Source organism: Loxodonta africana, chromosome 1 (genome assembly GCF_030014295.1).
Source record: "Loxodonta africana isolate mLoxAfr1 chromosome 1, mLoxAfr1.hap2, whole genome shotgun sequence".
Classification (NCBI taxonomy): Eukaryota; Metazoa; Chordata; class Mammalia; order Proboscidea; family Elephantidae; genus Loxodonta; species Loxodonta africana.
Window position 1 is genome coordinate 18,035,933 of NC_087342.1, and position 72,089 is coordinate 18,108,021.

At 39.3% G+C, this 72,089-nt stretch overlaps 2 protein-coding genes across 2 annotated transcripts; both read right to left on the reverse strand.

Moving 5' to 3' along the window:
• Positions 1-18,212: 18,212 nt before the first annotated feature.
• Positions 18,213-54,014, reverse strand: RNF168 (ring finger protein 168). Its single transcript, XM_010592890.3, has 7 exons — positions 53,816-54,014; positions 53,179-53,514; positions 34,012-34,088; positions 31,754-31,933; positions 29,003-29,121; positions 21,254-21,335; positions 18,213-20,627 (listed from the first exon to the last, which is right to left on the reverse strand). Exons 2-7 carry the CDS (start codon positions 53,477-53,479, stop codon positions 19,665-19,667), a joined length of 1,722 nt encoding a protein of 573 aa, XP_010591192.1. The 5' UTR covers positions 53,480-53,514; positions 53,816-54,014; the 3' UTR covers positions 18,213-19,664.
• A 4,084-nt stretch (positions 54,015-58,098) lies between these two features.
• Positions 58,099-61,529, reverse strand: SMCO1 (single-pass membrane protein with coiled-coil domains 1). The gene is made up of 3 exons (XM_064267638.1): positions 61,417-61,529; positions 59,098-59,247; positions 58,099-58,647 (listed from the first exon to the last, which is right to left on the reverse strand). The coding sequence occupies exons 1-3, from the start codon at positions 61,464-61,466 to the stop codon at positions 58,203-58,205; spliced, it is 645 nt and encodes a 214-aa protein (XP_064123708.1). The 5' UTR covers positions 61,467-61,529; the 3' UTR covers positions 58,099-58,202.
• Between the last annotated feature and the right edge of the window lie 10,560 nt (positions 61,530-72,089).

Consider the following 72,089-nt stretch of genomic DNA (forward strand, 5'->3'; position numbering starts at 1 on the left):
ACAGAGTCAACGTAATCCCTGTCAAAAGTCCAACAGCCACTTTAAGAGATATGGAAAAGGCAATCTTCAAATTCATATGGAATTGCAAGGGGCCCTAATAGCCAAAACAATCTTGAAAAAGTAGGAAGACTCACACTTCCTGATTTCAAAACACACTACAAAGCTACAGTAATAAAAACAATGTGGTACTTGTATAAGGACAGATAGATAGGAATAGAATTGAAAGTCTAGAAGTAAACTTATACATCTATGGCCAATTGATTTTTGACAAGGGTATTAAGTTGATTCAATGGAGAAAGAATAGTTTATTTAGCAAATGGTGCTGGGACAACTGGATTTCCACATGCAAAAAAATGAAACAGGACCCATACTTCACACCATATATGAAAATTAACTCAAAATGGATGAACAACCCAAATATAAGATCTAAAACTGCTATTCTTAAAAGAAAACATAGGGATAAATCTTCAAGACCTTGTATTTGCCAATGGAGTCTTAGCTATGCCACTGAAAGCATAAGCAACAACAACGAAAAAAAATAGACAAATTAAATTTCATCAAAATTAAAAACTTTTGTGTGTCAAAACACATTATGAAGGAAGTGAAAATACAACCTGCAGAATGGGAGAAATATTTGGAAATCATATATCTGATAAGGGTCTAGTCTCCAGAATATGTAAAGAACATTCACAACTGAACAACAAAAAGACAACCCAACTAAAAAGAAAGATCTTTGAAATGCCAAGAAAATATGTTTAAAGGCACCCCCAAAATCATGGAAAATACGTTTTTTAAAAAACTTGGATTGTCCTCAGAAAAGAAGTATAACTTCAAAAATACTATAGCTTGAAATATAGATGACAAAAGGGTGCATATCCAAAGGTAAAACATCAGTTACTATTCGAATTATTACACCAAATTATACGAGGATTTTGCTTTTACATTTTAGATCTGGTTTTAAGACTCCCTGTCGCAAAACAGGTTTGTAGCATGTTACTATAATTTAATGGAATGACAGAGTAAAAGACCTAGAAGGGATATTCAAGATAATCAGATTTAGTACTTTTATTTTATCATGAGTCTCCTGAGATTCAGAGAGCTTGAAGGAGTTGTTCAAGGTCCCACAGTGGCAGAATGGACCCTGGGACCCACATCCCGTGAACCCTAGGTAAATGGCCTATACTTTGCTTGTAAATTAAAATGGTAATACTTCTTCTGTTTTAAAAAAAAAAGATTATCAGATTATATAGCTTTAAAAATTGAACTATATGCTGCTGACATGAGACATACCTAAAACATAAGGATAAAGAAAAGTTGAAGGAAAAAGAAATTAAAAAATATATATGCAGAGGTATATATTAAGGAAGGAAGCCCTGGTGGTGTAGTGGTTAAGTGCTATGGCTGCTAACCAAGAGGTCAGCAGTTCAAATCCACCAGCACTCCTTGGAAACTCTATGGGGCAGTTCTACTCTGTCCTATAGGTTCGCTGTAAGTCGGAATCGACTCAATGGCAGTAGGTTATATTAAGGAAATGAAAGCTAGAATAGCTTTATTAAATTTCAGAAAAGTGGAAGGTATGGTTAAGGATGAAGAGGGTCACTATATAATCATAAAAAGAAATCATCAGGAAAAGAAGATTCTGAACCAGTATGCACCTAAGAACATGGCCTTAAATGTAGATGAAGAAAATATTTAAAGCAGAAATTTGTGAAATATACAACCATACAACACCCTTCTCTCAGACAAAAGTGGTAAGAGTATAGAAAACACTCATTTTTTTCAAGCATAGATGAAACATTTATAAAAACTGACCATGTAAAGAACACAAAGCAAGTCTGAACAAACGTCAGTGAGTCAAAATACAGAACATGTTCTCACAATATAAATAAGTTAAACTAGAAATTAGTTTTAAAAGAATAAGTTAAAATAACTCATATACTTGGAAAGTTAAAAAAAATACTTCTAAGTAAGTCATGGACCAAAGACGAAATATAAATGATGTATTATTCAGAGTGGTGTCCCTGAGTGGTGCAAACTCTCAGCTGCTAACCAAAAGGTTGGAGGTTCATGTCCACCCAGAGGCTCTTGGGAAAAAAGCCTTGGAGATCTACTTCTGAAAAATCAGCTGTTGAAATGGAGCACAGTTCACTCTGACACTTATGGTGCTGCCATGCGTTGGAATCAACCTGACAGCCACTGGTTTTGTTATTCAGGGTCTCAACAGGAAACCGATGGTTGTTATTTACAAAGGAACAAATTTTAAAGGTGTGGGCAGGGTATATGGGAACCAGAAGGGATAGTGGAGGACCTGGGTCTAGAAACAGCAGACACGTCCCCACTTCTAGCTCCAAAGGGATAAGGACAGAGAGATGACTGGAATCCCAAAGGAGAGAGTATCTTGTAGAGCAGGCCACCTTGAGAGAAGCAGCACTCTTCTGTCAAGGAATGTAGCCAGACTGAGGCAATGTCACCTAGAGGAGATAAGGAGAATAAATACCCTGACCTCAGTCTCCTCCTTCTCTTGCATCCCTTGCCAGAAATCTCCGTTGGCAAAATCCAACTGGAAGACAGTGCACAGCAGCCCACTGGTGTAATCTATACAGGCAGCCTGTGGAGCAGAAAAGGGAGGAAGTGAGTGAGTCTGGAGGGACGAAAGGAAGTTGATAGATACAGATAGAAAGCGGAAAATATTTAAAAACAGATTGGTCATGGAAATAAATATGAAAATTGGTGGAATGCAGTTTACTTGAAAAACATTTAACCTTAGATGGTTATGTTAGAGAAGAAGACTAAAAATTTGGTAGCTAAACATCTAATCAAGAAGTTAGCAAAGGAACAACGGAGTAAACCTAGGGAAATTTGGAAGGGAAAAATAATAACAGAAGTCAATAGAAAACCAAATACAAGAGAGAGGAGCCATAAAACCAAAAGCTGGTTCTTTGAAATAACAAGTAAAGTTAAAAGCCTTTGGCAGATTTAATTAAGACACACACACACACACAAAAAGACAAACAGTATTAAGATTGAAAGAGAGAATGAAGCAGGTACAGCAGTCATTTTAAAAATAAGAGAATACTGTGAACAATGTTATGCCAATAAATTAGAAAACACATAAAAGGCAGCTTCCTGGAAAAATATGTTACCAAAACTGACTCAGGTATAAATAGACTTATGAGTGTTGAGGACACTGAATCCACCACAAAATACACAACCGGACCCAAGTGATTTTCCAAGTGATTTCTATCAAAAAAATTAAGAAACATGATCCCAGACTCATACAAAATCTTCCAGAGAAAAAAAATCAAAAGGGATAAATAGCTCATTCTATGAGATGAACATAGCCTTGATATCAAAACCAAACAAAAACAGTGAAAGAAAGCCCAGTCTCACTTAAGATTGTTGCTGTTGTTATTTGCCAGAGTGGGCAGGCTCACAGTGACCCCATACATAATCAACAAAAGGTTGCCCAGCCCTCCCTTATCTCCATGATCAGTTGCAGATCAGTCCATTATAACCCATAAGGTTTTCATTGGCTGATTTTTGGACGTAGATCGCCAGGCCTTTCTTCCTGGTCTTAGTGTGGAAGCTCCACTGAAACCTGTTCATCATCATAGTAACACACAGCCTCCACTGAGGGACGGATGGTGGCTGCACATGAGGTACACTGGTTGGGGATGGACCCAGACGTCCCCATGGAAGTCGAGAATTCTACCACTGAACCAGCACTGCCCAGATAAAAATGTGAGATACTTAAGCATAAATTTAACTAAAATACACAAAATCCTATGTAGAAAATACATATTTATGCCTATTTCAAAGAAAGGTCACCCAACTCAATGCAAAAATTATTGAACAATATCATTACTGTCACATGCAAGTAAAATTTTGCTCAAGATCATTCCAAGCAGTTGCAGCAGTACATCGACAGGAAACTGCCAGAAATTCAAGCCAGATTCAGAAGAGGATGTGGAACCAAGGACATCATTGCTGATGTCAGATGGTTCCTGGCTGAAAGCAGAGAATATCAGAAAAATATCCATATACCTGTGTTTTATTGACTATGCAAAGGCATTCGACTGTGTGGATCAGAACAAATTACGTTATTGTGAAGAATGGGAATTCCAGAACACTTAATTGTGCTCATGAGGAACCTGTACATAGATCAAGAGGCAGCTGTTCAAACAGAACAAGGGGATACCGTGTGGTTTAGAGTCAGGAAAGGTGTGTCAGGGTTGTATCTTTTCAATCTATGCTGTGCAAATAATGAGAGAAGCTGGACTATATGAACAAGGATCAGGATTGGAGGGATCATTAACAACCTGTGTTTTGCAGATGACACCTTGCTTGTTGAAAGTGAAGAGGACTTGAAGCACTTACTGATGAAGATCAAAGACCACAGCCTTCAGTATGGATTACACCTCAACATAAAGAAAACAAAAATCCTAACAACTGGACCAATGAACAACATCACGATAAACGGAGAAAAGATCGAAGTTGTCAGGGATTTCATTTTACTTGGATCCGCAGTCAATACTCATGGAAGCAGCTGTCAAGAAATCAAATGGCACATTGCATTGGGCAAATCTGATGCAAAAGACATCTTAAAGTATTAAAAAGCAAAGATGTCACTTTAAGGACTAAGGTGCGCCTGACCTAAGCCATGGTGTTTTCCATAGTCTCATATGCATGCGAAAGCTGGGCAGTGAATAAGGAGGACTGAAGAATTGACACCTTTGAATTATGATGTTGGCAAGGAATATTGAATATACCACGGACTGCCAAAAGAACGAACAAATCTATCTTGGAAGAAGTACAGCCAGAATGCACCTTAGAAGCAAGGATGGCGAGTCTTCGTCTCATGTACTTTGGACGTGTTATCAGGAGGAACCAATCCCTGGAGAAGGACATCATGCTCTGTCAGTGAAAAAGAGGCAGACCTTCAAAACGAGATGGACTGACACAGTGGCTGCAACAGTGGGCTCAAGCATAACAATGATCACGAGGATGGCGTAGGACTGGGCAGTGTTCCGTTCTGTTGTACATGGGGTCACTATGAGTTGGAATGGGCTCGACGGCACCTAACAGCAATGACAGCATGTAGAAAATGATAAAACTTTATTGACAGACACTAAAGGAGACCTAAATAAATGAAGAAATTATTAATTTTATGCAGTACTGTAAAGATGTCTGCTTTCTACGTAGTAATCAATGAATTTAACATAATTCCAATCAAAATCCCACAGAGGTTCTCAGGCATCTTAATAAGGTGATTTTAAAATTCAAAATAACAGTAGTCCAATAATAAAGGATCGACAATAGTCAAGACACTTTTGAAGTAGAAGAACAAGGTGGAAGGCATGTACTACCAGATATTGAGAATTATTGTAAAGATAAAGTAACTAAGACTGTGTGGTGTTAGGGGAAGGATAGACAAATACAGGGCAGAATAGAGAGTCCAGAAACAGATGCAAACATACATGGACACTGTGACAGAATTGACATTACAAATCAGTGGAAGAATGGATTAATCAGTAAATGGCCCTAGGACCAAAAAAAATTGGATCTCAACCCTGTATCAGATGCAAAAAAGTATGGATTTATTGCATATTTAAATGAGAATAGCAAAAATATACAATTTTTAGAGGATAATATAGGCACTTATCCTAATGACTTCAAGCGAACTTTGCTCTGCACAACTGAAAGGGATGCCACTGACTTTGTGCTCCAGGGGGCGCCATTTACACAGAACACAGTGTGATTGGACTGCCCTCAAGTCGCGGATCATGGAAGTCCTGATAAGGGAGAGCGGTGTCTCTTAAGGCAGACGTAAACCACAAGCCATAAAGGCAAAAAGTGATACGTTTGACTACCTTAAAATTAGAAACTTTCTGTAATGTAAGGGGTGAAATCGGAATTTGAACCTAAGCAAAAATGAGCTGACAAAAAGCGTGGTAAGTAGTGTGCAGGGAAAACTATAAAAAGAAAGTCCAAAGAATAAAAATGTGAATTTTTTCAGCTTCTTTCAGGTGGACCCAGTATTGCTGGCACCAAAAGATATATTGTGGGACAGACATTAAGTTGTTCAGGGTACTATGTAGTATGATGGGAAAATCCCAACTCAGCTGACTTACATAGTAAGAAAATGTAGGACAGGCTTTATGCGTAGTTCCCCAGGGCTAGAGCTCAGCTTCTCTCTGATTCTCTTGGCTTTCCCCCCTCCATATCTTAGCTTCCTTAAAATTTAGCTGCAGCAGTGTCAAGCATCCCATTCAGGTGCAATGACATCCAGAAGAAGCTGGCACCTCTTCTACTGAATACTTTTTTTTTTTTTTTTTTTAATGAGAAAGGAAACAGTTCCTAGATGTCCCGTGGGATACTTTCCTTCGAAATTCATTGGTCTGAACTGAGTCTAAATTCTGTCTCTAAACCAGTCACTGGCCAGGCTAAGAGCTCGGCTGCTAACCAAAAGGTCAGCAGTTCGAATTCACCAGCCGCTCCTTGGAAACCCTATGGGCAGTTCTATTCTGTCCTGTAGGGTCACTATAAGTCAGATTCGACTCAACAGCAACAGGTTAATGGGTTTTAGTAAAGCATGTGGCTTTGTGGAGGAAGATGGAGGACCTCCCCCCCAAATTTGGTGCTTTTAGGAAGAAAGGAGGGGAGTGGATGTTAATTAGGCAACAAGAGAATCTGCTCCATTCACAAAGCTTCACTATGAGTGTGATGAAATACTCCACTTCCCTTTGTCCGGATTCTGCCCTTACCTGGAAACCTTCTGAGTAATACTTGACCTTGCCAGGTTCCTTGATACCAGTAAACTGGTGACTAGGAAAGAAGACATGAGTATGCCGGAAGCTGGAAACTTCTATCTTCTGACATGAAATTTTAAAATTGGTATTGTGGTTTAGGAGAGTCCCTGGTGGCACAAACCATTGAATGCTCAGACTACGGGCTGAAAGGTTTGCAGTTTGAACCTACTCAGAGGTGCCTTGGAAGACAGGCCTGGTGATCTGTTTCTGAAAGAGCACAACCTGGAAAACCCTACGGAAATATCAGCCATGAGTACTGTGCTTCCTTAAATAATCAACTGTATGAGACCAAACAGTCAACATTTACCCTAAAGCAAAGATGAGAAGATAGAGGGGCAGGCAAGCAAGATAAATGGAAACAGAACAAACAGAATGGAAATAATGAGAATGCTGACACAGAACAATCTGTATAAATCTGTATAAAACTTGTTAAATGGGAAAACTTTCACCTAGAACACAATGAAATACTATTAAAAAAAAAAAACTTATGGAGCAGTTCTACTCTGCACAGAGTAGAACTCAGGGGTCACCATGAGTCGGAATCAACTCGAAGGCAGTTAACGATTTTGGTTTAGAGTTAGGGTTTTCTGTTTCTTTGGTTTTGCTATTTCCAGAATGTTGTATAAATGGAATCATATAGGAGGTAGCCTTTTGAGCCTGGCCTTAGTGTAACGCATTTTGTTCCTTTTTTTTGTTTGTTTTTTATTACTGAATAGGATTCCTTTGTAAGGATGTACTATATCCAGTACCCAGTGCCGTTGAGTCGATTCTGACTCATAGCAACCCTATAGGACAGAGTAGAACTGCCCCATAGAGTTTCCAAGGAGCGCCTGGCGGATTCGAACTGCTGACCTTTTGGTTAGCAGCCGTAGTTTTGTTTATTCACTCACCAGTTGAAGGACATTAGGGTTGTTTCCAGTTAGGGTCAATAAAGGTCTAGGTTTTTGTATGAACATAAGTTTTTATTTCTTTTGGGTAAACACCTAGAAGTGGAATTGCTGGGTCATATGGTAAGTGTATATTTAACTTTGTAAGAAACTGATAAACTGTCATGTTTTTAAATTTCAATTTGGGAAAGATATCTGGTAATCATCACCTTAACCAAGTGATCAAACTTAACATTCCTGTGTGGGACAACCTGATATTTTGTACTTCTAATGTGATGGATTATGAAACACTAAACATTACCTCTGAAATATTCTTACCAAAATTATGACTTTGAATCTATTCAAGCTTCTAGGCTTAATGTCCAGATTACAAGAAATATGAGACGTCCAAGAAGCAAGTTAAAGGACACAATGAGGAAATACTCAAGCCAACCTATAAGGTAAGTGTTCCACATGACAACTTTCCTGGTCATGTGCTGGGGGGGAAAGGTGGGGAATTGTTCTAGATGAAGAGTAAAAAGACATTACAATGCTTGTATTGGATCCAAGTTGTAAAAAAAAATAAAAATAAAGCTATAAAACACTTGTTTTGGAAATGGAAGACATGAGATGCCAACGTAGTCTCATGTGTCTCCTTGATCCAAGAAGCTTATTCTTCACCAGTATCATCGTCTATCCCATAGTCTAGTCCAATTCCTGTCTGAAGAGTTAGCTTTAGGAATGGTTCCTGTCTTGGGCTAATAGAAGGTCTGGGGACCATGACCACCAGGGTCATTCTAGACTCAGTCAGACCATTAAGCCTGGTCTTTTTACGAGAATTTGGGGTCTGCATCCCACTGCTCTCCTGCTCCCTCAGGGGTTCAGAAGAGAGTGTTATTATTTCTAGCAGATGCATTCTGACATATTTCGGGATAAGACAGCATAATGTCTATAACTTATTTTCAAATGTTTCAGCAAATAAAAAAACAAATATGAAAAAATATTAACAATTGTTGAATCTAGATAATGAGTACAGTGTTCCTTGTACTGCTTTTTCAACTTTTCTGTATGTTTGAAACTTGTATAAAATAGCTGAAAAACACTTTAAATTATTGTATTTTTTATTTCTAGAAGTTCTATTTATACTTCAAATCTACATGGCTATATATATATTTTTTAAATTCTTGTTCCTTGCAGATGCTTTCAACCTAGTATTTTATTAAACATGGTAATCATCGTAATCTTATAATCTGTGTCTGAGAGTTCCAATATCTGAAGTCTCTGCAAATCTGTTCCTTCTCTGTTGTTCACACTGCCACTCATACATGGTGCCTGCATTTTTATGAGTGCTTATTTATTTTCAGTGTGAGCTGCTTATTTTCTTTGCAAGAATATTTGTGGGAATTCTTTGAGATCTAAGATAATGGTACATTTCTCTGAAAGGGACTCATCTCCTGCCAAGCATTTGTGGGGCACTACTTTACCACACTGGCACTACCATATCATCAGGAACCGACGGTAAACGGAAGAAGTCCAAGCTGCACTGAAGGCGTTGGCAAAAATAAGCCTCCAGGAAGTGACAGAATACCAACTGAAATGTTTCAACAAATGAATGCAGCGCTGGAAGTCCTCACTCGTCTGTGCCAAGAAATTTCGAAGACAGCTACCTGGCCAACCGACTGGAAGAGATCCAGGCTTATGTCTGTTCCCAAGAGAGGTGATGTACCGAATGTGGAAACTATCGAACAATATCATTAATATTACATGCAAGTAAAATTTTGCTGAAGATTATTCAAAAGCGGTTGCAGTAGTACAGACAGGGAACTGCCAGAAATTCAAGCTGGATTCAGAAGAGGATGTGGAAAGAGGGATATCATTGATGTCAGATGGATCCTGGGTGAAAGCAGAGAACTAGAAAGATGTTTACCTGTGTTTTATTGACTATGTAAAGTCATTCAACTGTGTGGACCATAACAAATTATGGATAACATTGCAAAGTGGGAATTCCACAACACTTAATTGTGCTCATGAGGAACCTGTACATGGACCAAGAGGCAGTCATTCAAACAGAACAAGGGGAGACTGCATGGTTTAAAGTCAGGAAAGGTGTGCGTCAGGGTTGTATCCTTTCACCATACTTACTCAGTCTGTATGCTGAGCAAATAATCTGAGAAACCGGACTATATGAAAAATGCAGCATCAGGATTGGAGGAAGACTCAACAACCTGCAACACACAGATGACACAGCCTTGCTTGCTGAAAGTGAAGAGGACTTGAAGCACTTATTGATGAAGATCAAAGATCACAGCCTTCAGTATGGATTACACCTCAACATAAAGAAAACAAAAATCCTCACAACTGGACCAATTAGCAACATCATGACAAACGGAGAAAAGGTTGAAGTTGTCAAGGATTTCATTTTACTTGGATCCACAATCAACACCCATGGAAGCAGCAGTCAGGAAATCAAAAGATACGTTGCATTGGGCAAATCTGCTGCAAAAGACTTCTTTAAAGTGTTAAAAAGCAAAGATGTCATCTTGAAGACTAAGGTGTGCCTGACCCAAGCCATGGTGCTTTCAATACACATATGCATGTGAAATCTGGATGATAAATAAGGAAGATGGAAGAAAAACTGACACCTTTGAATTGTGGTGTTGGTGAAGAATATTGAATATATTACGGACTGCCAAAAGAACAAACAAACTTGTCTTGTAAAAAGTACAACCAGAATGCTCCTTAGAAGCAAGGATGATGATATTACATCTCATATACTTTGGACATGTTATCAGGAGGGATGAGTCCCTGGAGAAGGACATCATGCTTGATAAAGTAGAAAGTCAGTGAAAAAGAGGAAGACCCTCAATGGATGGAAAAGGGTGAAAGTTTTTATAGCTGTAAAGTGAGGAAATGCTAGCAACAACAAAAAATCCAAAATCCATTTTAAAAAATAATTGAGATTAAACTACAGGGGAAAAAAAAAAAAAACTTCAGCATGTCCCACCCCCCCAAAATCCTCAAAGTCAAAATATGGTATCAAATGGATGACACCACCACTCAATAACTGATGCTCCAAATCTGAGTTTACTGCTTAAGAGAAGCGTACACTGGTGATCAGGCATAATCACGTTGTGCAAACCAAACCGATTCGGGTTTTAGGAAGCGTGGTAGTGTTTGTTGTATTAGTTATAGTAGTGGGTTGACAGCAGCCTTAGAAGTGTGTTTACTGGCATGAGACCACTGATTAGGTGATTTTCAGAAGATGAGGCTGTTGCTGATTGGTTGGTCTTCAGAGGCGTGTTCAATGAACCAAGTTGTCAGTGACTGTTTAGACAGGTTTATAACCAGTTTGGGTGGTGACTTGTTATCATGGCTGCAGAACAGTCTTTTCCTAGGAGTGTGGGACCTTTCTTTATTCTCATGGGGAAGATTTTTTTGTAACTCATTATATACAAAAGACAATCTTCCTAATATATAAAGAGCTCCTAGAAATCAAGAAGAAAAAGATCAATGATGCAACAGAATAGGCAAAGAATACAAACAGAAAAATACAAATGGTTCCAGAAATAGAAGAAAAAAAACTCAACTTCATTCAAAATAAATGTTGTCTCTAGTAATTGCTCTCAAGGCCCTGTAGAACAAACAGCACATACATTCCATAAAATTTAAGGTTAAAAAAAGAAAATCATTCTTTGACATTTAACACAAAAGTATCATCGAACTTAGTATATTTTAGAAAAATACATAATTCATAAATGACTTTTTTGTTTTTTTAACTCAGAGTAGTTGGTCAAGCAATCACCTTTTTGGCTGCTTTAGAAATCAGGGCTTTTGCTATTATGCAACACTAAAAAAAATGCCACTTTCCCTGCTAAGGCCTAAGTCTTGGGTAAGTAGGCCTCTTATCTATTTTTTAACCCGTGACCTGTTTTTATCAGCCCCAAAGGACAATTTGTTTTTGAGCCTAAGACCATGCTCAAAAAAGTTGCTGGTTTAAAAGCAGTTTGTCTTCTAAAAATAAACCAGTTAAATTCATATAATTTTTAGCTTCATATAAAGATTTAAATGTTTCTTATACATTTACCAATAGAAGGAATTAAGTGATTTTTATTTTTATTGTGCCTTAAGTGAAGGTTTACAGCTGAAGTTAATTTCTCACTCAAAAATTTATACACATACTGTTCTGTGACATTGGTTGCAATCCCCACAATGTGACAGCATGCTCCCCCTTTCCACTCCAGGTTCCCTGTGTCCATTTGTCCAGTTCCTGTCCCTTCCTGCCTTCTTACCCTGCTTTTGGACAGAAGCTGCCCATTTGGTCTCGTATATTAGATTGAACTAAGAAGCACGTTCCTCACGTGTGTTAGTTTTTGTTCTATAGGCCTGTCTAATCTTTGTCTGAAAAGTGGGCTTCAGGAAAGGTTTCAGCTCTGGGTTAGCTGAGCATCTGGGGGCCATAGTTTTGGGGGCTGCTTATTTATAAGGTGCTTTTCCAAACAGAATCATTCTTGAGATCCTGAGATTTTTTTTTTAAAAAGCTTTATTGAGATTAATTCACATACCATACAATTCACCCACTTGATATGTACAATTCAGTGGTTTTAAGTGTATTCAAATATGTACTATCATCACAAGATTAGAACATTTCCATTACCTCAAGAAGAAACCTTGGATCCTTTAGCTATCACCCCTCTACATTGCTGTATCTCCCCCCTCTTCCTAGCCCTGAGCAACTACTCATCTAATTCCTCTCTCTATAGATGTCCCTATTTTGTATAAATGAAACCATATAATATGTAGTCTTTTGTGACTGGCTTCTTTCACTTAGCATAAAGCTTTCAAGTCATCCTGAGACTACTGTTTTCAATTCAATATACAATTTATTATAACACAGTTGTATGAATCACAGCACTTCAAGCTCTTGGGGGGTAGATTGATTCTTTCACATATTAAGACCAAGTGCCTCTTCCTAAGTAATTCCTCTATCCTCTGGCTCTCTGCAGTTTAGGTGTGCACTGGAGTTCCTTCATGATGATCTACTCAGTTGTCACTAAGATGCTCTCCCACTAGTAGACAGACTAAATCTTACCTGGTGCTCCATCTCCTTTCTTTCTGGGGTGTATCCTCTTAGGAGGTCTGGGAACTTAGTGATGATGCCTGAGGGCTTAATTTTTTAAGGTGAAAATTTCAGAGCCGGGTTCTTGGCATCCCTGTGGTGAGAAAGCAGGTGGCTTGCAGGGATTTGGGACAACAGTGGCTTTAGGTGACTCCAGTTTGTGTATGGGGTGGCACAGACAAACCTAACTCTGACTCATCAGCTCTGGTCAAGATGAGCAGTCTAGGGTGTAATTAGGACAAGAGAAACTGACCGGTTTAGGAAGGCTTCTCCACCCTTTTCTTGTATACATTCTCCATGAGGTTCCACCACCTCTCCTGGGCATTTATGGATAAGCATTTTTTCCACACGTATGACTCCATCTTGTCAGGATAGGGCTGTCCAAACTTCTGCCTTAGCGATTTCAAGACATCTTAGTCCCAAAATCCACAAAAGGAAACCTACTTGCAAGACATCTCTGGTGTCCTTCCCCCTCACTCCCCTTTGTCTTAGCTCCAAACCTGTCCTAAACTCTGCTCTGTGATATAAAAGATCATTTTGCCTGACCCATTTGCCAGTTTCCTATTAGTTTCTATTAATAAGAAGTACTAGAGGAGAAGGAAAAAGAATCCTTTCCTGGTGTTTTTCTGTTCCTGTCAGTGCTGCCCCAGCAGAGGCAGTTGCTGCTGGCCTCTAGATTCTTTCAATTCTTCTAGAACTAACCTCACCTCATTGTTGTTTCAGCAGCTGGGAGGTGTTTCCTTCTTAAAGGTCTGCCTGCGGCCTGGGCTCCCATATTCTCGTACCAAAACCCTTCCCTTTTGTTTTTCAGCTTTGAGGGTGGTAGGCCACTTCCTGCCGTTACCATCTTTGGGTTATCTCAGCATTCCCTTTTGCTCTAACACTTGTACAGCCAATTCAGTATAAATCCTCTCTGTGGTTTTTGTTTTCTTCAGCAATACACCCAATATAACCTGTATTTGTCTAGTATAAAATGAGTAGGGAGCCGGGCTCTCCTCCTGATCCTGGACTTGGGAGGTAAGTTCATTTACTCTAAAGCAGAAAAGACACCAAGCTTTTTATGGGTCTTACAAGAAAGATTAAGAGGTGGAGAGGAATGACACAAAAGATGGACATGCAGAAAAACAGGCTCGATTTATGTCCCCAACTGAGAGAGAAAGCCTTCTGAATTGAACTCTTTGGGACGGAGTCTAACTGCAGCAGCCTGGGACCACAAAAGCCAAGTTGAAGAGAAACGGAAAGTAAGAGAAGGATCCCCTCTGTTGAACTCAGGGTAGGTGTTGCTCCAAGTCCTGCCAAGACAAGGCAAAATATTCTGGAAAAAAAAATCAGACTCAAAATTTAAAGTCTTGATTACTAATATCTCCACACAGGTAGAATACAGAAACATGCATACATCACTGCTTCAACTCCCCAGTCTTCATACCTCCCACTTTTTAGTATGAGTTTTACATACCTTTATGCATAGGAAATGGATAGTTAATAGAGGAACTTGAGCAAGCCACGAGGTATTTCTGAGAACTGGTTTTCTCTGGGGCCAAGGTCTCTTGTGACACAGCTGTAGGCTGAGATGCACAGGGGAGCTTATGGGCAGGGGCCTCTTATAATAGAAGGAGCTACGGATACATCTGGCAGGAGAGGTGAGCAGTCTTCATCAGTAGACAGAAGATAACTGCAACTTGTTGGATGCTGTACCGGGGACTTATGGGAGCACAAAGATATTGGATGACACCAAGAAATGAGACTCTCCCCAAGAGGGACAGGTGGAGTAGTGGAGGTGAAGAGCCGGGGGAAGAAACTATCATGTAAGGGTCTTTTTTGAGTCAGGGCCTGTACCAGGTGCTATATGTATATTACTGCCCGTAAGTAGCTCTTCATGGCAAATCTGTTAGTTACCCTGTGATTCCCATTTTATAAATTAATAAAGTGAGGTTCAGGGAACTTAAGTAGTCACCCAGGGTCACAAAGGTCAAAACCAAGAAGGGAATGATTTTTTCTTCCCTTCTTCATTACATGTCCTTGTTTCCGTGGTCCAAAACTCACATAAGAATTACCAGTCTCATAATTCTTTATGTATTAAATGCTTGTAAACCTACCAGGGAATTTTAAAAGTCATTTAAAATTCCTTCTTAGCACACAGGCCCTACAAAAACAGGTGGTGGGCCAGATTTGGCCCCTGGAAGGTAGTCTGCAGTCCTCAGCTCTCCCTGCTCCAGGGCTTTCTAATGGAGACCCTGGTGTGTTCAACTGAACTCCATCTCCTGGTAAGTCCTGAACTCTAATCTTTTGTCTCATCAGCACTGTCAGCCTGATAAAAACTTTTCAGAGGTTTTCAGTCTGGCTTTTTAGCCTCTGACCTGAGCTGATCCAACTCTGCAGTTATCTTGACAGGAAAAGCAGCCAAGTGTTTGCAGACCCTCAAGTCTCCAATACTGTCACGCCAGCCTCACGGGACAGCTCTGAGCCCTGACACTTGTACTGTACCCAGAACACACATGCCACCAGGGAAAACAGAGGATGAAACATCAGTTCACCTGTCCTATCATCTCAGTCCCTTTAGTTTTCATTGTTTCAGTAGCTCGGATGCTTTTACAGCTTTAAGTTATCTGGGTTTTGTAACTGTTCTCAGCGAGTCTGCTGCAAGTTAGTCCATCCTACCTGGGAAGTGTAAGTTTTGCTTTTAAAATATATTTAATAGTACATTAAAGCTAAATAAGCCAAAAATTCACAATGCTGAAAACTAGTATTTTTCATGCTGAAAAACTTCCCTGGACTGTAATTTTAAAACTTAAAAAGCAAAAGAGGGTCATCTAGAGTGGTGTAGGCTGAGATGCATAAATATCCTTTACCTTGCAGTGCTTCAAGAACATTTAAATGTGCTTGATAATACATTCAACATGATTCAGAGAAGGAAAACTCAAATATTTTCCACGAAAGTGAGTGATAAAAAACAGTGGTAAAACTGCACCCTGCCAGAGGCAGAAAACTTGGGAGACCCGTAAAAACAAGGCAGTCCCCTCAAGTTCTTGCTCTCACAGATTACACTATACAAATATATGTATACAAGTACAAACACACACACACATTTCTCTTTTTTGGACAAAGGTTGTACACTATACACACTATTCTCATCTTGTATTTTTCATTTAACTGTATCTTATAGTTATTATCAGTATTTTCTTTTTCACTGCTGTATAGTATTCCACTGTACTATTGCTTCTCTTTTGTTTACTGATGAATATTAAGGCTGTTTCCAAGCTTATGTTATTACAAACACTGCTGTAACATGTCATTCTGCATACATGTGAAGATGGCTTTAAGGAACTCCTAGAGGTAGAACTGTCAAGATTACCTCCAGAGGGATTTCCATTTCCTGTTCACACCAGTAATGTAACAGAGTGCCCGTTTCCCCACACTCTTGCCAAGATAAACATACACACATACACACACGCAAACAAGAAAACAAAACTTTACTAATCGGAAGGGTGGAAAAATGCTTAAGTATTAATAAAAAGTGAGATCAAGCATCTTTTCACATATTGAAGAGCCATCTGTATTTCCTTTCTTGGGGACTGCACGTAAACTTTTCTAATGGGATTTTGGTCTTTTATCTTAAACAATGGGTGTTATTATTGTTATCAGGAACCGCTGAGTAGGTTGTGACGCATAGCAACCATATGTACAGCAGAACAAAACATTGCCTGGTCCTGCGCCATCCTCACAGCCTGTGCTATGCTTAAGCCCACTGTTGCAGCCGCTGTGCTAATCCATCTTGTTGAGGGTCGTCCTTTCTTTCACTGACCCGCACTTTACCAACCATGATGTCTTTCTCCATGATTGGTCCCTCCTGATAACATGTCCAAAGTAAGTGAGATGAAGTCACCATCCTCGTTTTCAAGGAACATTTTGGCCGTGGTTCTTCCATAACAGACTTGTTCGTTCTTCTGGCAGTCCATAGTATATTCAACATTCTTCGCCAACACCATCATTCAAAGGCATCAATTCTTCTTCAGTCTTCCTTATGCAGTGTCCAGCTTTCACATGCATACAAGATGAATGAAAATGCCATGGCTTGGTCGGGGCACCTTAGTCATCAAAGTGACATTTGCTTTTTAACACTTTAAAAGGTCTTTTGCAGCAGATTTGCCCAGTGCAACATGTCTTTTGATTTCTTGACTGTTGCTTCTATGGGCATAGTCTTTGGATCCAAGTAAAATGAAATCCTTGACAACTTCAGTCTTTTCCCCATTTATCATGACGTTGCTTATTGGTCCAGTTTTGAGCATTTTTGTTTTTTTTTATGTTGAGGTGTAATCTATACTGATGGCTCTGGTCTTTGATCTTCATCAGTAAGTGCTTCAAGTCCTCTTCACTTTCAGCAAGCAAGGCTGTGTCATCTGCATGTTCCAGGTTGTTAATGAGTCTTCCTCCAATCCTTATGCCAAGTTCTTCTTCATACAGTCCAGCTTCTTGGATTATTTGCTCAGCACACAGATTGAATAACTATGGTGAAAAGATACAACCCTCACACACACGTTTTCCAATTTTAAACCATGCGGTATCCCCTTGTTCTGTTCAAACAACTGCCTCTTGGTTTATGTACAGGTTCCACATGAGCACATTTAAGTGTTTTGGAATTCCAATTTTTTGCAATGTTATCCATATTTTGTTATGACCCACACGGTCGAATGCCTTTGCACAGTCAATAAAATACACGTAAACATCTTTCTGGTATTCTCTGCTTTAGCCAAAACCCATCTGACATCAGCAATGATATCCCTCGTTCCACTTTAAATTAAAGCAATTAGCACTTTGTAATGAACTGCAACTATGCCTTCCCGAGTTTGCCAGGTCTTCCAATTTTTCTTTATGTAGTTTCTTTAATGCAGAATTCTTAATTTTTATGTACTCAATTTTTATTTTTTGTAATTGTTTTAATTTTCAGATTCTCAATCTACATACAGCTTTTGTACTCCTTGATAACTAAACATTTTCATATCTCTACCACAAAAATAAAAGAGAAAAGTAACAATACATTCTAATGATTGACACATTTATTACTTTCTTGCAAAAAGGCATACCTGGTAAGGAAAGCAAAAAGGCTAACAGAGAAATTAAAATTTACCTTAAAACCAACTTTAGCCAGAAAGACTTCTTCCCAGACAAATAAATGGTTAAATACATAAATTCCAAACATATCACACCTTAAGGCTAATTTTTCCCCTTCTTGGTCACAGGCTATTCCAGGAAGATTTAATTAGATAATTTTTAATTTGAGGAGTACCAACATTGTCTACCCTAAAACATAAAGTGACGTTGCTCCTAGAAAAAATACTGGCTTGATGAGAATAAAAAGATTTTAGTTTATTTTAGACAAATTTGTTTCTTAAGTTTCTGACTAAACTTCATTCCACTACAATCTTTATTTAGAGGGCAATCACTTTTTTATTTATTGTTTTTTTGAGACAGAGCAAACAAAATTTTAAATTAGCATTATTATTACCCAATCAATATTGAAGCAAATTCTGTCAAGTATGCAAAGATTAAGAGAATTTCAATTACAAAATTTGAAGGGAAAATGCTTAACAATATATAAAAATACTGACAGATTTAAGCGAGAGTCAGCTCTAGGAGATTTTATTTTTCTATGAACTAGACGGCTAAGTAGACATCAGGAGAAATGCTGTTAAGGCCGCTATTTGTTTGCAAAAGTTGTTCATATTAATGAAACAAAAGCATTAACAGTCTATGTTTTAAATTTCCCAAAATGAAATCACTGCCTTTTAGGGGTAAGACAGGGTAAAACCCAAGTATTATACCTTCTGTTTTTATCCATAAACACAAATAAACCCAAACCACCAAACCCACTGCCACTGAGTCGATTCCGACTCATAGTGACCCTATAGTCAGAATCAATACAAATGATAATATAAGGAAATAAACACGTGGTTACATCACAGGTTTCCCAACACAGGGTATTGTGACATAACTCTTTCAGTACAATACCATCTTTTCTGGAACAGAAGGTTAACAGAAATGTCAATTTTCAAAAATTCAAGTAACTGAGTTGTAACTAATTTTGATTTTCACACCAGACACTATTGTGTGAAAAGCTGCAAAAACTCAAATCCTTTCGGCAAACAAAGGACAAGGGAGACTGCTCCGCCAGTTACACCTGCTATCCATCCTGGACCAAGTCTCTGATGGCTCATTCAGATCCAATACTCCCAAAATGTCAGCCTACCCCACCCAGCCTCACCCCAACTCTTAACTCCTCTGCATCGAGAGTCTAGTTTCCTTTTTGTCAGGTAATGTCCGATTTTCCAGGAGATTCTGATTCTCTGGTTTGACGCTGATCCTAATACATTCTAAGTCAAAGAAAATGCTGTAAGGCTTTAAATTTAAAGCGAAGATGGAAGTTAGATTACTTTAGTGTGATGGAAGATGTAGTTCATGTGCTTTGTAGATATATGGGAACATAGCAAGAAAACTTAGTTGTAAGCCCTGCTTGGGTTCCTTAACTACTTAGTATAGTACAGTCTTGCTCTGATTACTAGTCATGACAAAAAGGTAAGCAAAGTCCATCAACATGCATTTTTTGGAAAGAATGGCACTTGAAGATTTCTTGGAGTTGACAAAAGCATTTTTATATCTATATAAGGATTATCAATCTTAGTACATGACAGTTATTAATAATGGAAAGAACTGGGACCCTTGCTAATCACTGAGCTTTGCAGAAACACATTCTTATATTCTTTCCTTGTAATCATAGAGTCCTTTAACTAAGGACAATGGGTACACACCCACAGAGAAAACTTATCTGTAAAGAGATCCAGCTTTACTAGATCCCAAAACATACCCTTAGCCCATGCATTACTTTCTGTATCTCTGAAACATTTGAAAAATACTTTTCTGTGAATTACTAGGCTGTAGGGAATGGGCACTTTTAGATACATTACAACGATCTCCAGTGGAATTTGGCATCCTTTTTCCGTTAACAGTAACTGAATGTTTCAACTGGATCTTAAAAGAAGGTTGCCAGTTTTCATCTCCTGACCCTCTCCACGATTTTGAATGTTCCGTATCAGTTTGTCTCTTGAAGTTCCTATCTTTGGAATTCTTCTTCTGTCCCTTGAGTAATTTGTCTGGAGAAAACGATGTAGCTCGTAACTGATATTCATCTGGGGATCCTTTTTGACGGTTTAGCTTCATTTGTTCCTTATCCACCTCTTTCTGAAGTTCTAATGCTAATAACCTGTCCTGTTCTTCTTGTTTATGTCTCTCAAAAAGTAGATGTTCCAACTCTATCAGTTTCTGGGTAAAGTTGGTTTCTGTTTCCTCTTGGTCTAAGGAAGTTTGGGGGAATATTTTCCTTCTTTTTGCAGAAAAGCATGGATCCTTAACTGCTTCAGAGGAAGACTCCTGGTTTTTTCTTTTGGAAATATCATTACTACTTGTCAGTAGGCTAGTCTCTTCATTTTTTGTCTCTACTGTGCTGTTTCCAGTAATCTCTGTCATATCAGATACACTGAGCCCACTCTCTGTTTTGCCACCAGGCTTAACAGCAACCTCTCTAGAGTAAGGAACTCTGGTTGTAGGTTCCTCATGATTTACCATACATAACTTTTTTTCATGATTGTTTGGTCTTGTTTTGACTTCTCCTTCAAGGCACCATTCTGAATCACAGGCACTTAACTGAGGCATAGGTGACTCTACTGAAGACTTTGCACCCCATTCTTCAATTTCAAGGCATATTTGCGGAGACAGCGTTGGCATATCTTCTTCAACTTCTGTGTCTTGCCACACAGGGCTTGTCAAATCTATAGTGTCAATTTCCTGTAGAAATTTAAAAAAGACTGAGTGAACCAGAGAAAAACATCAAGCTACAATATATAAACCTAATTACTTTACTACCATAGCTGAGTTGTAGCTATACATTAAGTATTACCAATAAGGTATATTAATTCTTTCTTAATAGAACTTGATTCTGTAGGGCAATTTAGATTAAGGAATTATTTTATTTTTACTCTCGTGAAAACCTAGATTTCAACCCACAACCTAGATTCTACATATGTATGGACTACAAAGCCCAGAATATTTACTATCTGGCCCTTTAGAGAAAAAATGGTATCTAAAATGACTAAGAAAGGGTGCTCACTTACCATAGTGACTTAAAAAAACAAAAGGGAAGGAGTAATCAATGTCACTGAATTGTACATGTAAAACAATGGTGAATTGGCAAATGGTTTATTTTTATTTTCACTACAATTAAAAAAGAGGGGGAGGGGTGGGAAGGAAACTGTAGGTATTAAAGTATTCTATAGTATTATAGTTTTTTTTTTTTTTTTTATAGTATAGGGGCGCTATGAGTCAGAATCGACTCGACGGCACTGGGTTTGGTTTTTTCGGTTTATAGTATTAGTAAACCTGTCAAACTAAGAACATCTTCAGCATCAACATACCGTAGACATGGTGCCTTTCCTGTCTTCTTGTACAACTTCAGACTGTGATGCAGACCCAAACTGAGATCTAGGCGACAAATACCTTAGAAAAAAGTTGATCAAAGTTTGAATGCTTTGAAAGACAAATGGTATGTACACAATATGATAAAGCCAGGTTAACTACTTATGTTTGAGGTTGCAGGGTTTGCTGCCTGGCTGATCTATTAGAAAGAATGTATTTATGGAAGGTCAGCTCAACTGGACTGGACCAAAAGCAAAGAAGTTTCTGGGATAAACTGAATGATTCAAAGGTCAGCAGAGCAAGGGCGGGGGTTTGGGGACCATGGTTTAAGGGGACTTCTAAGTCAATTGGCAAAATAATTCTATTATGAAAACATTCTCCATCCCACTTTGAAATGTGGCGTCTGGGGTCTTAAATGCTAACAAGCGGCCATCTAAGATGCATCAATTGGTCTCAACCCACCTGGATCAAAGGAGAATGAAGAACACCAAGGTCACATGATAACTAAAAGCCCAAGAGACAGAAAGGGCCACATGAACCAGAGACCTACATCATCCTGAGACCAGAAGAACTAGTTGGTGCCCGGCCACAATCGATGACTGCCCTGACAGGGAGCACAACAGAGAACTCCTGAGGGAGCAGGAGATCAGTGGGATGCAGACCCCAAATCCTCACAAAAAGACCAGACTTAATGGTCTGACTGAGACTAGAGGAATCCCGGCGGTCATGATCCCCAAACCTTCTGTTGGCCCAGGACAGGAACCATTCCCAAAGACAACTCATCAGACATGAAAGGGACTGGACAGTGGGTGGGAGAGAGATGCTGATGAAGAGTGAGCTAATTATATCAGGTGGACACTTGAGGCTGTGTTGGCATCTCCAGTATGGAGGGGGGATGGGAGGATAGAGAGAGTTGGAAGCTGGCAAAATTGTCACGAAAGGAGAGACTGGAAGGTCTGACTCATTAGGGGGAGAGCAAGTGGGAGTACGGAGTAAGGTGTACATAAACTTATATGTGACAGTCTGACTTGATTTGTAAACGTTCACTTGAAGCTCAATAAAAGTTAATAAAAAAAAAAGAAAGAATGTATTTAAAAATCTATTTCATCTCCTTGTCTCAGGTGTTCTGGTCTAACCCCAAAACGGAACTTAAAAGGCAGAATACTGATATTTTAATGAAAAGCAGTAAAAAGGGAAATAGAAATGAAATCATTTCTTTTTTATTATTTACAGTTTATTAGATGGTATTAAAATTTAATCATTTCTTAATTCTTAAAAAAAAAAAAAAAAAGACAGCATCATACAATGCAAGACTGTCTAGTTTTCCTAAAAGTAATGGAAATGACATTTTAAGTCAGGAGAGTGGATGGGTATGTTAGCTTCTTTTTTATGCCAAAAACTTCGGCTGTTAACATTTTTTATCTCTACAGTTGGGAAAGAGTCCATGATTAGATTCTTTACAATTTTAATATGGAGATTTTATTATATACATATTTTATATCATTTTTATCTGCTTAGAGTTGTCAGGAGGGATCAGTCCCTGGAGAAGGACATCATGCTTGGCAGAGTACAGGGTCAGCGGAAAAGAGGAAGACCCTCAACGAGGTGGACTGATAGAGTGGCTGCAGCAATGAGCTCAAGCATAACAATGACTGTAAGGATGGCTCAGGACTGGGCAGTGTTTCGTTCTGTTGTGCACAGGGTCGCTATGAGTGGGACCTGACTCAATGGCACCTAACAACAACAACAATCTGCTTAGAGATACACAGCTATAGCAATCTATCAGCGTAACAACATATCTCTAAATATCTAAACATCTTTAATAGCTATTTGCCACTGCAATGTTGACATCTATAAGGAAAAATGCTGTAAAAGAAATGAGAGTAAAAGATTATGAGACTGTATATAGACTATAAAAACTGGAAAAAATCCAAACACACATACATACAAAACTGTTTAAAAATGGCAGAAATATCCCCAAATGTTGGTTGTCTGTAAGTGGTGGTAACTTTGGGTAATTTTCAAAGAGCAGCTAGTTATTACTTTTAAAATAAAAGGAAAAAAATGAAAAATGTCTGATTGCAAAATAATATGTAAAAACATAAGTTACCTTGTGTCAAAAGCACCAATGAGTAACATATGCAAGAATAAAATAAAATCTAGAGAAGGATCTCCTGTAAAGAACAAATGAATATCCCTTATAGATAAATCAGAGTACCTAAATCACACATTTAGCTACATCAGTCCAAATACCTACTCTGTAAACATTTGGGAACAAGAGCCACCTTTTCGTACATTTATGGTCATTAATGTGATGTGTTATATTGATTTTTGTATGCTGAGACCCCCTTGCATTCCTGGGATCAATCCCAGCTGGTGATGTATATGATCCTTTTAATATGATCCTGGATTGGGTCTGTGAATATTTTGTTGAGGATTTTGACTCCGTACCTGTTGCTGTCGGGGTGATTCCGACTCATAGCAACCTTACAGGACAGAGTAGAACTGCCCCACAGGGTTTCCAAGGAGCAGCTGGTGGATTCGAACTGCTGACCTTTTGGTTAGCAGCCAAGCTCTTAACCACTGAGCCAAGAGGGCTCCTTTGGTTCTGTAAACCAACCAAACCCACTGCCGTCAAGTCGATTCCGACTCACAACGACCTTATAGGACAGAGTAGAACTGCCCCACAGAGTTTCCAAGGAGGGCCTGGCGAATTCAAACTGCCGCTCTCTTGGTTAGCAGCTGTAGCACTTAACCACTACGCCACCAGGGTTTCTGTAGAGAGTTAAAAAAAAAATATCAGAGGAATAGTTTTCTTTTCTTGTAATGTTTTTGTCTGGCCATGGTAGCAGGGTTAATACCGGCCTTACAGAATACGTTAGGAAGTATTTCCTCCTATTCTACTTTTTGGAAGAGTTTGAAAAGGTCTGGTGTTAATTCTTTAAATGACTGGTAGAATTTACTAGTGAAGTCCTCAGGCCCTAAACTTTTCTTTGTTAGGAGGTTTTTGATTACTGATTTAACCTCTTTATTTGTTATAGTTGTATTCAAATTTTCTGTTTCTTCTTGGGTCTGTCCTGGGAGTGTGTGTTTCTAGGAATTTGTCCATTTCATCTAGGTTATCTGTCAGTGTGCAACTGTTCATAGTATTCTCTTACAATCCTTTTTCATTTCTGTAAGGTTCGCAGTCATGCCCCAACCTGTATTTCTAATTTTAGTAATTTGAGTCTCTTCTCCATTTTTTTCTTAGACTAGCTAAGGGTTTGTTAATTTTGTTGACCTTTTCAAAGAACCAACTTTTGGTTTTACCTACTGTTTTTCTATTTCATTTATCTTCAATTTTATCTTTACAATTTCCTTCTGCCAGTCTTGGATTTACTCTGTTTTTTCTAGTTTCTTACAGTATAAAGTTAGGTTACTGATTTGAGATCTTTCTTCTTTTTTAATGTTGGCGTCTACAGCTATAAACTTCCCTCTGAGCAATGCTTTTGCTGCATAAGTTTTGATATTTTGTGTTACCATTTTCATTCATCTCGAAGTATTTTCTAAACTACCTTGTGATTTCTTCTTTGACTCAATGGTTGTTTAATAGTGTGTGGTTTAATTTCCACTTATTTGTGAATTTTCCATCTGTTATTGATTTATAGTTTAATTTTACTGTGGTCACAGAAGATACTCTATGAGTTCAAACTTTAAATTTATTGAGACTTGTTCTGTGGCCTGACGTACGGTCTTTAACGAAGAACGCATATTGTGCTGTTGCTGGGTGGAGTGTTTTGCTATTGTCTGTTAGGTCTAGTCGGTTAATACCAATGTTCAGGTCCTCTGTTTCCTTACTGACCTTCTGCCTGGCTGTTCTCTCCACTATTTAAAGTGAGGTACTGAAGTCTCTGTTATTGTAGACTGTCTATTTCTCCATTCAAGTCTGTTAATTTTTGCTTAATAAACTTTGGGGCTCTGCTGTTAGTTTCAAACATATTTTATATCTTTTTGATGAGTTGACTATTCAATATATAATGTCTTTCTTTGACTCTTTTAATAATCTTTTACTTAAAGCCTCATATTAGTACAGCTACCACAGATCCCTTTTGGTTACTACTTGCATGGGATATCTTTTTCTATCTTTTCACTTTCAGCCTATTTGTGTCTTTGGATCTGATCTAAAAGAAGCCTATTATAGACAGCATATAATTAGATCATTTTTTTAAAAATCTATTCTGTTAGTATCTGCCTCTTAATTGATGATTTAATCCACTTATATTTAAGGTAATTATTGATAGGCTCTATACAGCATATATTTTTTGTTTCCTCTATTACTGCCTTCTTTTGTGTTTAATTGATATTCCGTAATGTACTGTTTTGATTTTCTCCTTATTTTTTTTTCTGTATATTTTTTAGTTATTTTCTTAGAGGTTACTCTAGGGGTTACAATTAACATCTTAAACTCATAATAATTTAGTTTGAATCAATACTAATAGCTTCAACAGTACATAAAAACTCTGCTCCTATATGGTCTGTTCCTCCCCTTTATGTTTTTACTATCATAACTTACTTACATTTTTATACATCATATGTCCATTAACAGAAACCCTGGTGGCGTAGTGGTTAAGAGCTACAGCTGCTAACCCAAGGGTCGGCAGTTCAAATCTGCCAGGCGCTCCTTGGAAACTCTACAAGGCAGTTCTACTCTGTCCTATAGGGTTGCTATGAGTCGGAATCAACTCGACAGCACTGGGTTTTGGTTATGTCCATTAACATAGATTTGCAATTACTGTTTTATGGATTTGGCTTTTAAATCATATAGGAAAAAGAAGAGAGAAGTTACAAACCAAAAATACAACAATGCAGGCTTTTATTATACACTTACCTTTATCAGTGTTCTTTATTTTTCCTTACAGCTTCAAGTTACTGTTTAGAATCTTTTCATTTCAGTCTGAAGGACTCCCTTTAGCACTTCCTGAAGGACAGGTCTATTAGCAATAAACTCCCTCATCTTATGTCTATCTGGGAATGTCTTAATTTTGCCCTCATTTTTGAAGGGTAGTTTTCCTGCATATAGAATTCTTGGTTGAGAGTATTTTTCTTTCAGCACCTTAAATATGTCATTCCACTGCCTTCTGGCCTCCATGATTTCTGATGAGAAATCAGCTGTTATTCTTATTGATGACTCCTTGTATGTGAAGAGTTGCTTCTCTCTTGCTGCTCTCAAGATTCTCTGTGTCTTTGGCATCCAACAGCTTATGTGTCTTGGTGTGAATCTCTTTGTTTTTATCCCACTTGGAGTATGTAGAGCTTATTGGATGTGTAGATTCATATCTTTTATTGAATTTGGAAAGTTTTTGGCCATTGTTCTTCAAATATTTCTTCTGCCCCCTCTTTTTCTTCTCCTTTTGGGGTTCCCATTATGCCTATGTTGGTATTCTTGATGACATCCTAGAGGTTACTTAGTTTCTATTCATTTTTCTCCATCCTTTTGTCTTTCTGCTTCTCAAACTGGACACTTTCAAATGATCTATTTTCAAGTTTGCTGATTCTTTCTTGTGCATGCTGAAATCTGCTACTGAAACCTTCTAGCGAATTTTTCATTTCAATTATTGTAGTTTTCAGCTTCATATTTCTACTTTATTACTTTGTATAATTGTTCTCTCTTTATTAATATTCTCTATTTGTTGAGGTATCATTCCCCTGGGTTCCTGGTGTCCTTTTAACATGTTTAAGATAGTTGATTTAAAATCTTTTCCTAGTCAATCCAATGTGTGTTGCTTCCTCAGAGACAGTTTCTGTTAATTTCTTTTCTTCCTGTGAATGGGTAATATTTTGTTTCTTTGTATGTCTTATAATATGGATCTGTGGGAAAAGATTATTTCCTCTCCTCAGGGTTTACTATTTTTTGTTGGAGCTGTAGTTGCTTGTTTAGCTACTTTTCTAAACCACTTTTTAAAGATTGTATTCTCTCCGATGTGTGGCCTCCGAAGTGTCTTCCTTTAGCTTGTTGTAGGCTAGTCGTCTGATAGATCTCCTTAGACACCATGTCTCTTGTTGTAAAATGCCATCAAGTTTGTCCCTGACTCATGATGACCCTATGCATGAGACTGGACTGTTGTGATAATCCACTTATATTTAAGGTAATTATTGACAGGATCTATAGCACATGTATTTTTCGCTGGCTGATTTTCAGGAGAAGGCCAGGCTTCTTTCCTTAGTCTGGACACTCTGCTGAAACCTGCATGCACCATGGCAACACGCAAGCTTCCACTGAAGATGGGTGATGGCTGTACCTGGGATGCACTGGCTGGGAACTGAACCCAGGTTTCCCACGGAAGGCAAGAATTCTAGCAGTGAACTATCACTGCCCCCTGAACACTATATTTAGGACCCCCCCCCTTTTTTTAATTCAGCATTCATTTAGTTGCTGTAAACCTTTATTTTCTAGATTTCAGACAAAATTGATTCTGACAATTTTTACTCATTTATTCGGTGTTTCTGTGAAGGACAGGCCCTTAGAGCTCCCTGCTGCACCATTTTTGCTGACATCACTTGTTATTCATAACCTAATTGCATTATGGCAAAGAGAAAGTATTCTTTATGATACCAACATTTTGAAAAATCTTAAGACCTTGTGCATAGCACAGAATGTGGTTAATTTTTTTTTATATAAATGTTCAATATATTTTTGAATGTGTACAATGTAGGGGTTGGAAATAGTGTCCACTTGTGCAGGTTTATTAACTAAACTGCTCAAAGCTCTTTTATCCTTATAGATGTTTCTTTTTACTTAATGTATCAATTAGTGGGAGAGGTACGTTACTATCTTTCACTACAATTGTGGATTTGTCCACTTTTCCTTGTAATTCTGTCAATTTTTACATAACAGTATGATGAAGTGAAGCTGTATTATTCTTAGGTATATCCAAAAAACCAAAACCAAACCCAATGCCATTGAGCCGATTCCAACTCACAGCAACCCTACAGGACAGAGTAGAACTGCCCCATAGTTTCCAAGGAGCACCTGGCGGATTCAAACTGCCAACCCTTTGGTTAGCAGCCATAGCACTTAACCACTACTCCACCAGGGTTTCCCTTAGGTAAATACAAGTTTAAAATGTCATGTCTTCTTGGCAAATTGAACCTTTAATCTTATGTATTGACCCTACAGATCTCTAAATGCTTGTTGTTTTTTTGTCTCATATTAATATAGAATCACAGCCTTCCTTTGGTTAGTGCTTGCTTGGTATATATTTTTTTCACTCTTATTTTTAATCCTTCTACATCTCATTTTTTAAGGATAGGTATCCTACCTTGAAGGAGCCCTGGTAGCACAGTGATTAAGCAAGTCATCTGCTGCCAACCAAAAGGTCAGCAGTTCGAACCCACCAGCTACTGTCTCCTATCTGGAAACAGCTTCTTTCACCTGAGTTTAAACTGAGACAAATCCAACTGGTTCATTTTGAGCAAAACGAAAGAACAAGGAAATCCCACACTGAGCCTATCAAGATAAAAAGTGCAAATCTGCCAAAAATAAGTGGCTGGGTGAATGGCCTGCCATCACATCTCTCTTTGTGCTAGCCAGGAATATAAGCTACGTGAATACCTCATTCTTTTCACTTCATATCAATCGCAGACAAACTGGAGAGTTTCACACAGAGTTGATGAACCAAACTTTAATAATCAGTGGTCTATATGAACAAATAACACTGGCATACAGTACGTGGTCAATAAATAATTAATAAATAGTCATATTCACTTACTTCTGAATATCTCCAGCGTTTCTTTGGTTCTTATTTTGCTTTTGTGACTTGATTGTGACTGAGTCAGATTTTTTTGAATTCAAGGGAGAAACCGAGATACTTCTCTCACAGAAATTGTTCTTCAACAACAGAAAAAGCATAAAAAACGTTACTAAAGAGAATTTTATGATAAAATAAGCTCTTAATTCCAATCCATGACAGAATTTTTCAGGGATTATGCTCACATTTAAATTCTATACACCCTTTGAAAAATACTGACTATATAAAAATTAGCATAAACAAGATTAAGTTCATTCAAGTTGGACTAAATTAGTTTCATTTTTTTTGTATGTTATTAAGCACAGAAGAATACATATGATATCAACTTTATTAGCTGATAATTTATGTTAACTTTTCTAATAAATAATTTCATATAATTATAATTATCTTTATCTGCAGAGAAAAATTCAAAGAGCTGTGATTATGACAGGAGTAAAAGTTAGTTTTATGTAAAAAAAAATTGGGGCTTTAAAGTCATACCAGTAAATGTCACAAATATTTATTTGCTGTACTACTCTCATAAGTTTCTTACTATACTATTGGAAAAATCCATATAATTAGTGTTGACAGACACTTGGCCTTGGGCCACAAGACTTTCCACAAGCTAAGCAAAAATTACTTTAAAACATGAAGAAATCTACTCTTATAATCTCATGTAAAAACAAGTATTAAAAATATAGAAGAGACAGGTAACCAAAAAAAAAAAACCAAACCCACTGCTGTTGAGTCGATTCCAACTCATAGCAATCTTATTAAGACAGAGTAGAACTACCCCATAAGGTTTCCAAGGTTGTAATCTTTATGGAAACAAACTGGCCCATCGAACTGCCAACCTTTTGACTGGCGGCCGAGCGCTTAACCCACTGCACAACTAGGCCTCCTCAAGACAGGTAAAGATAACCCCAAAGTCTCCTCTTTTATATACTTTTCTTTCCTACTGCATCTGCTCTTCTATTGGTATATGTCATTTATTCAATTTCCTAAATGTGTACCTTTCCATAGGGACTCTACTCAAATTGAAAAAAAAGATATATAAAACAGGGCATTTAACCCAAAACTTGGGTGTATTATTATGAATGGTAGGCCTCTAAAAAAAAAAAAAAAAAAAAAATCCAATTCTAAGTATACTTCATTTTGGTCAGTATATTTTAAGAATTTGTTGTTTGAAAGCAGAAGAATAGTTTGTAGGCTCTCAAATGGGAATGACACAGACATACCTAGATCCTCCGGGTGGTGGCATTTTCTGAGTCTCACCCTGTCTTAGTTATCTAGTGCTGCTGTAACAGAAATACCAGAAGTGGATGGCTTTAACAAATGGAAATTTATTCTCTCACAGTCTAATAGGCTACAAGTCTAATTCAGGTTGTGAGCTCCAGGAGAAGGCTTTCTCTCTGTTGGTTCTCGTCATCAATTTTCCCCTGGTTTAGGAGTTTCTCAGTGCAGGGACCTTGGGTCCAAAGGACATCCTCTGTTCCCTGCGCTTTTTTCTTTGTCCTTCTCCTCTCTGCTCCGTTCTCTCTTTTATATCTCAAAAGAAACTGACTCAAGATACAACCCAATCCTGTGGCTTGAGCCGTGCCTCATTAACACCATAGAGGTTAGGACCTACAACATACAGGATAATCACATGAGATCACAAAATAGTGGACAATCACAGGAATCATGGCCTAGCCAAGCTGACACACAATTTTGGAAGACACAACTCAATCCATAACACCCCTAAAGATTCTGACTCAGTAGATTTAGAGTAGGTACGAGAAACTGTATTTTAAAAGAATCCTAGGTAATTCTGACAGACTCTTTCAAACCACTAAGTCCCATTTTATCTTTTGGTTTTAAAATATGTGTTCTAATTTTCTCCCAGCCAGTAATTTGACTATATCAAGATAATAAGATGTAGGTTTAGTATATTAGTTAGGAGTCCTGGTGGCACAGTAGGTAATCGTTCAGGTGCTAACCAAAAGGTTGGCAGTTCAAGCCCACCAGCCGCTCTGTGGGAGAAAGATGTGGCAGACAGCAATGAGTTGGTGGCTGGTATATTAGTTAAGAATTTAAAGTGCTTCAGTTGTCAAAAAGTGATTTATAGCAATACAACAGAGTATTATACCACCCTTAAAAATAATTGGATAGACTCTATCAGCAATGTGAAAAAACCTCAAAGCTACATCAAGTGAAAAAATGCAAGGAGCAAAACAGTATGATTGGTACAATACTTTTCAGATGAGTAAGAAAAAAGTTATAAGACACTGTTAGTAGTGGTTACCTTTAGGGAAAGAGAAAACCCTGGTGGCGTAGTGGTTAAGTGCTAAGGCTGCTAACCAAGAGGTCAGCAGTTCGAAATCTGCCAGATGCTCCTTGGAAACTCTATGGGGCAGTTCTAGTCTGTTCTATAGGGTCGCTATGAGTTGGAATCAACTCGACGGCAGTGGGTTTTGGTTTAGGGAAAAAGACTTATGTAACAGAACAGGAGTGGAGAGAAAAGTTTTCACTGAATAGCTTTCCTATGTTAAGTTTAATTTACTAACAACAGTGTTAAAAAGCTGTTCAGTTTTTTTTTTTTTAAGGTAACCTGGGTTACAGCAAATACGTAACAATATGCACAAATGTTTTATATTTTTTGAAGTAACTTGAAGTAGAGCAAATATGTCCGAAATAGCCTCTACTTATGGCAATCACTACTTCTTTAGTTCTTTGAAAATCCCTAAGACTTACAATATTAATGCTTAGTCTCCTTGCCAGTTCTTCGTCACTTTTCAGTTGTTCTTCCACCTCTCTTTGCCTTTTTTCTGCTTGCCTTTTTTCCTCTTCTTCTTCCTCTGCCAATAACCTCTGTATATATTCTTCACTGGCTTTGTTTTCTTCTTCCTCATTGGCTCGTCGCTCTGCCTCCACCTTAAAAATGATTAATAAAGTTCAATCCTCTAAATTTTTTAGTATACTTGCAATATTTCGTAGTAAGGATAGTTAAAGAAAAATAAAAAAGAACAAATTGGCAGAAAATGAAATAAGTGAAGTACAAATCTGGAGGTAAATTCCTGCAGAATAGCTCAAGAAGATGCCTTCAAAAAGCGTTCCCCAATCAGTCTGATGTAACTTTGATTGTATTCCCATCCCTCCTTTCCTCAATCCTTATCAGTTTCTACTATACTACCACACACTTGTGGAAGTGTTTATTGGTAACACTTTCCTACTTAACAGAGTGCCATGCTGACCAACTTTGGCCTGGGTGCCTGGGGCTAATCCTAGCAAAAGGGATAGAATAATGAAGACTGGCTTAGACCAATCAGGTTATCCCCGGAGTTGGGCCCAACCCCCAAATATTGAGGGCTGGAGTGGAACAGATGTTGAAGAAACAACCCCATTGGCCATTATAATTATCATCTCTGATTTACAGATAAGGAAAATGAGGCATAGAAAAGCAAGTAACTTTCTCAGGTCAGTAAGTGGCAGAACTGGGACACCATCCAGGTTCTAGGACCTATGGTGAAACTTGTAGACATTCAAATTATAATGCCTGAAAGAAATAATACAAGAACTACTTTAGCAATACAAAGAAATTGGTTCAAGAATAAGCCCTTGATCCAGCTGGAGCAAATGAGACATGAGGCAAAGTTCACAAGAGGAACTCTAAGTCTGCGTGCTCATAAAGGAAAGCACAGGAAGAAGGCGTCTCATCTTCCTCTCCCTGTTGCTGGTGTGCATCTGAGGAGGCCAATTGGCAAGGAAACGGAGGTAGAGCTCTGGCTGAAACTAACCCGGAAGCCCACATCTTTGGAATTCTAGTTAATTACAATTTTCTTATTATCTAAGGTAGTTTTAGTTGATTTTTCTTTTACTTGTAGTCAAAAATATTCTGATAGAGTCTGTTCTCATCATATTGTTGTGAATACTAAAAAAAAAATTGCTTTAAAGCTCTCATTTAGCACCATGCTTAGGCAATATGCTGACAATTATGTTAGCTGTAATAATGATTTATTATTTATTAGTTCTAAACTGGCACAGTCCAGTATTATAGCCACTAGATACATGTGGCTGTTAAGCACCTGAAATGTGATTAATCTGAATTGAGATGCACTGTCAGTGCAAAATACACAAAAGATTCTGAAGACTACTACGAAAAAAAAATGTAAACTCTCTCAATAATTATATACGTAACTTTATATGTATATGATATAATATGATGTAATGCAATTATATAATTATATTTGTAATTAATAACTTTATATCGATTATATGATAAAATGGTATTTTGGATACACTCGGTTAAATAAAAAATAGTATTAAAATTTGACCTTTTTTTTCCCTGAACTTTGTTTTTTTTAATGTGGCTACTAGAAAATTCTGTATTACACATGGGCTTGCACTGTGTTTCTACTGGACTGTGCTGCTCTACACAGAGCAGGAGGGTCCAGTGCTGAGGCTCTCCAGTTCAAAGGCTTCACTGAATACATTCCTCCCCTCTTTTCCTATTTAAGCACTTCGCCACCCTCCAAAAAAACCCAAACCCATTGCTGCCGAGATGATTCCAACTCATAGCGACCCTACAAAACAAAGCAGAACTGCCCATAGGGTTTCCAAGGAGCAGATGGTAGATTCAAACTGCCAACCTTTTGGTTAGCAGCCACATGCTTAACCACCGTGCCACCAGGGCTCCGAGTACTTCACAATTAGCCCTCTATGGTCTCCTCACCTAAACCCGTACTTTACCACCCTTTTTCCATTCTTTAAGCTCAAAGCTGTAGGGAAACGGAAAATGTTCCCCTCTACTTACAAAGAGCACCAATTATGTGTAAGTAAGCTAAAGCTAGTTCCTAAGTATTTGGAACACATGTAAAAATTAGAGCCTTTCTAAAGTACATTAAAATCATTAAAATTTCAATATATACTATTTATATAAGCACATAACTGTATGTAAAATATGAAACTAAAAACATAACATAATTTTCTAAAAAAGAACATTTAGCACTTACCTTCCTTATCTCCTCTTCATATTCTCTTCTCAGTTCCCCAGGTATACTCAATAGACGAACTGGCTGATAGTCATCAACTGTTTTAGATAAAAAAAGAAAAGAAAAGAATACTATAAGCAACCCAGAAATTTATGGCTAGACTTGGTTTTCTTAAAAATCATATTAACATAAACATGCAAAGGTAAAATGTACAATTATTAAGAGCTACAGAAATATCCAAAAGCAAAGAGACTAGGGGCCAATCAGTAGACAAGAGATTTTAATGAATTTCTAGAAAACAGAAAGCTGAGAAAAGAGAGGTGAGTGAAGGAAAATGTAATTCAGCTGGGAGGCAACCTGCCCCCTAAGCCTGGAGAACTGGCTCAAGCCCGAAAACACAAGGCACAAAAGAGTTCAGAGCGAGCATGTGTGGCACTGAAAACTGGGGAATTCAAAATTCATAGGCCATTTAATCAGAATACTTGCCTAGTAGGTGCTTCTCCCTGGAGACGTGTGCATATGCACAATACATATTCACAGGTTATTCTTTAAAGAAACTGAATGGTGTGGAGAGAGGCAGAGCAGCTAATGTAAAAGACGGTGACCCAGAGCCAAGTCCTCCACAATCTGGCAGTTAGGGGTGGCAAAACATAACAGCCAGCATTCCATCTGCTTGCCCTCAAACAATGTCTTCCAGTCACCAATCCCATCCATGTACACAAAGCTTTTCTCTAGGACCTCATTTTTAAACATGAAAGCAAAACCGGGGATCACCAGACATTTGAAATAAATGTACAGGATTAAAGAGAAAGACTAAGCTATACAAAGAAGAAGGAAAAGAGGGTGGAGCAAGTTGATGAAGTGAGTGGATACTCCCATTTACTTCCCCAGCAACTAACCCGCAGAACAATAAATAAAAACAAGCACAGACTGAGATCTCAGAACTCGGGATGGAAGCTGACGTGTTAAGAGAGTCGGGGTAAGTCCAGAAGCAGGGGAAAGGAGGAGTGGGGACAGCACAGAAGTTGGAAGAACCTACCCATTAATATCTGGAGCACTTGCTCCTTGCAGCCATTTTGAGATAGGCCTGGTAACACCCCAAACAGGGAACACAGAAAGGGAGCTAATCTGAGGAAGCTGTAGCCTGATTTTTTAAAGCAGCACAGACTGGCCATAAGACTTCATGGGCCACGCAATTGGGAAGGTGTAAAAAGAGACCATGGCACTGCAAGAATGTGCTGTTGAATCTCCCTGAGGCCTGAGACAGACGGGCTTCTAGTGCCCAGGAGGAACTGCAAAGGCGGCAGGGTGAGGAGTACACTCCAGACTGACAGGCAACACAGGCAGAAACACCTAGCTCCCTGTCTACAGCAGGACACTGTGGGCGAGCCTGTGCAGGGGTGTCCATGAAGAAAAGACAGAGAGCCCTCCCAACTTCACAGGAAAACTGAGCCCCATCGTTTATGTCAGCATCTGCAACCAGCTAAACTACCCCCCGCCAGAGCATGTGTACTGAATTCTGGAGATCAAGCATCCAGAACTTCAGAATCAGCACTGAAAAAAACCTAAAGATAAGAGTGACCTCCAGTGCTTCTCAGAAAATACGAGGCCCACTGCCGCTAGGTCAATTCTGACTTGTGGAAGACCCTGTGGGGTGGAATGGAACTCCCGTGGGGTTTCCAGGACCTAAGTTCAACAAAAAATAGTAAAACACACAAAAATCATAACAGAAGAAGGACCAATCAAAAGCAAAACATAAAGAAGAGGAAATTTCCCCTATGGAGGCCAGACTAATGGAACAAATTGAAAATTTTCAGACTACAGTGCTAAATATGTTTAAAGAAAGCAAAAAGCACACAGAAAACAAACTAGTGGAGATAAGGAGCAAAATGAGAGGCTCAACAAGGAAACAGGAAAAACAAAACAGAGAACTAGTGAAACTAAAGAATAAAGTGAGTTAGAAAAAGCAAGAGAAATACTCAAAAATAGAGTTGAACAGACAGAAGATAGAATAAATGAACTAGAAGACAAACTAACTGAACTTATCAAGTCTCAAGAGAAAACAAGTAAAGAGCAAAGAAAAGCAAGCAAACCTAAATGGAAATATGGGATTCAATTAAGAAATCTAACATTAGAATTGTTGGAATCTCAGAGCACCACGACAACAATGAAGGCATAGAAACAATTTTCCAGGAGATAATCAAAGAGAATTTCCCAAACTTGAACAAAAAACCAAGCCTGCAAATACAACAAACTACATGAACCTCAATTAGAAAAAACACACACTCAAAAAAATCAACACCATGCCATAGCCTAATAAAATTCTTGCAAACCAAAGACAAGGAGAGAATTCTGAAAGCAGCAAGAGAAACACACAATATATCAAGGGTCTTTCATAGTAATCAGTGCTGATTTCTCCCCAGAAACTCTAGCAGCCAGAAGACAATGGAGAGACATATATGAAATACTGAATGAAAACAAATGTCAACCAAGAATTCTTTACCCAGCGAAGTTGTCGTTCAAAAATGAGGGGGAAATCAAGACATTCCAAAAAAAACAGAAGCTCTGGGAATTTGCAAGTACCAGACCAGCTTTGCAAGTGTTACTCAAGGGAGTATACCAAATGGAAAGGCAAGATCATTAAATAAATAGTTGCACCTATACATGGGGAAGGAAACCCTGGTGGCGTAGTGGTTAAGTTCTACGGCTGCTAACCAAAGGGTCGGCAGTTCAAGTCCACGAGGCGCTTCTTGGAAACTCTGTGGGGCAGTTCTACTCTGTCCTATAGGGTTGCTATGAGTCGTAATCGACTCGATGGCACTGGGTTTTGGTTGTACGTGGAGAAAACTAAAGACAGAGAGATCTTCAAATAACGCGACGACACGAGCAATCATAAGGACCAAGTTTATGATATTTTCAGGGAATAAACTCAATAATTAAATCCTGTAAGCAATACATCAAGTTTATAAACTATAAGTACAAAGTAAACTTATCAAATACAAGTTATATACTGATATTAATGGAGACACAACAACAAAAATGCAGAAGAGAGGAGTATTATCAGGAATAGATTAGGTTAAGGTTGTATGTTAACTGTTGTTCATATTTTAAACATTGTTGCAATTGTACGTTGTGTAATGTAATAAATATGGTAACCACTAAGAAATCACCAATAAAAAACATTCAGATGAAAAGAAGGAAGAAAGCAAAAAGGTTCATCACAAGAAAGCAGTCAAAAACAAACAAAAACAGAAAAATCAGAATAAAAAAACAAAGATAGAAAACACTCAAAAAACAAACAGCAAAATGGCTGGGGTAACACTTCGTTTTCGGTAATAATCTTAAATGTGTAAATGATCTAAGCACCCATGCAAAAGGTAGAGAGTAGCAGAATGGACTAAAAAAAAATTGATCCATTCTTTTGCTGTCTACAAGAAACACACTTTAAACATAAGGACACAGAAAGACTGAAAGAGGATGGAGAAAAATATTCTATGTAATCAGTAAACAAAAAAGAATGGGGTGGCCATAATGATATCAGATAAAATAGGCTATAAATCAAAATCTCTTACAAGAGACGAAGAAGACCTTACATAATAACAAAAGGGTCAATCCAGCAAGAAGCCATTTAACAATTATATATGCACCTAACAGCAATGCTACAAATACATGGAACAAATACCGACTTACATGAAAGACGAAATAAACAATTCCAAAACAATTGTAGGGGACTTCAACACACCACTTTCAATTGTAGACAGAACATGTAAAAAGAAGATTGCAAAGGACATTGGGAACTTAAAACTATAAGCCAAGTGGACCTAAGAGAGATATATAGAACACACCACCCAGCACCAGAATGATATACATTCTTCTCCAGCGCACATGATTATTTTGCATAATAGACGATATGCTAGGACACAAAACAAGTCTCGACAAATTTAAAAAGACTGAAATCATACAAAGCAATTTCTCTGACCATACAGTATGAAGCTGGAAATCAACAGGAAAATATATACATGGAAACTAAATAATACACTACTGTCTTCATCTAGTATTGCTATAACAAAAATACCACAAGTAGATGGGTTTAACAAACAGATATTTATTCTCTCACAGTTTAGGAGGCTAGAAGTCCGAATTCAGGGCACCAGCTCTAGTGGAAGGCTTTCTCTCTCTGCTCCAGGGAAAGGTCCTTGTCATCAATCTTCCCCTGGATCTTGGAGTTTCTCAGTGCAAGGATCCTGGGTCCAAAGGATGTGCTCTGCTCCCAGCACTTCTTTCTTGTTGGTATGAGGTCCCTCACCTCTCTGCTTGATTCTCTCTTTTATAGCTCAAAAGAGACTGACTCAAGATCCAACCTAATCTGTAGATTGAGTCCTGCCTCATTAACACAACTGCCTCTAAACCTGCCCCATTAACATCATAGAGGTTAGGATTTACAACACATAGGATAATCCCATCAGATCACAAAATGGTGGACAACCACACCATACTGGGAATCAAGGCCTAGCCAAGTTGATATGCATTTTAGGGGAATACAATTCAATTCATAACAATTACTTAAAAACTATTGGGTCGCACCAAAAAACCAAACCTAACCCATTGCCACTGAGTCGATTCTAACTCATAGTGACCCTACAGAACAGAGGAGAACTGCTTCATAGGGTTTCCAAAGAGCGGCTGGTGATTTGAACTCCCGACCTTTTGGTTAGTAGACTGGGCTCTTAGTCACTGAGCCACCAGGGCTCCTACTGGGCTATACAAGAAATCAAAAGTGAAGTTTAAAAACATTCCCAGAATCAAACAAAAATGAAAACAACATATCAAAACTTTGGGACACAGCAGAAACAGTACTCAAAAGGGAAATTTATAGCAACAAATACCTACATTAAAAAAAAAAAGATCCAAAATCGTTAACTTAAACTGAAAACTTATATAGAAAAGAACAAAACAAGCCAGAAAAAGGAAATAATAAAGATCATGGCAGAAATAAAGGAATCGGAAAATAGAAAAACAATAGAAAGAATCAACAAAAAAAGAAGTTGGCTTTTTGGAAGGATCAATGAAATAGACAAACCACTGGCTAGACTGACAAAAGAAAAAAAGCAAATAACCAAATTAAGAAATTGGTGACATTACAACTGATCCAACAGAGATAAAGATCATAACAGATTACTATGAAAACCTGTACTCCAACAAATTTGAAAACCTAGATGAAATGGTCAAGTTCCTAGAATCATACTACCTACCCAAACTTAACACAAACAGAAGTAGAAAATTTAAACAAATTACAAAAGAAGAGATTGAAGATGTCATCAAAACACTGTCAACAACAACAAACGACCAGGACCAGAAGGCTACACTAGAGAATTCTACCAAACATTCAGAGAAGAGTTGACACCAATCCTACCCAATCTCTTCAAAAACATAGAAGGAACACTACCATACTTTTTCTATGAAGCCAGCATAACCCTGATACCTAAACTAGGCAAAAACTCACACACGCACAAAAAAAAATATAGACCAATACCCCTTATGAACACAGATGCAAAAATTTTCAACAAAATTCTAGCCAACATACCACTGCCTCTACCAGACTGAGTCCAGTACAGCTATATGGTGCCTGGCTACCACTGACTGCTCTAACAGAGATCACAATATAGAGTCCCAAACAGAACTGGAGAAAAATGTAGGACAAATTCTAACTCACAAAAAAAGACCAGCTTTATTGGCCTGACAGAGACTGGAAAAACCCCAAAAGTGTGGCCCCCAGACACTCTTTTAGTTCAGTAATGAAATCACCCCAAAGGTTCACCTTTCAGCCAAAGATTAGACAGGCCCATAAAACAAAACGAGACTAAACAGGCACAACAGCCCGGGGCAAGGACTAGAAGGCAGGAGGGGACAGGAAAGCTGGTAATAGAGAATCCAAGGTCAAAAAGGGAGAGTGTTGACATGTTGTGGGGTTGTCAGCCAACGTCATAAAACAATATGTGTATTAACTGTTTAATGAGAAACTAGTTCTGTAAACCTTCATCTAAAGTACAATAAAAAAGAAAAAAAAATTCCAACAGACTTCAGCAACATATCAAAAAACGCATACAGTATGATCAAACGGGATTCATTCCAGACTTAGAAGAGTGGTTCAACATTAGGAAATCAATGTAATCCACCTCATAAATAAAACAAAGCAAAGGAAACATATGATCACATCAATTGATATAGAAAAGAAAGTCAATAAAATTCAACATCCTTTCCTGATAAAAACTCTCAGCAAAATAGGAATAAAAGGGAGAATTCATAATTACGCCATATATAAAAAACCAACAGCCAACAATATACTCAATGGAGAAAGGCTGAGAGCCTTCCCTTTGAGAATGAGAATGAGACAAAGATGCCCACTATCACCACTCTTACTCAACACTGTTCTGGAAGTCCTACCCAGAGCAATAAGACAAAAAAGAGAAATAAAAGGTATCCATATTGGAAAGAAGAAGTAAAAGTATCTCTGTTTGCAGATGACATGATCCTATACGTAGAAGACCCTTAAGATTCCAGAAGAAACTGCTGGAACTAACAGAAGAATTTAGCAATGTTGTAGAGTACAAGATCAACACACAATAATCAGTTGGGTTTCTCTACACTAGCAGAGAATACTCTGAAAAACAAATTAAGAAAACAATACCAATTACGATAGCCCCCAAATTAATAAAATACCTATAAACTAACCTAACCAGGGACATAAAAGACTTATACAATGAAAATTATAAAACTACAAGAGACTAAAAGAGAACTACAAAAATGGAAAGACATCCCGTGCTCATGGATTGGAAGAGTTAATATAGTGAAAATGTCAATCCTAAAGCAATCTACAGATACATTGCAATCCCAATACAAATCCCAACAACATTCTTTACTGAAATGGAAAAACTAATGACCAACTTTATATGGAAAGAAAAGAAATTTCAAACCGCCAAAGCAATACTGAAGAAAAAGAACAAAGTAGGAGGTACCACACTCCCTGATATCAAAACATACTATTCAGCCACTGTTACCAAAACAGCCTGGTATTGGTTTAGTGAACAGACACATAGGCCACTGGCATGGAACTGAGAACTAAGATTTAAACCAAGCCATCTACAGAGAGCTGATTTTTGACAAGGGGTCAAAGGCCATTCAGTGGGGCAGAAACAGTTTCTTTAATAAATGGTGCTAGTAAAACTGGACATCCATTTGCAGAAAAATGAAACAGGACTCATACCTTACACTATAAAAAAACCTCAAAATGCATCAAAGACCTAAATTTTAAACCTAAAATCATAAAATTCCTGGAAGACATAGTGAGAAAACCATGGGACCCAATCTTTTGTAAAAATAGAATAACAAACGTAACAACAAATGCATGAACAGAAAAAGACAAAATAGATAAATTGGATCTCTTGAAAATTAAAAACTTATGCTCACCAAAAAACTTTATTAAAAAAGTAAACAGCCTATAGACTGGGAAAAAAATCTTCGGAAATGACTTATCTGATAAGGGTCTAATCTCTAAAATCTATAGAAAACTGCAACAACTCAATAACAAAAAGACAAACAACCCAATCACAAAATGAGCAAAGGACATGAACAGAACCTTCATCCAAGCAGCCAACATGTTCATGATCATTAGCCATTGTTGTCGTTAGGTGCCATCCAGTTGGTTCCTACTCACAGCAACCCTATGGACAACAGAACAAAACACTGCCTGGTCCTGCACCATACTCACAATCGTTATGCGTGAGCCCACTGTTACAGCCACTGTGTCAGTCCATCTCATTGAAGGTCTTCTCTTTCTCTGACCCTCCACTCTACCAAGCATGATATCCTGCAGGGACTGGTCCCTCCTTATAACACATCCAAAGTACATGAGACGAACTCTCGCCATCCTTTCTTCTAAGGAACATTGTGGCTACAGTTCTTGCAAGACAAGAGTTGTTCGTTCTCCTGGCAGTGCACAGTATATTCAATATTCTTCACCAACATCTTCATTCAAATGCATCAATTCTTCTTCAGTCTTCCTTATTCACTGTCCAGCTTTGGCATGCAGATGAGGAGACTGAAAATACCATGGCTTCAGTCAAGTACGTCTTAGTCCTCAAAGTGACATCTTTGCTTTTCAACACTTTAAAGAGGTCTTTTGTAGATTTGCTCAGTACAACATGTTGTTTGATTTCCTGACTGCTGCTTCCACGGATGCTGATCATGAATCCAAGTAAAATGAAATCCCTCACAATTTCAATCTTTTCTCCATTTAATCACAATGTTGCTTATTGGTCCAGTTGTGAGAATTTTCCCCCCCCGTGGTGAACAGAAACACATCTGCCTCTCTAAAGGGGCAGCTGATACTCAACTTCAACTGACTACTACCATTTAGGAACCTGAGGCCCGTCATCACAGTATTTTTTCTTATTTAAAGAAAATTCAGGTTTTTATGTGAAATCTCCCAATCTTCAATGCTGCTGTTGGAAAGGTCATGGAAAACATGTCTGCAGGCTTTATATAGCCTGCAAGCCAGTAATTTACAGATTCTGTAGAAGACGAATTAAAAACAGTGATGTAACTCGTCATAACAAGTAGGATGAAGTACGCTAAATTCTCAATTTATCTTAGCCATTGAGGAGGATCGATCTGAGACAACACAGAGGAAAATACAGGAAAGAGAAATGGAAGGTTCCTGAAAAAACAGAAAGGGCTAGAAATAAAGCCCAGGTAGATAGTAGGAACAGCACTTCATTACAACAGGAATAAAGGAAGATAAGACATATGCAGAGGTGAAGTTTAATTATCAGATGCGACAGTTGAGGGGTTGGCAAACGTTTTCTGTAAAAGGCCAGACAGTATTTTAATGCTTTCGGGGCTATATGGTCTTTGTCACAGTTATTCAACTCTGCCATTACAGTACGAAAGCAGCTATCAACGTAAGAGTAAGTGTTGTGCCTATGTCTCAAAAAAACTTTAGCTACAAAAAAAGAAGTGGGGCAAATCTGGCCTGTAAGCTGTAGCCTGCCAGCCTCTGGCTCAGAAAATTCTTAACTTTTAAAGTCCTCCAGTAAAATTCCATATCCGTAGGGATGGTCAGCAAAGTGGTGGAATATTACTTGATTGCAGACAATTGGAAAGAAAGGATTTCAGATATCTTCTTAAAAAAATTCACTTTTAAAAAATGAGTAAAAATAGTCAAGAAAATTTAGAAAAAGAATAGCAAAGACAGACTTTTTAAGATACCAAAACATACAATTAAGAAAACATAAGGAAATTTATCCCAATTTTTTGTTTTAATTTTGAAGCAAAAATCATAGTTAATTAAAGAACCTAATTCCAATACAGGCACAAAGATAAAAGTAAATAAATAACAAAACCTAACTTAAACTGTCACACTGTTTATAAAACTACTCTTCCATTCCTCAACCTGACTCTGTTTGCCCCATCATGGAAAGAGTTTTAATTTGCTCCCCCTCTTCTGTTTTTTACTGTGAAAATTTTTAAATCTACAGAAAACTTGCAAATACACTATGATGAACTCCCAGTTGTCCTTCATCAAGATTCGCTGAGTATTAAGTCTGCCATTTAATGGCTGATTTTATAGTTTATTTTAAATGTTTATACCATTCTCATGTAGGAAAATACAAGCAGGTTCTCTAATTACTTATCGCCCCTAATCGGAGTTCTTTTAATGATAGAATTACACATAAATAAGGATAAATCCAACTAAAGGAATCTCTGAGAATTGCAAATTAATTAGTCCAATGCAGAAAATTCTCAAACAAACAAAAACACGACAATAAAGCAAATACCACCCATGTACAAACTTCCCTATATATTTTTACAAGTTTCATTGTAAAAACCCTGAAGGAAGTTGCAGAGCTGATTACCGTAACCGATGTCACTAAGCTATACACCTATACAAAGCTGAACTGGCAAATGTTATGGGATAATACATTTTTACAAAAAACATCCAGCAGCTGCCGATGCTGCTTGTGTATGGGACAACACCTCACGGGATTTGCTTTCTCGATTTGGTGGTTCAGGGTCATGGTTTCACGGGACTTCCCAGTTAATCGGCCTAGTATCGTTTTTTAGAGCTTCTGTTCCACCTCCTAGTTCACCAGGGTCTTAAAAGCTTGCAAATGCCCATCCAAGGTACAACAATTAGTCTCTACTCATCTGAAGCAACAGAGGAAGGGGGGTCAGCGGCAGGAGGAGAAAATGGAATGTGTGGCTAATTGCCTCCATGAACAACTAACTGCCCCCTTTGCCAGAACTGGATGGTGTCCAGCTACCATTATTTAATGTTTTGATCAAAGGATTCTATAGAAGAATCCTGATCAAAAGGGGAAAAATGCAGAACAGAATTTCAAAATTTCATGGAATCCAGTCTTTCTAGAGCCACTGAGTCTAGATGAACCCCTGAAACTACTGCCCTGAGGTAATCTTTTAAACCTTAAACCAAAAATAACCCCTGAAATCTTCTTAAAACCAAACAATATTTAGCTTAACTAGTAAGGAATGTCTGCCTTGAGCTTTGTGTTCTTTTAAATTCTATCTACGTGGGATCAAATTGGTAACAGGAACTTGAAACATTAGATAGGAAATTTAGGGGACAGTGAATTTATGCTAATGGGGGGACAGCTCGGGAAAAGAGGGTGAGAATGGTTATACAACTAAAAGAATGTAATCGCTGTCACTGACCTGTACATACAGAAACTGTTGAATTGGTCTATGCGCTGTTGTGTATATTCTCAACAATAACAATAAAAAAAAAAAATTTTTTAAAGCTGACAGAATTGGAGGAAGAAAAAGACAATTCAGCCATAAGAGAGACCTTAACCCTCCATTTTCAATAATGGCTAGGACAATTAGGCAGAGATAAGGATGGAGACTTCAACAACACTATAAACCAACTAGGCCTCACAGACACCTATAGAACATTCCCCCCAACAGCAGAATACACATTCTTGCCAAATGCACATGGAGCATTCTCCAGGGTAGACCATATGCTAGGCCATAAATCAAGCCTCAATATACATAAAAGGACTGGAATTGTACCAAATGTGTTCTCCAATCACAATGAAGTGAAATTAGAAATTTATAACAGAAAAAAAATAGGGGGAAATTCACAAATTTGTAGAAATAAAATTATATACTCCTAAACAATGAATAGGTCAAAGAAATCACGAAAGTAATCAGAAAATACTTTGAGATGAATGAAAATGAAACTATAACATACCAAATTTTATGGGATGCAGCTAAAACAGTGCTTAGAGAGAAACTTAGGAGGTATAAATGCCTATATTACAAAGAAGAAAAATTTCAAATTAATAAGCTACCTTACACCTTAAGACACTAGAAAAAAGGAGAGCAAACTAAACCTAAAGCAAGCAGAAGAAGACGTAACAAAGATTAGAATGAAAGGTAATAAAACAGAATAGTAAAATGGGGGGGGAAGACATCAAGGAAACCAAACTTTCGTTTGTTTTTTTAAAAAGACCAACAAAATTGACAAACCTTTAGCTAGACTGGCCAAGGAAAAAGAGAGAAGGCTCCAATTACCAAAATCAGGAAGAAAAGAGGAGACATTACTTCTGATCTTACAGAAATACAAAAGAATGTTAAGGGAATGCTATGAACAACTGTATGTCAGCAAGACAGGTAACTTAGATGAAATGAGTAAGTTCCCAGAAAGACAAACTAGCAAAACAGACAAGGAAAAACAGAAACTCTTAATATACCTATAGCAAGTAAAGAGATTGAAAATAAAAGCTCAGGACCAGATGGTTTCACTGATGAATTCCACCAAACATTTAAAGAATACTAATTATTCATAAACACTTCCAAAAAATAAAAGAGCACAAAACAGTTTCAAAACTCATTCTATGAGACTAGTATTACCTGGATACCCAAACCAGGTAAAGACACCACAAGAAAGAAAAACTACAGATTAATGGTTCTTAAGAATATATACACAAAAGTCCTCAACAAAATACTAGCAAATTGATTTCAGCAACATATAAAAAGAGTTTTATACCATGACCAACTGAGACTTATCCCAGGAATTCAAGGGTGGCTCATTTACAAAAATCAATCATTGTAATACACAACAGAAATAGAATAAAGCACACAAACCGTACTACATCTCGGTAAATGCACAAAAAGCATTTGAGAAAACCCAACACCTCTTCGTGATAAAAAACATTCAACAAACTAGGAGTAGAAGGGAACTTCCTCAACTTTAAAAGGGCAGCTATGAAAAATCCACAGCTGACAGAAAGGGATGTTCTCTCCTGCCACATTTATTCAACATTGTATTAGGGGTCTGGCCGGGGCAATTAGGCCATAAAAAGAAATACAAGGCATTTAAGCTAGGAAAGAAATAAAGAAGTTATCCTTTGCAGATGACATGATACTGTACGTAGGAAATCCTAAGGAATCCATTAAAAATTGTTAAAACCAATAAATGACTTCAGCAAGGTTATTAGAAGATTAATATACAAAAATCAATTGTTTCTCCTGTCTGGAGGGGAGATGAGAGGGCAGAAGGGGCCAGAAGCTGCCCAAATGGACATGAGGAGAGTGGAGGGAAGGAGTGTGCTGTCTCACTGGGGGGAGAGCAACTAGGAGTGTACAGCAAGATGTGTATAAATTTTTGTACGAGGGACTGACTTGATTCATAAACTTTCACTTAAAGCACAACAAAAATTAATAATAAAAAAATAATTATTTTCTAGTTAAACATGGCATGGGGACAGTACCTGACCTCCTCTAACTTCACAAGGAGGAGGGTGAATCAAGATCAACGGTCTAAGGCTGATTCTTATGAGGCTGAGGTCAGACATGCCTCCTCTCTCCACCATCTTTACCAATTCTGACACCAACCAACCCTCCCATGGAACTCTCAACTTCTGTGCTGGATTCGATAATTCATTGCAATGGCCACACAAAACTCACAGACAATACTCATGATTATGGGGTTTATTAGAGAAGTAACAGTTACAATTCAGGCTTAGGAACACTCAGGATACAGTACTTCCATCAGGATAGCCTCTTCCCAGCTGTACTCTCAGGCATGCCTCTCTCTGGCCCCTTGGCCTCTGACCTGCTCAGGCAAGTGTTACAAAACTCTTTTAGCTCTGGCAGTGACTGCCCAGACGCACCCCACTCTGCTAGTAAGCCTCGGCCCCAAAACACTTAGCTTTCTCACTCCGTGGGCTGGAAAGCCCACTGCGCCATCTCCTGCTGCCATTTCTCGCTGACTTCAGTGTTATAGCTCTCTCTCTGTCTCCTGGTTCCAAGAGCTTCTCAGCACAGGAACCCCAGGTTCAAAGGACGTGCTCCACTCCTGGCTGTTCTTCCTTTGTGTTGGTGGGATCCTCTCCTTGCTCTGGAATTGCTCTTTTAAACCTACCAAGATGGAAAAACTGACCATTCTCCTTGGTGGGCCACAGTTACTTTAGATGCACAGTCCCACTCAATCACTTGGGTGGGAGTTACAACACCATGGCGAGAAAGGCCACGTAACAGCAATCCATTGCATGGCATCTATATACTAGTGATGAATATTAAAAAAAATTAAAAAAAGATTCCATTTACAATAGCATCAAAAAAATAAAAGATATTCAGGAATAAATTAATGCAAAAAGTGTAAAGCTTATACTTTTTAATTTTTATAAAAATAACAAACGTTGTTGAAAGAAATACTTCCCAACTTGGTCTACAGAATCAATTGGTCTACCAAAATCCCAGCTGTCCGTTTTGGAGAAAATGACAAACTTTAAGAGACATAGAACAGCAGAAACAATCTTGAAAAATACCAAAATTGGAGAACTCACGTGTCCTAATTTCAAAACACACTTCAAAGCTACAGTCATCACAACTGTGTGGTACTGGCATAAGGATAGACATATAAACCAATGGAATAGAACTGAGAGTTGTGATGGTCAATGTTATGTATCAACTTGGCCATCATCAAAGGTAATGGGTTACTGCTCCAGGAAGAACCCTGTTTCCACCCAGACACCAGGCTCCAGCTGGAGCTGGACTTCCATTTTACTGCTGCTACTGTGGCAACGTGCGAGCCCCTGAATTCCAGCTTTCAGGGGCTTTTCGCAGTTTCAGTTTCCATTTGGCAGACACTATGTAATCAACTTCCATTTAGTGATCTAATGTGAGCAGCCAATCAGTTAAAAGGGGATTTTTCTTGGGGGGCATGGCCTGTCTGCAGTATATAAATGGATGTTCTGGCAAAGCTGTTCTCTCTTTCTCAATCCTGCACTCTTCTCATCACCTGACCTCCAGCTCTTGGAATGTAAGCCTGTAGAAGTCTCTGGCCTGCCACTCCACCTGCAGATTTTGGGTTCATCAGCCCTACAAACACATGAACCAGCGGAGGTCACCCGCTTGTTGCCTGACCCACGAATTTGGTACTTGCCAGCCCCTGCAATTGTGTGAGCCATCTCCTTGAACTTCTCTGTATGTATATTTACATATGCTTTGCTGGTTTTGCTCCTCTGGAGAACCTAGACTAGGAGTCCAGGAAAAAGCCATATACCTACGGTCAACTGACTTTTTATGAAGGCGCCAAGACTATTTAATAAGGAAAAGAATACTGTTTTCAATAAATGGTACTAAGACTACTGGATAGACACATGAAAATAAATGAAATTGGGCCCCTTCTTCATACTATACGCAAAAATTAACTAAAATGAATCAAAAACCTAAGCATAAGGGCTAAATCTTTGGAACCTTGGGTTAGGCAAAGCCTTCTTAGATATAACACCAAAACCACACGCAACAAAATAAATAAATATATTGAACATCATCCAAAAAAAAAAACAAAAACAACTTTCGTGCTTCAAAGGACACCATCAAGAGAGTGAAAAGATAACTCACACAATTGGAGAGTTTTTGCAAATCATAAGGAACTTACATATAAAATATGTAAAGAAGTCTTAAAACTCCATAATAAAAAGAAAAATACGCCAATTAAAATACAGGAACGGATATGAATAGACATTTCTCCAAAGAAGATACACAAATGACCAACAAGCACGTGAAAAGATGCTCAACATCATTACCCATCAGGGAAATGTAAATCAAAACCACAATGAAATGCCACTTCACACCCTCTAGGATGGTTTAATAAAAAAGACAGGCACTAACAAGTGTCGGCGAGGACGTGGAGAACCTGGAACCCTCATATACTACTGCTAGAAATGTAAAAAGGCACAGCCACTTGGGAAAACAGTGTGGCAGTTGCTCAAAGTTAAACTGAGTTACTATAAACCAAAACTAAAACCCAAATCCATTGTCCTCGAGTTGATTCTGACTCATAGCAACCCTCGTGGACAGAGAACTGCCCCATAGGGTTTCCAAGGAGCGGCTGGTAGATTTGAACTGCCGACCTTTTGGTTAGCAGCCAATGTCTTAACCACTGTACCATCAGGGCTCCCGAGTTACTATATAACCCAGCAATTCCATTCCCAGGTATATACCCAAAAGAAATGAAAACACACATCCACACACACATTTGTACAGGAACGTTCACAGCAGCATTACTCACAGCTGCCCAAAAGTGGAAACAATCCAAATGCCCATCAACTGATGAACAGGTAAATAAACTGTGGCATATCCATACAACGGAATATTATGTGGCCATAAAAAGTAATGAAGTACCGAAACATCCTACAACACGAATGATCCTTGAACACAACATTGTGTTAAGTGAAAGAAGCCAGTTACAAAAGACCACATACTGAATGATTCCACTTGTATGAACTGTCTAGAATAGGTAAATCTAAAGAAAGAGAACGCAGAACAGTGGTTGCTGGTGGGTAGAGAAGAGGGGAATGAAGAGTAACTGCTAATGGGTATAGGATTTCTTTTGGGGTGATGAAAATGATCCAAAAGTGATTGTGCTGATGGGTGCTCATGGGTGTACAAATGGGTGTGAAAATACTAGAAACTACTGAATAAAATGAACATATAAACATACCATGCGTTTTATACTCTAATGACTGTTGTAGGGCCCAAAATACATTTTATATTACATCCTAGAGAAAAAAAAGCAATCACATGAATACATATATGCACACCCATGTTCACTGCAGCACTATTCACAGTAGCAAAATGATGGAAACAACCTAGGTGCCCATCAACAGACAAATGAATAAACAAATTATGGTATAGTCACACAACAGAATACTAAGCAATGATAAAGAACAACAATGAATCCACGAAACATCTCCTAACCTTGATGAATCTGGAAAGCATTATGCTGAGTGAAATTAGTCACAAAAGGACAAATATTGTATGAGACCACTATCATAAGAACTCAAGAAAAGGTTTAAACACAGAGGAAAACATTCTTTGATGGTTACGAGGGTGTGGAGGGAGGGAGGAGTATTCACTAACTAGACAGTAGACAAGAATTATCTCAGGTGAAAGGAAAGACAACAAAAAATACAGGAGAAATCGGCAAAACTGGACTAAAAAAAAGCTAAGAAGTTTCCTGAATACAGTCAAACACTTCGAGGAACAGAATAGCAGAGGCGGGAGTCTGGGGACCATGGTTTCAGGGGACATCTAGGTCAACTGGCATAACAAAGTTTATTAGGAAAATGTTCCGCATCTCACTTTGGTGAGTGGTGTCTGGGGTCTTAAAAGCTAGCAAACAGCCATCTAAGATGCATCAATTGGTCCCAACCCACTTGAAGCAAAGGAGAACGAAGAACATTAAAGTCACAATGCAAATATTAGCCCAAGACACAAAAGGGCCACATAAACCAGAGACTCCATCAGCCTGAGACCAGAGGAACTAGATGGTACCCGGCTACCACCAAAGACCGCCCTGACAGGAAACACAACAGAGTGTCCCTGACAGAGCAGGAGAAAAGAGGGGTGCAGAACTCAAATTCTAATAAAAAGGCCAGACTTAATGGTCTGAGACTGGAGGAACCCCAGAAGACACGAAGCCCAGACTCTCTGCTAACCCAGAAGTAAAACCATTCCCAAAGCCAACTCTTCAAACAAAGATTAGACTGGACTATAAGACATAAAATGATACTCATGAAGAGTAAGCTCCTTAGTTCAAACAGATACAGGAGACTAAACGGGCAGCTCCTGTCGGGAGGCGACGTGACATAGCAGAGAGGCACAGGGGCTGGTTGAATGGATACCGGAGGAAATCCGGGGTGGAAAGGAGTGTGCTGTCACATTACAGAGAGAGCAACTAGGGTCACATAATGTGTGTACAGATTTTTCTATAAGATACTAACTTTAGCTGTAAACTTTCACTTAAAGCACAATAAGAATAAAATAATTCATAAAAATATACATGTATTTCATGTTAATAAAAATGTATTTAGATTCTACTGCGGGCATAATAAGACAAAGCTTATTCCTTACAGAGCCCAACACAGTTCTTACAATGTATTAGGCATTCTAACAGTAGTTAAACATTGTACAAGTCTTGGAGAATTTTAAAAATAACACAAAGCAAAGGATAATCAAATGATCATACTATAACACAGAGAAATACACAAAACATTTCAAGGAGATAAATTATACAATCAACATTTGAATCCTTACTCTAATATAAAGAACGTTATGTAACAATGTTATATAACAAACTATAACAATTTTATTTTAATAAGGATAATTCATATATCATTTCTGGCCTTGAAATACATTTCTCCAGCTTATATTTAAATATGAGAATTCTTGATCATCAGTAAATTAAAATTTTTTAACGTAAGTCATGGTTTATTTTGTAGTATAGCTTCCAAACATCTTAATGATGTATTCTTAACTACAGGGTTGACATTATCACTTCGCAAAATAAATTTTTAAAAAACAAGCTTATGAGCTGTTCTCAGAGACCACCTCCCAGCCAAACAACAGACAAGCATGTAAAATAAGTAACACCAGAGAAGAACATACTCCTTAGAACAATCAATTATACAAGGGCAAAAGGGCAATATTTGCCCCAAAGCAAACATGAGAAGGCAGGAAGGGGTAGAAAATCAGGATGAAAGGAAATGGGGAACCCACGGCGGACATGGGGAGAGTGCTGACACATTGTGGAGAATGAAATCAAAAGCCACAAAACACTTTACATACAAACTATCTAAGTGGAAACTAATCTGCTCTGTAAACTTCGCCTAAAGCACAATAAAAATAAATAAATAAGCAAACAAGCTTACGTTTACCAGCCAATTCTTTCTCAGATTTTGAAGTATAACTGAATAACACTTGCTGAGGCAAAAGAATACAGCTGATTTTTAGCATTTGGAAACTGCAAGTGTTTTTCATATGAAGAATAAATCTCAGTCTAGCTTTCACACATCACAAGTGATATCTTTCCCTCCTACACCAACAAATAAACCCAGTGTCTAAAAATTCAGCTTCATGAAAAATAGGTAAATCGGGTGATGACTGTTTCACAAAGTAATTTTCTAGAGTTGTTTAGATACCTAGTTTCTTAGTATTTTGCAAGCGACTTGAGATGCATAAACACTAAAAAGTCAGGTACAGGAGCCCACAGGCACCACATTCAAAGATCCGACAGGAAATACTGCAGGGTTTATTGATCACATTAGAGGAGGCAAGCTGCTGGGGCCAAGTATTCAGTCTGGGGCACTCTGACTAGCTGCTGAGTCCACACTGGAGGGCTCTGAATAAAAATGACTGAACTAGATGGAGCCGGTTACAGAAAGCTAGTTCAGGCTCACTGCATGCTTAAGAAGAGAATGGAGATGTACAGTCAAATTAAGCCAGAGAAAGTAATTCAAATAAAAGAAATAGTAACACAGGAATCCTGGAGTTTCCCTACTCCTAGTGTTGATGCATTCCTCATCTGTGAATATGGATTTAACTTTTCATAAGACTGAAGCTATAAACGACAACTGGCATATAATGCATACAATGTATGTAATTCATATAATTTCCACTGCTTAAGGCATCATAACAATGAACAACATCTTGCCCTTGACCTCAATAGGCATTTTGGGGACCATAAAATCCAAATTCCCCAGCACGATTTGGCCAAATACTAATGGTTTTTTTTTTGTTTGTTTTTAATGGAGAAGTGGTGATTCACTTTTTAAAGGGTTTTTCATTTTTTGACCAGTAAACACACCGGGTTTTACTCACCGATTTCCTCTGATTCTTGTCCACAGGCTCTAAGCTTGCATTCTTTTGGGTAGTATTTTTGAATTTTCTCCCACAGTTCCATATTGACAAGAGAATTTCTTCGGGCATGGTACCGGGTCCACGAGGAGACCCGGCGACGACAGAAGGGACAGCATAAATTTGCCTTTTCAACAGTCGACTGGAAGCACGGATTACAGAGCGTGTGGTTACAAGGAAAGGTTACGGGTTCGATTAGGATTTCCATGCAGATCTGGCACTGGCATTCCGACAAGGACGGGATGGCGTCCTTAGGTACGGCCATCTTCAGATGCTAAGAAAGCTATTCAACATCAACACCTGAAAGAAAAGCAATTGTATATTCGGCCCAACTACAGAAACAGAAAACAGTTCTGCGCTAGGATATTATGCCCAGGAGCGTACAAGCATTCAGAGATGAGGCGAATCAAGCGTCTTTTGGCAAAAAGACGCTGGGAGGGTTAGATAAACACTAATAAGTTGTATAACGATGTATGAGTCCATTTCAAGACAAACGTCGGGTAAGAAAATGAACGTTTTCGCCGTTGCGGCAGGGCTGAGGGTGGGCAGTGGTTCCCGGGGCGGCGGAAGGTTCGCGCCAAATTCCCCTTCTCCCTCTTACCAGGCGAGGGTGCTCCGTCTTAGCTCCGGGCATCGAAGCCCGAAGCCGCCAAGGCGCGAAGGTACCGGGTCAGTGCCCCAGGAAGAGCACTGTTTCTGCTCGGACGCCGGGCTCCGGCTGGAGACGCACTTCCGTCTTACCGTTGCTACGGTGGCAACGCGCGGGCCCCCGAGTTGCAGCTTTGGAGGGCTTCGCGCCGTTTCCGGGAGCTGCGCGCCACGCCCCTCCTCGCTCTGCCTCGAGCCTAAAAGCCTATTTGTTGCGGTGGTGCCCTAGCAACCCAAAAAGGGCTAGTGACGTCACGACTGCCCGCCAAAAGAGCACCTCCTACCCAGAGAGCACTGAGGCTCCTAAAATTTGGCTGGGCGGGACTTCCGGGCCTGCGCGCCCGCGCCGTCCCGCTCCCTGCTCCCGCTCCTGCGCGGGACTTCCGGCTCCCTGGGGGAAGCAGGTAGCTCAGCTAGGCTGGGTTCCGATCTTCTGCGCTCGCTGCTGCCGTGGGCTGCAGAAGTCTTGGGGTGTTGCGGGAAAGAGGAACCTTGGAAACACTAAAAATTCGACCAGTAATTTTTATTTTATTCTTCCCTTAGTATTCTTCAATCCACTTGTTTGTTAATTTGTAACTGAGCGCCTTAGGTCGGTTTCCAAGTTTCTCAGAAACGTATTTCGGAGGAAGCTTGATCCCGGAGAAAGATGGTGGTCTGAGAATCCGCAAACCTGCGACAATTTAACAGGCACACGCCTTACTCCTGTGGCCTAGCGCCTTCATAAGTCTGCAGCGCAGAGATGGGTCGTTTTAGTGTCATGTTCCCTCCTAATGGCGTCAGGCTCATCTGCTTGGGAGAGAAACGGGGCTGCCTCGGTCCTGGGGCTTAGCCGTGTCCTGTGCATCATTTGTAATACACTATTTCAATCTAGAACAGTCAGCGTTTTCAAGGAGGCTAACAGGAAAATGGTTTCCTATTTTATTACATTTTGAATAAGTTTTTCCACTTTGGCGGTAAGTTTTTGAACTGGTAACTAATTCCACAAAATTGAGTTCTATGAAAAAAATGCAAATTTAATCGAGGAAATGAGGGGAAATAGTATGATCCCCCTAGTATGTAAGAACTGGGCGTAAGGTTTTTGCAAGGTCAGAGCTATTGATAAACCCTATGGAAATCCAAACCAAATCCAAGGCCATGGAGTCATTACCGACTCATAATGACCCCATAGGGTTTCCAAGGCAGTAAATCTCTAAGGAAGCAGACTACCACATTTTTTTCTCCTGGAGCCGGAGCCGCTGGTGGTTTCCAACCGTTGGCCTTTTGTTTAGCAGCCGATAGCTTTAACCACTGCACCACCAAACCCTATGGCAAAAACCAAACCCACTGCCGTCGAGTCTATTCCGACTCATAGCAACTCGGTAGGACAGAGTAGAACTGCCCCATAGTTTCCAAGGAGCGCCTGGCGGATTCGAACTGCCGACCTCTTTATTAGCAGGGGTAGCACTTAACCATTAGCCACCAGGGTTTCCAAATCCTATGGAGCACAGTTTTATTCTGAAACACAAGGGGTCGCCAAGAGTCAGAATCCACTCCATGGCAACTGGAAGTTTTTTGATGAAATATTAAATAGGTGTGGAGGAAGAGAAAAGAAAACTGCTGTGCATGTCTTTTGGGTTTGCTGAGGGCATTCAAGTTGGGGGCAGGAGTGGTTTCCACATTAAACCAAAACAAGGAAGTAGGTGGGTCCTTGGCAGAGTTTTGAGAGGCTTTGTTTTGTATTAACGTGTGTTTGGAAAACTTTGGTTGTCCACACAGTTGTCTGTAGTATCAATCCTTTAGCCTCCTTAATATGGCCCCAATCAGCTTTTCCAGCAGGGTCCACAATTCTTTTTAAACAGAGCTTGATTTAATTATAGCCTACTCACTGGCCTCCACGTGTTTTGCTTTCATGCCATTGCTTTCTCAAAAAAAAAAAAGAAAACCAAACCATGTGCCATTAGGTCAATCCTGACTCAAAGCAACCCTACAGGACAGAGTAGAACTTCCGCATAGGGTTTCCAAGGAATGGCGACCTTTTGGTTAGCAACCAAGCCCTTAACCACTTTGCCTCCAAGGTTCCATTGCTTTCTCATTTCATCCTAAGTGGGCTGCTTTTTGACTTTGCCTACTTCAAGGATCAATTCAATGCATTTCTTCCAGAAAGTATTTGTCGAATCACACAGTGACTACCCACCCCCTCACTTTAAACTCACCCAGTCATAGTAAGGAAAAATAAAAATAAGAGGTTTTAATTCTCCCTGTTGAAAATACGTCCCATCTACCCATGTTTTTTAGAATTCACTTTAGATAAATTCTAATGGTAGAATCTTTGCCTTTCTGTTAAGTATGTGTCATGGATTGAATTGTGTCCCCCAAAAACATACATCAACTTGGCTAGGCCATGATTCCCAGTATTGTGTGGCTGTCCTCCATTTTGTGATATTATGTAACTATCCTCCATTTTGTGTGTTGTAAATCCTAAAACCTCTATGAGGTGGGATTAGGGTGGGGTGGCACCACCCTTACTCAAGTCACGCCCTTGCTTAAGTTACACCTTTTATCTTACAAGGAATAAAAGAAGACAGAAACAAGCAGAGAAAGAAGGAGTTCACCACCACCAAAAAAGAAGAGGAGCCGGGAGCGGAGCACATCCCTGCACAGAGAACCTCCTAGACCTAGTGGAAGATTGATTCCAACACGCATGGAGATCTCCAAGGAACATCAGGGCCACAGATGTCGAAAGGAAACAAGGATCTTCTCCCAGAGCTGACAGACAAAGCTTTCCCCTAGAGCTGGTGCCCTCAATTCAGAATTCTAGCCTCCTAAACCGTGAGACCATAAATTTCTGCTTGTTAAAGCCATCCACTTGAGGTATTTCTGTTACAGCAGCACTAGACAACTAAGACAGTATGTAAATCAAGGCTGTTTCCTCAAGGACCTGAGAGCCATCTTTCTTGAAATGTAATCATCAAGGAAGATCGCACCCTTCCCTGCCAATTTTCTAGAAGGTGGTTAGCATAACTTTAGGTATCTTGCCATAAAGATATTAGAAAATTAGCAATTTTATCTTCAGTGTGAATGTAATAAGTTGTATTTACTCAGGTATATAAGGGATAAGATGTCTTCCTGTCTTTGTAAATCTCTTTAGCAGATTGCCTGTGAGGCATCGCATTCTGATTTGATGCTTGTTCAATACTTAAACTTTTCTTTCTCTTCTATTTTTGTGGAGAGGTTTTCTGGGTTGGAAGTAGTTCAGAGCTATGGGAGGGGGTAACTCCCATGGAGCAAACTTCGATGAGTTTAAAACAATAGAATGGGCAAGCAATACAGATAAATTTCCTTTCCTTCTTCCAAGGCATGGTTTCTCCAAACAGTGGATTTGGAGATGGTGAAGGCTGAGTAGATATACCCACTGACCAATCTGCTGTGTCTCTCATGGCTCATCTCGAAGGAGGGACCAGCAAGATAATGCTATTACTTATTACTTTTCATCCTTCCCTGATTAAATTCCCTGTTGCCTCACTCTGCTGCCCTCAATTTACACCTCCCCAGTAAAGCATCAACATTTAATCCTTGCCTTGAGGACCGGGTCCACATTTTTAAGTGTTTCCGTTATTTGCACCACTTAGCACGTGGCATTAGGTGTTCAGTAAATACGATAAATAAATGGTGAACGTGTGAACACCCCCTTTCCAGTATAAATAACTAAAGCACTGTACTAGAGATAAAGTATCCATCAACATAGAATTTATAGCATTTCATGATATATGTTAGACCAAAAAACACATTACCATTGAGTCAATTCCAACTTCTGGTGGCCCCGCATGTTACAGAGTTGAACTGCTCCATAGGATTTTCTTGGATATGATCTTTATGGATGCAGTTCGCCAGGCCTTTCTTCTGTGGTGCCACTGGAACCACCAACCTTAGGTTAGCAGCAGATTGCAAACCACTTGTGCCACCCCGGCTCCCTATTATATATGTTAGGAATTTTTTATTGCTTGTTTTGTAAATAGGTAACACATTCATGGGTTTCAAAATTCAAAATGTACAAAATGGATAAACAGTGAAAAAAAATCCCATCCTACTTTTGACCCCTAGCCTCTTAGTTTTCCTTTCCAAGACAACCAATTTTATTACTTTTTTAATGTATTTCTCCAGAAGCAATTTATGGATATGCAACCCAATATGTACGTAGACAATAAGTATTTATTGCATCAAATTATCTCAATTTCTTTAACATTCCCCTCACTTTTATTGTAAAAGTAAATCTCTAATGAATAAATTTACACATACATTTTTTTCTCCCATTTGGGAGATAAACTACTAAAAGTGGATTTCCTAGGTGATAGGGTACCAAGTTAGTTTTTAACTGATGGTATCAACTCTTTTAGGGATGACTTTTGCTCTTTGGAGGCCCTGACTGTTTTCCCCTTCTCAATTACCTGAACAGCCCTCAGCAAACCCTCCTGCAGAGCCTGGTTCTTTACCATGTTAGTGATCAGGAAAGTGACATCCCTGATGTACATCTGTCTCACTTTAGCAGAGTAGTGCTCTGCCTTGTTACCGTGTGCAATAAAGAAGGTACAGAGTGCTGTGATATCTCCTTCCTGTAGTCCAAACTCTTCCAGGACAGACTCCCACACAACTCCGATGCGCTCATTCTTGACTTTCCGTCTCAGGACAGAGGCTAAGGTGGGAAGACCTCTCACCAGGTCTGGCAGCTTCTCAAGTACACGAGTGTGCAAGCAGATGAGTACGTCAATGACATAGCTGTATAAAATATTCAATTCCATTGGTGTGAACCTATAAAAAATGTGGAGAACTTCTTAAGCAGTAGAACTATTTATGTACAAACATAGAATGAACTCTACTAGGATAACATAAAGAAGTACAAACCCACCAGGAAAACAAGCTATTGTATTTTAGAAAATACTTACTTTAGAAATAGGGCCTGTACCAAACTGGACAGCTTCGCTCTCAGGCCACCATACTGTAAGCTCTTCAGTGACAGGGGAGTTACACTATCCATCTAAGTGTTAGTAAGAGTTTGGCAAGCAAGAGGCTCTGTGAGGATGTGTGTACTGCAGTGCATGTCATATAAACAGACCCTCAATTTTTTTTTTCTTTAATAAACTTGAGAAAATGTCATTTCTTCAGAATCCATTGTTGGAAACATATTAAGAAATTCTGGAATGACCAACGCAAGCTCTCAGAAAGCCACAAAATTCCACTGATTCCTCTTTGTATACTCACTTGAGGGCCAGAACTGCTGCCCACAGCTCATCTTGGGCTGCCTGGCTTGCCAAAGTCTTGCTATGATATTCAAATTTCTGTGTAAGTTTGTCTGTGGCGAAGTCCAGTTCTTTGAATTGTGCTTCTAAAGCTTGGAGTTTGTCTTCTACTCTATAGGGTAGAAGAATTAAGGGTTCATTTAGGTTAGGTGAGGGTTTTTTCCTTAAAAGAAGGCTCTAAGACACTGATGACAACCACTGTCAAATTTGAGTAACTATTCAAATTTAAAATTATGAACAGATGTTCCCATTTGTTATTCCTCCAGCCACCATCCTAGTTCTTTCATTCCTTGTAGTCCTTGATACCTCCTTGATAATTCCTTGTATTCAGATAAAATAATTCAAAAAAAGTTATTGGTTCACTTAAAGGGCAATTTTTTAAAAAGGCAAAAAAAAAAGTTACTGAATTGTTGAATTTCTCTATCTGCCATATCTTGTCTTTGTATTGTTATTTATACTTCAAAAAATATTTTATACAAGCATTGCTTTATTTGATTCTCATAATAACAAGAAGTAAAGCAGTCATTTTTTCCATTTTTCAGAAAAAGAAATTGAGCCTCAAAAAGATTGAAACCTAATGTCATATAGCTAGCTTGTGCTGAGGCCAGGTTTAGCGGTTAAGTGCTATGGCTGCTAACCAAAAAGTCGGCAGTTTGATCCCACCAGGTGCTCCTCGGAAACTCTATACGGCAGTTGTACTTTATCCTATAGGGTCGCTATGAGTTGGAATCGACTCAACGGCAACAGGTTTGTTTTTAGTTTTCAGATTTCTCCACCCTATTCAGACTATCCAAATCCTTATTCTTCCTTCCAGGATTAGCTCAAATTCCACTTCCTCCTTGAATCCCCCAGGCTCTCTACCTGGAGAGCTCCTCACCCTCCTACCTCTCCCTCACACCGGTCACTCCCCGCATCGTGCTTTATTTCTAGAGTTAGCTTTTCATTGAATTGTATGCTCTTGGGAAGAGGGAACCAGAAACTGTTCCTTGGACGTCTTCGTGCCCATTCCCCAACACCTAACAGAGGCTTTCCACAGAAGTAAGATTTTTTGTATGATTGACATCTGTGATGTGAATGAAATGCTGAGCTGTGTAACCCAACATGAGGATCTGAGTACCTCTCAACAGCCTTGCTCATCAGAAGGCACTGTGGCACTGGAATTATGTCTACTCAAACCACAAACAACTGGAGTGCAAGAACTCACTTGCCTGAAGCCACCCACATTGTCTTTCATGAAGGAAGGGATACACAAACACACTTCTCTGAGCTTTCTGCGTCCTCTGTGACCTGGATACTTTTGCAGTTGCCCAGAATTCTGTCCTTGGCCATCCTCTCTTCTTGGTCATAAATTTCTACTAAGACTAATCCAGCTTCAGTTACCACCTCTCATCCGAGCTTTAAACCTGCATTTTCAGCTCTTTTGCACATCTCCACCTGTCCTAAGTTGAACCAACTGCTTTCCCCACCGCCAGAAATTGGCTTAGACTGCTATGGTGGAATATTCTCACTGCTTTGGATTTTATTTCTAAAACACAATTTTAATCATGCAATTCCACAGCTTATACGCCTTTTATGGCACCCCTGACTTGCCCAGTGGTATCGTCAGAGCCAAGTTGGATTTCCTCAGCAAGGACCACCTTCTGCCAGTCCTCTTGACATCACGTGAGACATGTAATCGATGACTGATATGCAATTCCAAGCCTCTATGTGAGGCTTGTACTGTTCCCGCAGCCTATGGAACTTCTTTCCATGTTTTTCTTCCTTGTAGACCCCTACTTGCTCCTTAAGAACCAGCTTAAATGTCCCTCTAGGAAGGCTAGCTTTTCCTAGTGTCAAAGGCAAAATTAATTGATGCTCCCTTCATGTTTCCATAGCACTTTAGGCACAGCATCATTGCAAGGTTAGTTGCATTAAATCAGAATTACATTTTAATAGTTCTGTCATCCCTACAGTCTGTGAGCTCCTTGATGGCAGAAACTGTGTTTTACTTATTTTTGTGTTCCTAGCATTTTGTATCCCATGCATAGTAGGTACTCAATTAATTGAATGCAATTAATGGGTTTTTTATAGCACTTGGGCATAGACTTTTCTTTATTTTTTTTTCTTTTCTTAAAATTTTATCTTTATTTTTACCCTAGAAGACTTGAACCACATTAACAGAGACAGAAATCTATTTAGCACATCTGTAGTTCTTTGCCTGTTTTTATTCTTCATACTTCTCTCACCCATCTTCCCAGAAAAACAGACCCGTGCTTATTCCCTCCCCGTTGCCCTTGGTGACCTTTTCATTGCCTCCTTCAAGGATATCAGTGTTGTGGTCTCATTGTTCATCTTCTTAAAGCAAAACGAAGCAAAACAAAACAAAAACCCAATCGAGGTTTGAATCCAGGGTTTTCTGCCCTCTTCCACTCAGCAACAGGCAGCTGTAGCATGGGTGTTCAATCTGAATTCTGCCTGAAAGGTCACTCAGTACGAGAAGCTTTTAATAGCCTCTACATCCAAATATAGTTTCAAAGAACTGCCCATGTGAACACAGGTGTCCTGGAATGCACTGTGATATTCGCCTTTGAAAATTGAGCTGTAGTATATCAGCATACCACAACAACCGTATGTAGCTGTGCTTCTGTGTATGTTCCGGTAAATGTGTACACATGTACCTATGTATACATATGCTAGGACAAAATTTGACGGAAATATTAATTACTCTCAAACTTTGACAGCTACGTTATTCAGTTGTAACCTAAATTAAGTTTAAAAAGAGTCCTAGACCTTTTATGATGTATTATATCAAGGCTAAATACCTAATTAACCTTGATTAGAAACTAATAAATGTCTATTGAGAGACAGCTTCTAGTACTAGATTACAGGAGCCATGGTGGCACAACAGTTAAGCACTCGGCTGCTAGGCAAAAGGTTGGTGGCTTGAACCCACCCAGCAGCTCAGTGGGAAAAAGACCTGGCCATTTGCTCCTGTAAAGATTACAACCTAGAAAACCCTATGGGATAGTTCTACTTTGTCACATTGGGTCGGTATGAGTCGAAATGGATCCAATAACACCTAGTAACAACAAAAACAGTACTAGATTAGGTATTAGAAAGAAAAACAGGTATAAACAGAATTCGTGTTTTTAAGGGATTTCAAATTTAATTGGACAGACAGGATATATACTTAAAAAGAAAAACCATACTACCAAATGTTATGTGCTAAATAGACACAGATCATAAAAATCATAGATGAGAGAGTAAGTCAGTGGAGTCCCAGGTAATTAGGGAAAAGCTCACACTGATTACTAACGAGAGAAATTACTTGAGCAAAATCATGGAGGTGGTAAATGTACATGATGTTCAGGGAACAACAAGTGGGTTTTGAGCAAATGACTCGTGAGAAAAGAAGAAAAATTACAAAAACATTTAAATGGCTAAGAACCAAATCATGGATTTATTCACTCATCGAATCATTTATTCACCTATTCAATATTTATTGACACCATAAATATTTGTTGAGTGGATGAAACTTATGAATGAAAGAACACTAAGGTATTCTGGCCGCTGGGAATACAGTGATGAATGAGGCAGAATCTTTGCCCTCAAAGAACATGCTAGTAGGGAGACAGAAAACAAGGCTTGCAAGAGTGAATGGTTCTAGACGGCCAGGCTCAGGAGTGTGGACGTGTGCTAAGTAATGGTTCTGTAACGTTAACCTTGCAGTGGTGTCTAAGGTGGGTCCAAGTGGGAATAAAAGCAGAAGCAGAGAACTTGCTCAGGAGGCTGCTATCAGGGCTCAGGCATGAGGAGACAAGAGCCTTGTGGGTCCTACGAAAGGAAGAGCAAAGGAACGGATACAAAGGCATTATACCCAAAACCCACTGCTGTCGAGTCGATTCCGACTCATAGTGACCCTATAGGACACAGCAAAACTGCCCCGTAGAGTTTCCAGGGAGCACCTGGAGGACTCGAACTGCCGACCTCTTGGTTAACAGCCGTAGCTTTAACCACTACGCCACCAGGGTTTCCAGAGGCATTATAACTTCCTTCAAATGCCCCTGGTGGCTGAAGTCAGTGAGTCTCACATGAAATGTCAGAAAAGTTTGGGTATCCTGAAGGAATCAAGCCCTTCTTTGACTAAGTGGGAAAAACCTTGCTAGGGGTCATTGTGGCCTGCCTACCCAATGGCCATCCTCCCCACCCCTGCCCCCTAATTTTTTCTTGTTAACAGAAGCCAAATTTTGTTCAGGTATTAAGTAGCCATATGCTTCAGGGCTGGCTGGGCCATTCCTCTGTCTTGTGGGGAGAAGGGATAAATCTTTTTCTTTTTTTAAATTTTTATTGTGCTTTAAATGAAAGTTTACAAATCAAGTCTGTCTCTCATACAAAAATTTATATACATCTTGCTATGTACTCCTAGTTGCTCTCCCCCTAATGAGGCAGCACACTCCTTCTCTCCACCCTGTATTCCCTCTGTCCATTCAGCCAGCTTCTGTCTCCCTCTGCCTTCTTATCTCCCCTCCAGACAGGAGCTGCCCACATAGTCTCATGTGTCTACTTGAGCCAAGAATCTCACCTGTCATCAGTATCATTTTCTATCTTACAGTCCAGCCCAATCCCTGTCTGATGAGTTGGCTTTGGGAATGGTTCCTGTCTTGGGCTAACAGAAGGTCTGGGGACCATGACCTCCAGGGTCCTTCTAGTCTCAGTCAGACCATTAAGTCTGGTCTTTTTACGAGAATTTGAGGTCTGCATCCCACTGCTCTTCTGCTCCATTAGGGATTCTCTGTTGTGTTCCCTGTCAGGGCAGTCATCGGTTGTAGCCAGGCACCATCTAGTTCTTTTGATCTCAGGCTGATGCAGTCTCTGATTTATGTGGCCATGTCTGTCTCTTGGGCTCATAATTACCTTGTGTCTTTGGTGTTCTTCGTTCTCCTTTGCTCCAGGTGAGTTGAGACCAATTGATGCCTCTTAGATGGCCGCTTGTTAGCATTTAAGACCCCAGACGCCACTTGCCAAAGTGGGATGCAGAATGTTTTCTTAATAGATTTTATTATGCCAAATGACCTAGATGTCCCTGAAAACGTGGTCCCCAAACCGAGAAGGGGTAAATCTTGATGAGGCTAAGCCAGTCCCGACAATTTCATTATCAATGGTTTAGGATGGGTAGGGAGCAGAATTCTAGCCCACAAAATGTGAGAGGAGGTCTGCTGTGGCCCTTCTGAGAAAAGTTTTCCTGAGATAAAAAGAGACACATGGAAGAAAGTAGTCCCTCTTCATTCCTCAATGTTGTTGAATCTTCATGTGATCCTTGGAACTACAGCAGCCACCTTACAACAATGAGAAGAAACCAATTTAAGAGAACAAACCAGGATAGCAAAGCAGAAAGATGAAAAGAAATTGTCACTGCATTAACCTCCCCTGGGTCCCTGGATGGCACAAATGGTTTGTGCTCAGGAGCAGTGGTTAAGAGCTTAGCTGTTAACCAAAAGGTCGGCAGTTCAAATCCACCAACCATTCCTTGGAAACCCTATGGGGCAGTTCCACTCTGTCCTATGGGGTCACTATGAGTTGGTGTTGACTGATGGCAACAGGTTTTTACTAACATGAAGGTTAGCTGTTTAAACCCACCCAGTGGCACAGCGGAAGAAAAGCCTGGTGATCCACTTCCGTAAAGATTATAGCCTTGAAAACCCTATGGAGCATTTCTACTTTGAAACACATGGTGTTGCCATGAGTCAGAATGGACTCGACAGCAGTGGGTTTTATTTATTTATTTTGGTTTGGAGCTATTCCATTTCTAGACTTTTTATGATGGGAGCTATAACTTTGCCTTATTGATTAAGCCTTTACTAGTTGGGGCCTCTGTCCTTAAGGACCTAACAGTTCAGCGAAGGAGACTGTATATATCAGCTTTTTCTTTGCTGAGGTTCTTCTGAAACCCTTCACCCCTCTAGAACTACCATTAGTTTTTTTATGGATGAATCTAGTGGCCAGGAAATAAAAGGAAGGAAAGAATGGTAGAGCCTCTGAAGTAACCTAGTTTCTCTGTCCTCAGCTCACCCAGGATAAGCCATTGTGGGACCAGTCCCTGCCCTCCACCCCAGACCCTTAGAAGAAAGTTTAGAACAGGACAAAGACCATATAGGTTGCCCTGGGATGACAGCCTGCCATTCCAACCATCAATGCTATTTCCCCCAGGATGCTGTCTGCCTATCCACATCCAATACTTACTCCCTCTCCCAGCTCTCTGACTACCTCTCGTCTGTATAGACCCAAAGAGTAACTGCGGATCCTTCTGTCTGTGTCCACCTCTCTGGTACTTAGCCTTTTGTCTCCCTGGTCTTTTGTAATTTCCTGACGTCTTCTGCCTGACTCATTGTCTCGGTTGTCTGTGCTATAACAGAAATACCAAAAGGGGATATCTTTTTTTTTTTAATAATTTTTATTGTGCTTTAAGTGAAAGTTTACCAATCAAGTCAATCTGTCACATATAAGCTTATATACACCTTACTACATACTCCCATTTACTCTCCCCCTAATGAGTCAGCCCACTTCCTTCTTCCAGTCTCTGCTTTTGTGACCGTTTTGCCAGTTTCTAACCCTCTCTACCCTCCCATCTCCCCTCCAGACAGGAGACGCCAATACAGTCTCAAGTGCCCACCTGATACAAGTAGCTCACGCTTCATCAGCATCTCTCTCCAACCCATTGTCCAGTCCCTTCCATGTCTGATGAGTTGTCTTCGGGAATGGTTCCTGTCCTGGGCCAACAGAAGGTTTGGGGACCATGACTGCCGGGATTCTTCTAGTCTCAGTCAGACCATTAAGTCTGGTCTTTTTATGAGAATTTGGGCTCTGCATCCCACTGTTCTCCTGCTCCCTCAGGAGTACTCTGTTGTGCTCCCTGTCAGTGCAGTCATCAATTGTGGCCGGGCACCATCTAGTTCTTCTGGTCTCGGGATGATGTAAGTCTCTAGTTCATGTGGCCCTTTCTGTCTAGGGCTCATAGTTAAGGGGATATCTTTAACAAAGATAAATTTATTCTCTTACAGTGTAGGAGGCTAGAAGTCCAAATTCAGCACTAGAGGAAGGCTTATCTCTCTCTATTGGGTCTGGGAGAAGGTTCTTGTCATCAATCTTCCCGTAGTCTAGGAGCTTCTCAGCACAGGGTCCCCAGGTCTGACAGATGTGCTCTGTTCGCAGCACTTCTTTCTTAGTGATATGAGGTCCCCCTTCTCTCTGCTCCCTTTTCTCTTTTATATCTCAAAAGAGACTGACTTAAGATACAACCCAATCCTGTAGATTGAGTCCTGCCTCATTAACATAACTGCCTCTAATCCTGCCTCATTAACATTACAGAGGTTAGGATTTACAACACAGGATAATCCCAACAGATCACAAAATGATGGACATCACACAATACTGGGTATCATGGCCTAGCCAAGTTGATACACATTTTGGGGGGGGACACAATTCAATCCATAGCACTTATCTTCTGGACCCTCGTTGCCCCCCGTCACATTGCATTCCAAACTTTTCTGTAACAAAACTACAGCCTAGACTCCTGCCTGCTTTATGATGCAGGGAACAGAGCTTTGAAAGGATGCTGTACTCCAGAGGTAAACAGTGGTGCCAACAAGTAAACAGTACTTTGATAAAACAAGCATCTGGACAAAGCAGGGGCAGGTTTGTGTTGTTTACGGTAGAGCCGAATCAAGTACTAACAATCAAATACTTTCAGTACTTTGAATACTGTATTATGGGTACTCAACTCAAAGTACAGATACAAATAGAATAACAATATCTCCTGAGGCTTCTGAGCCCAAGAAAAGATCCAGCAAGTTTTTGCCATAGATTAAGTTGCCTTCAGTAACCACCTTGCCTTCGGACAGGGCCAGATTCTAGTAACAGTAACACATGCAGGTGACAGTAGGATTTGTAAGAATGATACTTGGCCAGGGAGGTTGCTATCCTGGTTTCGCTCACTGTGCACTTCAGAAATTTGACTGCCATCTTTAAGGAGGTGCATTCAGGCCATATTTATCTATACCAATATGTCAGAGAAAGGTGCTCTTTAATTTGGGAATTTGTGAAAAACTACAAAAGTGGGATAAACAAACAAACAAACAAAACCCCAGTGCCCTCGAGTCGATTCCAACTCATAGCAACCCTGCAGGACAGAGTAGAACTGCCCCATAGAGTTTCCAAGGAGCGCCTGGTGGATTCGAACTGCCGACCCTTTGGTTAGCAGCCATAGCACTTAACCACTACGCCACCAGGGTTTCCCAAAAGTGGGATGCAGACCCCAAATTCTCATTAAAAAAAAGACCAGACTTAATGGTCTGACTGAGACTAGAGGGACCCTGGTGGTCATGGCCCCCAGACCTTCTGTTGGCCCAAGTCAGGAGCCCTTCCCGAAGCCAACTCTTCAGACATGGATTGAACTGGACAATGGGTTGGAGAGGGATGCTGGTGAGGAGTGAGCTTCTTGGATCAGGTGAACACTTGAGACTGTGTTGGCATCTCCTGCCTAGAGGGGAGATGAAAGGGTAGAGGGGGTTAGAAGCTGGCGAAATGGACACGAAAAGAGAGAGTGGAGGGAGAGAGCGGGCTTTCTCATTAGGGGGAGAGCAATTGGGAGTATGTAGCAAGGTGTATATAAGTTTTTGTATGAGAGACTGACTTGATTTGTAAACTTTCACTTAAAGCACAATAAAAATTATTAAAAAAAAAAAACTACAAAAGGATTCATTGAGAACATCTGAGCACATATTCTAGAAGGAGAATTTTATACATTTCGTTAGTTCTATCCCCAGACTCAATGAGTCCCAGGATGGTGCAAATAGTTAAATGCTTGACTACTAGCCAAAAGGTTGGTGGTTCAAAGCCACCCAGAGGTATCTCGAAAGACAGAATTGGTGATCAACTTCCAGAAGGTCACAGCCTTGAAAATCCTATGGAGCAGTTCTGCTCTGCACACATGGGGTCACCGTGAGTCAGAATCAAATTGACAGTAACTAACAACATTCCCAGACTCAACCTTGCACCTGGCCCACCATCATATAAAAGTAAGCGTAGACAGTCTGGATTCTAGGCAATCGTTCCATTTACTTGCAACCTGGTGGTGTTGTTTTCTTCTCCCTCATTCCTAGCTTCCAGGTTCTAAAGCCCATTTTTTTTTTTAATTAACTTTTATTAAGCTTCAAGTGAACGTTTACAAATCCAATCAGTCTGTCACATATAAGTTTACATACATCTCACTCCCTACTCCCACTTGCTCTCCCCCTCTTGAGTCAGCCCTTTCAGTCTCTCCTTTCGTGACAATTTTGCCGGCTTCTCTCTCTCTCTATCCTCCCATCCCCCCTCCAGACAAGAGTTGCCAACACAATCTCAAGTGTCCACCTGATATAATTAGCTCACTCTTCATCAGCGTCTCTCTCCCACCCGCTGACAAGTCCCTTTCATGCCTGATGAGTTGTCTTCGGGGATGGTTCCTGTCCTGTGCCAACAGAAGGTCTGGGGAGCATGGCCGCCGGGATTCCTCTAGTCTCAGTCAGACCATTAAGTTTGGTCTTTTTATGAGAATTTGCGGTCTGTATCCCACTGATCTCCTGCTCCCTCAGGGGTCCTCTGTTGTGCTCCCTGTCAGGGCAGTCATCGATTGTGGCCGGGCACCAACTAGTTCTTCTGGTCTCAGGATGATGTAGGTCTCTGGTTCATGTGGCCCTTTCTGTCTCTTGGGCTCTTAGTTGTCGTGTGGCCTTGGTGTTCTTCATTTTCCTTTGCTCCAGGTGGGTTGAGACCAATTGATGCATCTTAGATGGCCGCTTGTTAGCATTTAAGACCCCAGATGCCACATTTCTAAGTGGGATGCAGAATGATTTCATAATAGAATTATTTTGCCAATTGACTTAGAAGTCCCCGCAAACCGTGTTCCCCAGACTCCCACCCTTGCTCCGCTGACCTTTGAAGCATTCATTTTATCCCGGAAACTTCTTTGCTTTTGGTCCAGTCCAATTGAGCTGACCTTCCATGTATTGAGTGTTGTCTTTCCCTTCACCTAAAGCATTTCTTATCTACTGATTAATCAATAAAAAACCCTGTCCCACCCTCCCTCCCTCCCCCTCTCGTAACCACAAAAGTATGTGTTCTTCTCAGGTTTACTATTACTCAAGATCTTATAATAGTGGTCTTATACAATATTTGTCCTTTTGCCTCTGACTAATTTCGCTCAGCATAATGCCTTCCAGGTTCCTCCATGTTATGAAATGTTTCACAGATTCGTCACTGTTCTTTATCGATGCGTAGTATTCCATTGTGTGAATATACCACAATTTATTTACCCATTCATCCGTTGATGGACACCTTGGTTGCTTCCAACTTTTTGCTATTGTAAACAGAGCTGCAATAAACATGGGTGTGCATATATCTGTTTGTATGAAGGCTCTTGTATCTCTAGGGTATATTCCCAGGAGTGGGATTTCTGGGTTGTGTGGTAGTTCTAACTGTTTAAGATAACGCCAGACAGATTTCCAAAGTGGTTGTACCATTTTACATTCCCACCAGCAGTGTATAAGAGTTCCAATCTCTCCGCAGCCTCTCCAACATTTATTATTTTGTGTTTTTTGGATTGATGCCAGCCTTGTTGGTGTGAGATGGAATCTCATTGTAGTTTTAATTTGCATTTCTCTAATGGCTAATGATCGTGAGCATTTTCTCATGTATCTGTTGGCTGCCTGAATATCGTCTTTAGTGAAATGTGTGTTCATATCCTTTGCCCACTTTTTGATTGGGTTGTTTGTCTTTTTGTGGTTGAGTTTTGACAGAATCATGTAGATTTTAGAGATCAGGCGCTGGTCGGAGATGTCATAGGTGAAAATTCTTTCCCAGTCTGTAGGTGGTCTTTTTACTCTTTTGGTGAAGTCTTTAGATGAGCATAGGTGTTTGATTTTTAGGAGCTCCCAGTTATCGGGTTTCTCTTCATCATTTTTGGTAATGTTTTGTATTCTGTTTATGCCTTGTATTAGGGCTCCTAGGGTTGTCCCAATTTTTTCTTCCATGATCTTTATCGTTTTAGTCTTTATGTTTAGGTCTTTGATCCACTTGGAGTTAGTTTTTGTGCATGGTGTAAGGTATGGGTCCTGTTTCATTTTTTTGCAAATGAATATCCAGTTATGCCAGCACCATTTGTTAAAAAGGCTTTCTTTTCCCCAATTAATTGACACTGGTCCTTTGTCAAATATCAGCTGCTCATACGTGGATGGATCTATGTCTGGGTTCTCAATTCTGTTCCATTGGTCTATGTGCCTGTTGTTGTACCAGTACCAGGCTGTTTTGACTACTGTGGCTGTATAATAGGTTCTGAAATCAGGTAAAGTGAGGCCTCCCACTTTCTTCTTCTTTTTCAGTAGTGCTTTGCTTATCCAGGGCTTCTTTCCCTTCCATATGAAATTGGTGATTTGTTTCTCTATCCCCTTAAAATATGACATTGGAATTTGGATCGGAAGTGCGTTAAATGTATAGATGGTAAAGCCCACTTTTGATGCTGTCTCTGGTGCCCTGGTGACACAGCGGTTAAAGAGCTTGGCTGCTAACCAAAAAGTCAACAGTCCAAATCCACCAGCTGTTCCTAGCGACCCTGTAGGGCAGAGTAGTACTGCCCCATAGGGTTCCCAGGGCTGCAATCTTTACAGAAGCAGACTGCCACATCTTTCTTCCGCTGTTAGGCTGGTATGTTCAAACCACTGATGTTTTGGTTAGCAACTGAACACTTAACAACCACGCCACCAGGGCTCCTTTTGTATGGATATACCATATTTTATTTATCCATTGATCGGTTGATGAACATCTGGGTTGTTTCCATTTTTTGGCTATTATGAATAGCTGCTATGAACATTCATGTACAAATTTTTACAGTATATGTTTTTGAAAAGTTTTATCTAGTATAATTTACATAAATAAAAATTTAAGTATACAGCTCAATGAGTTTTGACTTGAAAAGTTTTATCTAGTACAATTTACATAAATAAAAATTTAAGTATACAGCTCAATGAGTTTTGACAAAATGTTTATACCCATTTATTTGTGTAACTATCACAGAACGACTATCTTTTCACAATAGATTAGTTTACCTGTTCACAAACTTGAAATAAATAGAATCATACAATATATCCTCTCTTTTGTCTGTTTCTTGCCCTCGGCATAAGGTTGTTGAGATTTTTACATGTTGTAAATATCCACGGTTCATTCAGTTTTATTTCTATTCAGTTTTAATGCTAAGTAGCATTTAATTCTATGACTATGCTACAATTCATTAATCCAGTTACATATTGATGAAAATTTGGATTGTTTCCAGTTTGGGGCTATTATCAATAAAGCTACTATGAATAATCACATATATAAATGGTTTTGTGGACACACATTGTCATTTCTCAAGCGTCCCACGGTCAGTGAATATTTATCTTTATAGAAAACTGCTAAACTCTTTTCCAAAATGGTTGTAATATTTTGCATTCTTCCAGCAGAATATGATAGTTTCAGTTGCTCCATGTCTTCACCAACATGTGATATTGTCAGTCCTTTTGATTTTAGTCATTCTAGTAGATATGTAGTGGCATATCTGGTTTTAATTTGCCCTTCCCTGATGCATAAAGATGTTGAAAATCTTTTCGTGTGCTTATTGACAATTTGGACATCTTTTTTGGTGAAATAGCTGTCCAAATCTTTTGCCCATTTTCTAATTGTCTTATTTGAGTTGTAAGAGCACTTTATGTGTTCTGAATACAAGTCCTTTGTCAAAGTACAATCAATACGTACTGTGGGTTTTTTCCCAGTGCGTGGCTTGCATTTTCATTTCATTAATGGTGTCTTTTGAAGACCAAACTTTTAAATTTTGATGAAGTCCAATGTATGGTTAGTGCTTTTTTGTGTGTTAAGAAAACTTCGTCTAGGTTAAGGTTACCCAGAATA

Bases quoted from the DNA above. Each gene is read 5' to 3' on its own strand.
- RNF168 (XM_010592890.3), bottom strand. From the start codon at position 53,479: ATGGCCGTACCTAAGGACGCCATCCCGTCCTTGTCGGAATGCCAGTGC. The intron at 31,934-34,011 runs GTAAGTGCTAAA...ATCATTTTTAAG, and splicing joins ATGAAGAGGAGATAAGGAAG to GTGGAGGCAGAGCGACGAGC. The intron at 21,336-29,002 runs GTAAGTGAATAT...CTTTTTTCTAAG, and splicing joins AACGCTGGAGATATTCAGAA to GTATTTGTCGCCTAGATCTC.
- SMCO1 (XM_064267638.1), bottom strand. From the start codon at position 61,466: ATGAACAATGAGACCACAACACTGATATCCTTGAAGGAGGCAATGAAA. The intron at 59,248-61,416 runs GTCACCAAGGGC...TCTACCCTATAG, and splicing joins TTGAAGGAGGCAATGAAAAG to AGTAGAAGACAAACTCCAAG. The intron at 58,648-59,097 runs GTGAGTATACAA...CATTTTTTATAG, and splicing joins GCAGCAGTTCTGGCCCTCAA to GTTCACACCAATGGAATTGA.